Here is a 56,436-nt window from a genome sequence, read left to right as displayed (position 1 = left end):
TCTTCTCAAGATGCTGAGCTGAGACAGAAGCACATGATTAAATAAGGGCTACTGAATACAGCAATACAAGCAGTAATGGATCTTTAACATTTAATCACTGAATATATTTTATATTCAATATATATGAATATAAAATATATTCAGTGATTCAGTGAATATATTTCACTCACATCCAGTGATTGGTGGCATAAACTTTCCTTAGAACTCTACAACACAAATATAGACATTTACTATCCAGAACCACCAGTGAACCTACACGACTCTTCTGAGGTTCATATGGAATGTTGAAGATGGAAAATAGTGGAAAATCTGGAATAATAAGTTTTCTTTGCCTCACAACACCCTGCATGTACCACTCCACCACGAATGGATCATAAAACAGTGTCTCAGTCATCAGGCAGTGAATTCATAACCATTTCATGTAGTAACTTTCTGTGAGGGAGCTTTTTAGAGGTGGACGTCTGGTTCCTATCAGCACCACTGTGAACAGTTCTGACTCAGTAAGTTTCTCTAGAGCAGAGCGTTTCACACCAAACCACTCTGAACGACTCTGTTTACATCTTAACCTTTTAATTATGCAGAAATTTTGGAAAAAAATTGGTGGAGTTCCCCTTTAAGCAGGGTTAGTGTTTTTAGCATCCCCATCTATCCACAGACATTTGTATTTTCCTGTCCACACTGTCTAATCAAACATCTTTTCTACATAAAAGTACCAAGAGAGTAGGCCTGCCATAAATGACTAATTTGATAGTCAATTATCTATCTATCGATTATCGATTAGGATTATGAATCACTAAATTACCAAATAACTCTTATGTAGCTATCAGTTTTAAATTTAGCTTGAAGTTGGTTTATGCATTTGCTAACTAACAATGAAGACGATAAAGACAAATAACCTGAACTTGAACGCACCTCAACAATAAGACGACGATGCAGTGTTTAAAACTGTAAACACTCTGGAAAGTGAACAGGGTCGCTGTGAATAATAGTTACTTGCTTCTCCATTTCAACTTACGATTCCAGAGAACAGCATTTCGAAGTAGATGTTACATCTCAGCTCATAACATGAAGTAGGACGGCTTTCAACATTAACATTAGCTAACTTACCGAGATGAATCCAGAGAACTTGTAGAGAAGAGAATTACCACTCTGCAATTTCTTCCTGGCTTCTCAGACGCTAGAGGGCGCTCCCGAGCGAGTGCAAAATGTTAATATAAAGCAAAATCATCGTTTATAAATACTAAAACATTTGTTAGACACACTGCTGTCAGATTTCTAAGAGCTTTTAAACTCGAGTTATGAGAGTTTAAAACGGCGCCTCATGAACATTCAGTGAGTGAGTCAGTGAGTGCAAACAGCCAATGAGCTGCTCCGCTGGCCAACCAATCAGCACTTGGTAGCAGTAATGCTAACCAATCAGCACTCAGTAGCAGTAATGTTAGTGCTCTGCTGCCCAAAACCCTGTTTGCTGTAGAAAGAAGGAAACTTACAATATTGACTATTTGAGCTCCATTCACACCCATTCATTGAGGACTCGCTCGTGGGCGCCCTCTGCTGTTTTGCAGTCATGTCTTTGATATAATGGGGGAAATAGGAAGTGGCCAGACTCCTCATAAACCGGCTCTGATGAATCTTCTTTGTCCAGTGAGCCGACGAGTTTCCTTTTCAGATGCTCCAACGTGGACGATGTGCTCCCATAGCCAACTGAGGTCGGCTTTACGAATAGCAACACTGACAACCTTTTTTCTGAGTTTAGTGTGAAATTTTATCACACTTTTTGTTCTTGAGGTTGCCATCGCGCTTTTATTAACCCTCCAGTGAGCGGTAATGTCATAACATTCCTAATGAGCACGAGAAAGACGTGTAACGATGTCACCAACTAATCAACTATTAATTTAGTTACCAACTAATTTGGTCGTCTATTTTAGTCGACTAAGTCGAATAATCGTTGCACCCCTACAAGAGAGTGATGCGAAACTGTACAGATGTGAACACGGTCATTCTGAATGTCCAATGCAGCCCATATTTTTACATATTCACACCAGACGACATAAAAAAAATCAACACAATCTGTTAAATAAAAAAATTAACTGTTTAATGGACGAAAGCAGAATGACATTTTATGTCAGTTGTAAGGAATGAAAAAGATTGTAGCGCTATGAGCCAATAAAGAAGGAGCAGCCCTGCAATGGCTTTAAGACATGAGTGACAGCTGACCAAAATATTCCCTTTTCACCCCAATGTACAGCATAAAACAGCATAAAGCCTTTCACCCAGGCCCTAATTATCATTCATCTTTAATATGGTCATTTTTAAGACATACAGTAGAACTGTCTTGTTTTTAAATAAAAAAAAAGCTTAAACAGAATGTAAACAGTCCCTTTGATGCATGTTGAACAGCACAGATGGCATCATGTAGTTTCAGACTTTAAATAAACATGAACATAAACAAAAAGATTTATGTCCATATAAGTAAATACAGGTCTATGCCGTTTATCTCCATGGGAAAAATGAATGGTGCTTTTGTACTGGATTTCATTATTATTGTATTGTATTTCATTATTATTCAGTATTGTGGTAAACAAAAAAATGTTGTCGTTTTTAGATTTTGGCATAATTTGAAAACTCCTGTTGCTCTTTATATTGTATCTAAATTTCATGATGAATGGACCAAAAGAAATGTCCCAAAATTACTTGAAAAAAAGTCTGGTTCCATTGACTTACATTAAAAGTAAAGTATGTTTTTTCCTTCTCCTGTAAATTTACCATTTTGGAAATATAAGGTTTTGTTTTGACAGCAGCGATATATTTTTCTCCAAACGTCACTGAATCAACTGAATTATGAGGTCATTATCTACTGGTAGGGGGAAAAAAACAATACAGCATATTTGCGCAATATTTTGCACGGCAATATTGTATCAATACACAGAAGCCAAGTATCGATATTTAAATATATAAATTTCAAGTTTTTATGACAGAGTTGGTCATTTTTGCTGAAGTAAAAATGAAGTGAGATGAACAGACTGAAAACTTTATATCTCCGTAGATAAAACAGATGCTGACAAAAGTTTTCCATGGAGGACATAATGTGCAGTTAGTAGTAATAAACTGCAATATATTGTAATATATGCTATCGCAATACTGCAAAATGCTTAAAATTGCAATAATATTGTATCGTGACTTTCGTATTGTGATAACAGAGTATCGTAGGGCCTGTGGTGATTCCCACCCCTGGCATTAAGGAGAAATATTAATAAATATTATTGTTACATGTAAGCTAATGCTCCTGCACACTGAAATGAAATTGCATGAACGGAAATCTACTATTAAACTTCAACACTGTTATAAACCAACACCAGCTACTCAAACTGCAGCCAAACACCTCTAAACTACCACACTGGACAAAGCCAGCTGGTTTGTTTGAGGTAATTTGATGAGGTCAGTTTTATGTCAGCTCAGTGTGCAGCAGTGTTAGCTTGTATGTACCGATTTTCATATTTCGCCTCTTTAATGACCTCTTAATTCGGAAGATACTGTGAGATTAGGAGAAAAAATGTAAACAAGATGAAATGCATCAGATTCGGAACACTTTGGTTTACATGTCCCAGCAAGTTTTGAGAATGCTGTTCATTTTTCCTTATAGAGATTAACGGCTTCGACCAGGAGATCCTTCTATGGGCATCACACACCTTAGAGGTCTATTCTTCAGCTAGGCTATACATTTATATACTGTGCCTGTCAGTATGTGGAAGTTATTACTTTATAGCCAACCCCTGAGATACAGGCAGCACTTTCTATATTTCTTAAAACTGCACTATGTAAGATTTGGGGATTTAGAGACCTCTCTGGTGGAAATGTGTAACTGCACACAGAACATTGTGTAGTGTGGGTTGTGCTTCATCCCCAGTGGATGAATCTGATGACTGAAAGAGAATTCAGAGAGAACTCAGTGTAAACTTGGTGAAGGAGCGTCTTCTGAGGATGTGAGTGAATTATCTACTACTGTCACATCTTCATCAGTATGATGTTGACTTTGAGATCATCTGAGGCCGAAACATCGAGCTGGACCTTCTTTAGAGTCTGTGTGCGTGACGTTAATACGTAAATTGTGTGTAAAACTGCTGACACGACACCTCTGACTTATTTCAGGCTTTACAGAGCGACTTGCTCACCATATTTTTGCCTGTTTTTATTCTCCTCATTTCAGTAATGCTTCTTTTTTCAATTTTAACTAAAAAAAACTTACATAGTGCAGCTTTAAAGAAATGGTTCAACAAAAAAAATCAGATTTACAGTTTTCCCCTCATACATTAATCGGCCAAGAGGGGCTGCGGACAACTACTACAGTTAAAACTAATTTTATTTTCACACATATATATATATATGTGTGAAACAATTCAAAAGACTTTACACAACACGAAATGAAAGCCCCCAAATTCCAGCTCGTTTTCTGCTCCCAATGATGCTGCGTAGGAGTTTTAACTAACTAGCCTAAGTGGCTAATGTCAGCCCAGTAAAGGTAACCGTAGACTAAAGGTTCTAAAAGAGAAGTTGTCCGAGGTGCAGCCAGGTGACAGATTAGCCTTTTTTAGCCTCAGTGCAAAACTAAATAAGCAAACTTCAGACACCAAACATGTCTCGGCTGCCTGATGATGTTTGGTGTAAGAGGGAAAACTGTGTACATCTGACTTTTCATAAGCACAATCACCTCGAGTTTAGCTTCGCCCACCAGCTTCACTTAGTAAGCGTCCTCTGTCTGGGTCTTTAACCGTCTGTGGCGAGGATAAGCACGGTCCCGAAGATGGCCACGTTCTGCCCGATCAGTTTCATTTGGTTCCAGAACTCCACGCGGCGGGTGCGGTGCCAGTACCCGACGTTCCCGTCTATGAAGAGGATCACCAGTGGCAGGATGATGGCCAGAATCTGAGAGGCTAACTGCACGTAGTAGCCGGACAGGAAGGACAGAGCCAGGACCCCGAAGACCACCACCAGCAGCTGGACGGTGACCTCCCCCCCGGGGATGTGGTCCAGGTAGGCCAGCCGGTCCTCCTGGCTGTGCTGGAGGGAGTAGACCTGGCAGAGGACGGTAGAGTCAGTCTGGGATCTCTCTGTGCTTTTAACCTAATTAGAAACTGTAGCATATGACTCAGATTTTCTTCAAAATAAAAGTCCCTTTGGAGTGTTATTAATCTAGAATTAGATGAATTTGTGCCCATGTGAAAGGTCACACATATCAGGTGTAGTGTTTATTTCTGTTTTGTAACTGTGTAACTTTTTTAGGGATAATCTGATTGATCATCTTACCAGAAAGTAGGGCTGAATGATTTGGGGAAAATATCTAATTGCGATTTTTCTGACTTTTATTGCGACGGCAATTTAAATTGCGATACCCTTCTATAAATTGAGGTTCAGAGAAAACCAGAATATTTTTTCCAGCTTGAGGCTCGACCCCTTAATGTAGTGCGCCAGAAAGCCAGTTAGCTGTGTTTGTGAGGTCACAGCACATGGAGGTTTGGTTGCCTCTGATTGGTCTAACTCTACGGGCAGTACATAACTCTGTGCTATTGCATTAAACTTCCCCACGTTTTTGATAATGTTAGCTATAATTGAAAAAAATTTAAAACTGCACTTGAATTGTGATTTCAATATATAAACAATTAATCTTTCGACCCTACCAGAAAGTCCACATGACTCCAGCTCTTAACATTTTAGCATAACATCATTAACCTTGTGTCCTAATACAATGAAAGACGTTTAAATTTTTTGGGGGGGAGCATGGACATATGAGCTGAAATCATGGGTGAACATATTAAAATAACTAATTTTTTTTTCTTCTTCTATTATTATTATTATTATTATTACTATATTATTACTATCAATAATTCCACTGTATTAACAGTTTCAGTTACCATATGCTTAATGTCATTTTACTGAGCTTGTTATACACCGATCAGGCATAACATTCTGACCACCTCGTTTCTACGCTCATTGTCCATTTTATCAGCTCCACTTACTATATAGGTGCACTTTGTAGTTCTACAGTTACAGACTGTAGTCCATCTGTTTCTCTGATACTTTGTTAGCCCCCTTTTACCCTGTTCTTCAGTGGTCAGGACCCCCATGGACCCTCACAGAGCAGGTACTATTTGGGTGGTGGATCATTCTCAGCACTGCAGTAACACTGACATGGTGGTGGTGGTGTGTTAGTGTGTGTTGCGCTGGTCTGAGTGGATCAGACACAGCAGTGCTGCTGTAGTTTTTAAACACCTCAGTGTCACTGCTGGACTGAGAATAGTCCACCAACCAAAAATATCCAGCCAACAGCGTCCTGTGGGCAGCGTCCTGTGACCACTGATGAAGGACTAGAGGATGACCAACACAAACTGTGCAGCAGCAGATGAGCCATCGTCACATCAGCTCAAGTTCAGCCCTGGTGGGCAGCTTGATTTCCTCAGTTTGCACTGTTCACCTTTAATAAACAGCATCAGTTCAGCTTCATCTCTCTCATTATTCCCCATCTTAGGGGACTTAAGCAGCGCACGTGAGCAGCGCAGAACGGGAGCAGAGCGAAGTATCGCTCCAGTGTCGCTCCATTCCGCGAGCCGGACAGTCCTTTTTTTCTATACTGGCTGCTTGTGTGTGACACCAGTGATGCGGCACTGACTCTACAGCTCACACACACAGCTGTTCATACACAGCGTCTGTGCTGCAGAGCTATTCAGAAGAACTACACGCTGGAAATTCTCACCAAGATCGTCACAAAGAGTCTCGTATCGTCCACTTTACTGTGCAAACGATAAAGAAGAGTGAGTTAAAATCTTGTGCGTTTGTTTACCCTCAAATTTCTAGATTGGACCTTCCGAAAAAAGTCTGTGAAACACAGAATGTTTAACTAATTATTAATAATTCATTTAATAACAACAATTAATTATACAAATAATGAAATAAAGTGTGTAGCGTCTTGTCCATACATTCAAAACATAAAATAAATACTATCAGAATGGATCATATGGAGCGGAAACGGAGCGGAACTTCTCTGATATGTGAGTGAGGAGCGAAAAATAGAAAACCCGGAGCGGAGCTGGAGCGGAGTGATTACAGGACGCCTTCAGCGAGGAGCGGAAACGTCTGCCGCTCCACTCCACTCCACTCACAGGCTCTGGTTTCCACAGCAATAGGGATCAGCTTCAGTAACCAGGAAAACTTTACTGCTGCATCAAAATCAAAACTCCGACAGCAAACAGAGCGATTTTCAGCAATCTATGAATAGTTTCTGTAATGTACTAATAAAGTGTTTATAAAGTTGCAGAAAAATAAAGAGATAAAGTAAATAGTGTGATTGCTTTGAATGAAAAACGAGGAAATCCGCTGAAGTAACCAAACGTCCTTGACAAGTATGACCTGAATTCATTCAAATGATGGTTTCTTTATCAACTGAAAATAAAGTCTGTGTCTTTTGTTTTTTTTGGAAATCCAACCTGGTTGCCGTAGCAACAGTGATCGTTTAAAATCTGTACTGTTTTCCCAAATGTTAAATGCATTTTAAATTTCACAGCTATTTTCAGACTATTCTATGCGGTTTCACTAACATGGCTTAGCTTTGCACTACGATTGGAGGGGCAGCCCCAACGACCCAATGCCCACCCCCTGCCTTGAAGGCATCTCTGTCTATACCACTAGCTACTGAACTTACTCTAATAGATTTGCTCCACTGTGCTGCCATTAACTTGCATCACAGCAACAGAAAACATGACAATATGAAGCTTTTGAACTGTTAAAAAACGTATGATCTATAAATATCAACAGAATTCAAAACAATTTGCCTTAACGAGAACAGGGCCATCGTACATGCAGTTTGGAAGAAACTGGTGTTTCAGTGGAGACCTTACCAAACAGATTAAGTAGATTCCTAAGAAGACCTGTCCGGTGGACTGCAGTGAGCGCGTGCGAGGTTTCTGCCTGTACACCTCCCCCGCCCCGCTGGCCAGCACCAGGAATCCTCCGATGACGGCCATGGCTCTGGAGTACATTCTGACCTGAGGGACACAGAGAGATGCCAGGTGTGGCTGAGCTGATAAGAATCCACAGTTCAGCTCATGCAAATGACCTTCCAGGCTGGTTGTTCACTGCAACCGACCTGTGACGTGACCATTTAAAGCAATAACAGTTTTACCTTTAAATAACAGCTTCAAAGTCATTTATGGTGCACAGACTTATAGTTCAGTCTCAGAAATAAAGGTACTAGACTGTCACTGGGTCAGTTCCCCTCTAGTCACTGAGGTGGAACCCTCGAGGGTCCATCTCAGTACCTTCAGTCAGGGAACATAACTGAACCATAATCCACTGAAATGATATGTTCTAAGCTGTACTGACTCCACACACCCCGTCTCGTCTCCAGGCTTTTATTTTACTGTTCTGTTTAAAGCATTCGGTTATGAAAAGGTACAAATACGAACTTTTCACCTGGAAACACTTATTTAAGGTTCACAATCAGACCTTAAAACCACTGTTGGAGCTTTGAGGGAACATTTACACTGTTTGTACCTTGGTGAATAAAAAATATACCTGAACAGAACCTTTATTTCTAACAGTGTAGTGAGAATAGCGTCTCTGTCTCACTAGTGTGAACAGGGTCTCCGGGCCAGAATGCTTGCTTTAGTGCTATGTAACTTTGGAGGAGCGGCACGAGACGCTCCTAAAGTCATATAACCTCAGTCCTGCTTCACGGTAAATTAATCTTACGCAAAAAAGTCTCACCCAAATAAGCCTTGAAAGTTTGCAGCCTCCTGTATAAGATCCTGTAATGTTTCTCTATCTTGTAAGTCGACATGATTTTTTCTCTTCTGGTGTTCTTTGCCAGTGTTGTGCCAAATTCTGTCCTCCCGGGAGAATCCGACTCCACTTCGCGTGCCCGTGAGTCACGCAGGCATAAGAACGCGACAAATCACCTTTGTGATTTCGACTATTTACACACAGGAACACAGAAATCGCAAGTGTAACCTGCAGCATCCATAGGGCTGCATGACTCACGTGGACTTGAAGGGGAGTTGGATTCTGTATCCTTCGCTCATCAACAGATGCACGTGTACAGCTCTCCATGAGGGGGCGCTCACAGCAATTTGTATTTGCGACAGTATGTGAACGTCAAATACACTCTGCAACTCTAGGGGGCGCCCAGGTGCAACAAATACCACTTCTTGCATAATAATATTTAACATCTGTCAGTAAAGCAGTGTTTAACTAAAAGCACCAGAGTATTAAACTAAAATTCAGCTGATATTATCTGTGATCTGAATTTTTAACCCCGGTCTCAAAATTTGCATATCAGTCAAGTTCTACGCCGTATACACATCCCACCACACAGGCTGCTCTTCTTACCTTCAACCAGTCTCCATAATGGACGTGTCCACCAACGTAGGACACATAGGTGCTGAAAGCCAGCTGGATGGCTGCACAGAGAGCGAACCATCTCCTCTTCACTCCAAACGACATGAAGCTGGCACACAGCACCGCAGCTCCCATATCGATGTACAAATACGGCACCTGAATATCCGGCTTTCTAAAATAAACAGACAGGATCAGTGTACTTCATCACCGTGTGCAGTGGTCTTCATCATTCTCTCAGTTGCTTCACATAAGTCTGTTCTTTTTATGATGACTCTTATCTTGTGCTGTGAATCTGTTTTATTTGACCTTTTTAATAGCAGCACACTTTAATGCTTTAACATTTTCAATACGCAGCTGCACTTATAAGTTTTACATATATTTTTAGGCATTTCTTTGTACAATATCTATCTACATACCTTAAAAATAATAATAAAAAACACAAGTCTGAAATAAAAACTCATGTGCTGTTTATGGAATTTTGAAGACAAATGCAAACACTGGACTGTCTCTTTCAAAAAGATCTAACCAAACTGAGCAGCTGTTTCTAAAAGCACTAAACCACAATGAGAAATAATTAAAGGACCAGAAAATGAAAATGAGCCCCTGTGAATCACAGACAGCTGCAGTAGCGGGTTAACTGCGCTATTTATAAAACTCCTCAGGACAGACCTGCAGATCTGGGATCAGTTTTTGACTTACAGGTCCCATTTTATACACCACAACATTAAAACCACCCCCTTGTTTCTACACTCACCAGCTCCACTGACCATATAGGAGCACTTTGTAGTTCTACAGTCACAGACTGTAGTCCATCTGTTTCTCTGATACTTTGTAACCCTGTTCTTCAGTGGTCAGGACCCCCATGGACCCTCACAGAGCAGGTACTATTTGGGTGGTGGATCATTCTCAGCACTGCAGTAACACTGACGTGGTGGTGGTGTGTTAGTGTGTGTTGTGCTGGTCTGAGTGGATCAGACACAGCAGTGCTGCTGGAGTTTTTAAACACCTCAGTGTCGCTGCTGGACTGAGAAAAGTCCACCAACCAAAAATATCCAGCCAACAGCGTCCTGTGACCACTGATGAAGGACTAGAGGATGACCAACACAAACTGTGCAGCAGCAGATGAGCTATCGTCTCTGACTTTACATCTACAAGGTGGACTGACAAGGTAGGAGTGTCTAACAGAGTGGACAGTCAGTGGACACAGTGTTTATGTATCTGTGCTCAAGCCTGTCCAAAACCACCAGAGAACCTATACGTGTCGTCTAAGTTTTATATGGAATGTTGATGATGGTAAAATAGTCATAAATCTGAAGACACGTTTTCTTGGGGACTATTTTGCCTCACAACACCTTGCATGTATCCCTCCACCATGGATAAAGTTTGAAAAAAGAACAAAACCTTCTCAAAACCATCGTAAAACAGTGTCTCAGTCATCAGGCAGTGAATTCATAACCATTTCATGTAGGAACTTTCTGTGAGGGAGCTTTTAGAGGTGGACGTCTGGTTCCTATCACCACCACTGTGAACAGTTCTGACTCGGTACGTTTCTCTAGAACGGAGCGTTTCACACCAAACCACTCTGAACGGCTCTGTTTACATCACAACCATTTAATTATGTAGACTTTCGGAAAAATCAGTGGAGTTCCCCTTTAACTACATTGGGACGTAGAAACCCTGAACCCCTAGTAAGTTCACAGGGTCGATTTGAGACGCAGCCGCTGCCCCAGATCGGAATATTACGCTCTATTTAAAGTTTTGACTTGTTTGTCAGTTATGAGAAAGGATGAAAGCTGCAGATATGTTTCTGAGACAGCTTGGGGCTTCGATTCAAACCCGCAGACGGACAGAATCGAGAATAAACCCCGTCTGGCTCACTTCGGTCTCAGCCTAAAGTTACTGCCGGGGCGCGTTCCGTTCCGCCGGTACAGCTCACCTCTTCACGTCGGCCCGCTCGGCGAAGAGCATGAGCATGCTGAAGCAGTTCCAGAAGCCGAAGCGGGTGAGGATGAAGGCTCCGAGCTGGGACAGCAGCCGCAGAACCTCCCGCCTGCTGGGAGCAGCCATCTTTACTGAGGGCGGAAAATTCTGCCTTCTCCTCCGGGTGAGGAGCGCAGAGCTGGTTTAAGGAGCAGCGTGATTTAGCGGCATCTAGCGGTGAGGTTGCAGATTGCATCGTATATATACACCGATCAGGCATAACATTCTGACCACCTCCTTGTTTCTACGCTCATTGTCCATTTTATCAGCTCCACTTACTATATAGGTGCACCTTGTAGTTCTACAGTTACAGACTGTAGTCCATCTGTTTCTCTGATACTTTGTTAGCCCCCTCCTACCCTGTTCTTCAGTGGTTAGGACCCCCATGGACCCTCACAGAGCAGGTACTATTTGGGTGGTGGATCATTCTCAGCACTGCAGTAACACTGACTGGTGGTGGTGTGTTAGTGTGTGTTGTGCTGGTACGAGTGGAGTTTTTGAGAAATAATGATTTGATAGAACTTAAGCCTTTCTGATAATTAGATTTTAGATGAATGTACAGTTTTGTTTGCTTTCGTGTTCTTCAGTCCTGTCATCAGATTTAGATTCTGGAGCATTTCTAGCCACTCGGTAATCTCTGTTCTGTGTTGAACACTAGAGGGCGCTCCAGTGTAAACAGGTTCACAGAAAACAGACTGAGACTGCAGACTCTTTAGTTTACAAATCATCCCCCAAGACAAGCCCTGTTATCATCAGTGATTACTATTCTGTGAAAAAGAGACTCAGATCACAAAATCGAAATCAGTTTTCTTCATGGCTCATTTAGGGAGTTTTCTTCACACTGTGTCCTTCAGTGACGCTCTTTAGGCCTGCATTTCTGGAAAGCTGCTTTGGGATAATGTCTGTAACAAAAATACTGTACAAGCAAAATTGAAGTGATGTAAGGAAATGTAGGAAATGTTCTCTGAGCCTCCTTTAGGTCTGTAAGGTAATAATGTCTAAGACAGAAAGGAAAACAGTGACCATAATGAAGGGCACTTCATTCACTCTGAATACTCTGATCATTTTGAAGGTTAAGCAGTCAGTCCAGTTGTTGACGTTCTTGTATTGCGTGTATGACAAGATCAGCTTAATGGTGAAAGGACGGCGAGGCTGATTCTGGCAGACTGACCGTTACTGATGACGGGGCTCCAACCCATAATCCCCTCCGCTGTTCAGTGGTGCTTTTCATTAACTCAATTACGTGTGATTTAGAGTTTGTCGTGGGATCGGAGCCTCAATCGACCTCATTTGTGGAAGATCAAAGCAGTTTGTCCCATTTACGGCTACCTACTGTCATAATGAGCTGAAAAACAATGGATAAAACAACACACACACACACACACACACACACACACACACACACACACACACACACACACACACACACACACACAACTACACACACACACACACACACACACACACACACACACACATACACACACACCAGACACACACACACACACACACAGACACACACACACATATACACAGACACACACACACACACACACACACAATATACACACATACACACATATACACACACACCCACACACACATACACACACACACAGACACACACACACACACACACAGACACACACACACATATACACACACACACACACAGACACACACACATCACACACACACATACACACACACACACACACATACACACACACACACATACACACAAACACACACAGACACACACACACACACACACACACACACACACACACACACACACACATCCAAGATATGAGGTTTTGTTCCAACAGCAGCAATATATATGTGTGTGTTTGTGTTTACTATATATATAGTAATATATAATAATATATATATATATATATTATATATATATATCTTTAGAAAAGGCAATGGTTCTATATAGAGCCATGAATACTCAAAGAACCTTTTCATGGTCAAATGGTTCCTCAGATTGATGGAGGATGTGTTGTACATGGTTCTATATGTAACCTAAATGGGTTCTGCTATTTTTATGATGTCAGACTTGCTACAACAGAAGAACCCTTTTCAGAAAGGTCCTGTATGGTTCCTGATGGTTCTTTATAGAACCATTGTCTTTACTCAAGAACCCTTGAAGAACCATCTTCTTTGGTTCTTCAAGAAGAAGAGTGTATATACATACATACATATATACATGCATATACACACAAACACACATACAAATATCAAATGTCCATCAGAGTTTCAGTAAAATATTAAAGTATTCTTAGATAAGAGCATTCCTTACAGCATCAGGTGGAGAACTCCATAATCAATGTACTCGACCATAGATCTCAATTTTTAGAGTGAGAGAACTTACAGAATGAGCACGGACATTTATTTATGCATAAAAATGGCAATATAATACCTAGAATGATTCAAAAGTTCTACATAATTAACTGGTTGAGATGTAAACGGAGTCGTTCAGAGTGGTTTGGTGTGAAACGCTCAGTTCTAGAGAAACTTACTGAGTCAGATTTGTCCACAGAATTGTCCCTCACAGAAAGTTCCTACATGAAATGGCTATGAATTCACTGCCTGAAGACTGAGACACTGTTTTATGAAGCTTTGGCTTAAAGCCTAATTTTATGGTGGAGGGATACATACAGGGCACTGTAGGCAAAAAATAGCATATTATTTTCAGATTTTCCACTGTTTTCCATCATCAACATTCCATATAAACTCAGAAGACTCGTGTAGGTTCACTGGTGGTTCTGGATAGTCAATAAAATGTCTATATTTGTGTTGTAGTCATGGTGACCCCTGGTTCCTATCACCACCACTGTAAAGAAAAATATTGTCCTGGATTTGAATTCTAGATGTTTCTAGTTAGTTCCGCTGAGCGTGGTGGTCCTTCCTCTTACAGATCAGGGTTGCCAGGTCTCTGTCACTAATCCTGCACAAACGAGCCTAACCTAGATCCCAAGAAACCGGCTTATAGGTGAGCCCTGAGCCACGAGCAGCTTAGCCAGCTCAGCCCCTCAGATACAGCTCAGATTCACTCAGCAGTCCCACATAGAGTCTTATAATAGGGGACAGCGTCGTCCATATGGCTGCCGAATTTCTAGAAACATCTCTAGAAAGAAAGTGACAGAAAATAACGTACTAAGTTTAATGAAAGGTCAGAGATCATCTGGGTGGAGACACCTGGACAGCAATGTCAGGAATTATTTTCTCTTCTTTTACATGCTACATAAAAAAAAACCACCAGAATCATGAATTAAATGATTTTTTAACTCTTTTGAATTAACTCAGCTTAGTTTAGTCATCAGCAATGAACCAACTGAGGGGAGGAATAAAACCCAAGCGAAATGTAAAGCCCCCATTTCATGGAAAACTGAATTAATTGTCTATGAAAACACCTTTTGAACTCACTGTTTTTATGAAGTCACAGAAATCAGCTCCTTTATATACATCCATTTATTTAGCCTACAGCAGTTTAGCTCCGCCCACTCACAGTGAAGTTATAAAGACTGTTTCTACAGGCACAGCCAATCAAAACAGTGCAAATTTACATAACAGTCTGTTTAATTTTAAGGATTAAAGAGAGGTTTTATTTTAAAAAGCTGTGCACTCAGTTACTGTATAATTTTAAGATGACCTATTTCACGCTGAACTGTCCGAAAGTTTGGAATCACTTGCCATGTTAATATTTTTGCTGTTTATATACTGTTGAATGGTAAAGTCTGAACACCCTCACAGTCAAAATTTGCTAAGTATAAATAAGTTAAAACATCATATACAGAGAAGACATTTACATATGTGCAAGTTTTAGCACATAATTTTTATTTATTTGCTTTGTTTAATGTATTGGAATATAAATTGTGCCATAACTTTTGCACAGGCCACATTTTAAATTTTAATTTTTCTCCAATGTGTTGAATAAACACCAAGCCAAGAACCACTGGTGCTTCTTTTATTAAAGCTTCTGGATTTGCATTTTACATAAATGCATTTACATAAATTTACATTAATTAACTACAGACAACTAATTTGTCACAACATACATTTATATCATGTTTGACGTCCAATTTTGGAATTTCCCTTTAAGGCTAGATATATTAGCTGATCCTACATACACTCTTAAAGGGGAATTCCACCGATTTTTTAAATTCATTCATGCATTCAAATTCAACAGAGTCAATCAGAGTCATTCAGAGTGGTTCAGAGCGGTTTGGTGTGAAACGCTCTGGTCTAGATAAACTTACCGAGTCAGAACTGTTCACAGTGGTGGTGATAGGAACCAGACGTCCACCTCTAAAAGCTCCCTCACAGGAAGTTCCTACATGAAATGGTTATGAATTCACTGCCTGATGACTGAGACACTGTTTTATGATAGTTTTGAGAAGATTTTGGTCTTAAACTCCATTCAAGGTGTACATTAAAATGTGCAGAAGTTCATTCTCTGTAGAGGGTCTGTTAACTTAGAAAATCAGCACAACGTCCAATTTTGACTTGAAACACTTGCATATGACTGTAGAACAACAGCATACGGTGTATAATGCAGAGTGGGTTTAAATATTACACCATAACTATTCAGCAAAAGGTATTTTTTTAGATTTTTATTTACAATTTTGAGAATTCTCTGAAGAAGAACTGAACAGGGTGATAAAACTATATACTGTTACTAGAATAGTGCATTTCCTGAAGAAAATGCAGAGTGACTGCACGGCTGAAACTTGTTGCTAGGTGGTTGCTAAGGTGTTTCTAGGCTGGGGTGTGTAACTCTGGTCCTGGATGGCTGGTGTCTAGCACAGTTTAAGGATTTCCCTCCTCAAACACGCCCACTAAACATGGCAATTAACGGATAAGTTGACTCAGGTGTGTTTGAGCAGGTAAATAACCAAAATCTGCTGGACACCAGCCCTCCAGGACTGGAGTTGTGCACCCCTGTTCCAGAAAGTTGCTATGGCTTGAGGGGTGTGTACTGAGTGGTTGTTAGGGAGCTGCCAAGTGGTTGCTAGTTATTGTGAAAAAATGAACGGGAGTCTGTGGGATGATTGAGGGATGAAAAACCGAGACATAGAGGAGAGCGGGTCACTATGACTGTGCAGTAGAGTTTGGGGACCTGCACTGAGTGAGGACAAGCAGTTTGGTGGCTGTTGTGCAAAGAAATAATATAGTTTGTGTGGGCGCAAAAATGAATGGGAGTCTATGGGAGAAAAAATGGATGATTAAAAAAAGACAAACAGATGAGTGCAGGTCAGAACAACATTGAATTTGTGCTCGGGGGCCTGCCCTGAGATAGGTATATGCGAAACAGAGTTTTTTGGTTGACCAGAAGTAAAATAGATGGGCATGCCACTTTTTCTCCCCATTCGTTTTTATGGGAAAACAATTTATAATTTAATGGAGATTGTATGAAAACCGAATTTCGGATCAAAAAGCTGTATAGAGGCACATCATTCCCAATCAGACCGACCACTCCGGAGTTGGAACAGTGTTAGTTGGATAACGATAGTGTTGCAATGCGAAATCACTAACTATCTATTTGCATTAATTTTTTGTCAAGTTATCTGCGCTTATATTTGATCTCCTGCTACAGCTGTGGGTTCTGCACCAGATTTGCTCAGAATGTTTGCTGAAGGTGCATCACATTAACCCTCTGGGGTCCATGAACTCGTCTGTGTGTCAAATTCACTGTTTCTATATCTGTGTCTGTATCTTTGTGATGATCCAGCTCAGAAATCCAGTTCAGACACTTCCTGAATCTGTAGAGTCGCCCTTTCCATTCCATCTTATCACGAGATCATACGAGACTCACATCCGGAGTTATGAGCCTATGAAGAGGGGCTGAGATACACGTCATCTGCCTCTCACCGTGTGGAGCTGGTGGATTCGTGTGTCCGTCTACATTCTGTGTGAAACTGACCAATGGACACTCAGGAAATCACTAAGGACTGACCATCACGCCGGAAACTCTTCATTCTTCATTCAGTCCACATCGGAGACTCATGTGAAACGGCGTGCAGAGAGTTTACAGCTGCTGAAGCTGCTGCAGTGGGTTTGGAAAGTAGTGATGAAGATAACGGAGCATTTAGATATGAAACATATGAGGATCATGTTATATGAAGAGACTTTAAAGGAGAAATTAAGAAGAGATGAACAAACCGAGAGAATCTCTTCAGACCACAGAGGGATAAAGCTGTTCTTTTTCCTAAATTCATTAACATATTTAACATAATTCATTAACATATTTAACGTAATTTAACGAAGTTAAAGTGCCTTTAGAATGTTTGCCATCACAGAGGAAAAGCCCGGCTCTTTGGGCCGCTATTGCTGTTTTCGAATGACACTTCTGGTCACCACATTTGCAAACTTTGACCTTCACAGTTGCTCCTCTCTTCTGTCCTTCCTTTTCCATCATTCAAATGGGCTTTAGAGGTCGCCCCTCAGACCTATCCTGCTTCCTCTGAACGTCCTAATGAGATCAAGTGGGATTGATGACATCAGAAGCCAATCCCCACCGGGATCAACCCAAAAAGCCTGACGCGAGATGAAGAGGAGAAGAAGGAGGGAGAGGAGCTCAGTCTGCTGGAGAAAGGGAGGAGGAACTGCTGATGATCTCCTAGGAGACACCAGAACATCTCTCTGACTGCCGGGAGTCCCACCCAACAGGTAGGAGATACAGACCGTCATAGAAGAACTACTTTTGGTTCCCTAAAGAACATTTCAATGGATGGTTCTTTTGAGACACGTTTTTGTAGATGAGGTGTGCGAATGTGAAGAACCTTTTTAAAGTTAAATTGGTATACAGCCCTTACCTACACTCTTTAAAAAGATGGTTCTTCAAGGGTTCTTTAGAACCAGGACTTCTATTTAGAACCATTTTGGCTTAAATGGTTCTTTGCATGCTGAAATGGTTCTTCAGATTGATGGAGCATGTGATGTATATGGTTCTATATAGCACCAAAAAGGGATCTTCGGTTGTAACAAGCTTGACATTGTGACAATAGAAGAACCTTTTTTGGTGTTATGCAGAACCATTCTCAAAAAGGTTCTATATAGAACCATATACAACACATTCTTCATTAATCTGAAGAACATTTGAAGGACTATCTTTTTTAAAGAGCGTATGTGGTACTTTTAAATGTTAAATGGTTCTTCACACTCACAATTTTTTTTTTCAAACATGGTTCTTTAGGGAACCAAGAGTGGTTCTTCAGTGGTGTCACTCAGAGAACGCTTTGTGACAATTTAATACAGTGTATACACTAATGGGGATGAAATATTGGCTTTGCTGAGAACATGAGAACATGAGAAAGAACACTGAAATGTCAAATTGCTGGATTTTGTAAATATTTGAAACAGCAAATGTGGTACGTTTCATAAAAGAACCCAGAGATGATTAAAGATCTCCTGCGGATGGAAGTATCCTACCAATACAGCAACAGCAGCCCAAAGAACGCAGTCAAACTGAGAGGTTTCTGTTTAGATATTAACATGTGGTGCTTGATAATCTTCTGGATTATGTGGATTTTCTTCAGCTGTGAATTGTTCTCAAAGGAAAAACTAAGACTTGCTGCAACGTGCAGACGGTTCTGTAGTACAATATCAACAAAATCTGTAAAATAGTGTGAACATGTAATAACTTCTTGATATGTAAATTCATAATGCAAATCATGACATGACTTTAGCCCTGTTTGTATGGCTTGATGCAAAATGATTTACTGCAGAGAAACTCAGATGTCTTTACAGTGGTGGTGATAGGAACCAGGGGTCGCCATGACTACAACACAAATATAGACATTTTATTTACTATCCAGAACCACCAGTGAACCTACAAGAGTCTTCTGAGTTTATATGGAATGTTGATGATGGAAAATAGTGGAAAATCTGAAATAATAGGTTTTCTTTGGGGACTATTTTGCCTCACAACACCCTGTATGTATCCCTCCACCATGAATGGAGTTTAAGTTCTCTGAACTATCATAAAACAGTGTCTCAGTCATCAGGCAGTGAATTCATAACCATTTCATGTAGGAACTTTCTGTGAGGGAGCTTTTAGAGGTGGACGTCTGGTTCCTATCACCACCACTGTGAACAATTCTGACTTTTTTGTAGAGCAGAGTATTTCACACCAAACCACTCTGAACGACTCTGTTGCTGAAATTCTTTATTATATGGCCAACAAACCACAGCTGTGTTAATAATCGCTGTGTCTTTGCACTGGAATGAAAAGAATAAGTCAGAAGAAAAGCTATAGCTGGTAAAGCAGGACCTCTAAAACAGGTTCAAAGTAGTTTTAAATTTAGTGATGCACCATTTCTGCCTAAATCAGTGAGCATTCCTTATAACAACACGATTCCAAGGAATTCAAACGCAAACAAACTTCATGCATGAGGACATAATCGAGAGTTACTTCGAGGAGATGCAGGCTGCACATGTAAGTGCTGAACGAGTACATTGCTGGGATTCTTTGTTGAGTCTATACTGGTTTCTGTCGACAGCCGAGATGGCTCGGGACATGTCAGATAAAGATATCCTGAAGATGGAGCTGGATCAGTTGAAGAAAGAGGTCAACATGTCCAGAACTGCAGTGAGTATCTCACTCTCCATCCCTCTAAACACAGTGTAGAAGCTACTTCCCAATAAATCTCTCAGCCTCAAACTACCGATCAATGTTTTCAATATAATTTAATATAAAGCAAATCTGTTTGTATAAAATTATAATAAGAAATATTTACCTTTTTACATAAACATAATATGGAACTGTTAAAAATTTATAAAATTGATATTTAGAGTGAATTTGTAAGAAAATTAAAGTCCAGAATGAGATTTTTATAAAATTAATATCCAGAGTGAAGTTGTAATAAAATTTACTTCCAGAATGAGATTTTTTATAAAATTAATATCCAGAGTGAAGTTGTAATAAAATTAATTTTCAGAATGAAATTTTATAAAATTAATATCCAGAGTGAAGTTGTGATAAAATTAATATCCAGAATGAAATTTTTATAAAATTAATATCCAGAGTGAAGTTGTAATAAAATTAATTTTCAGAATGAAATTTTATAAAATTAATATCCAGAGTGAAGTTATAAGAAAATTAACTTCCAGAGTGCCCCCGTTATTTAGTTTGTAACTCTGGTTTGTCCTGTAAATCTACAATGTAAATGTTATTATTCAAGCTTTTGACCTGCTGAGTGAAAGGATATGAGTCAAACTTGACTTCAGTCATGACCTCTTTCTTCTTTAAATGCTTCTTTTCAGGTGTCTGCAACTGCTCCTGAGCTCATCGCCTACGCCGAGGCCCAGTCTGCAGAAGACCCCCTGATCAAGGGAGTTCCTGAAGACAAGAACCCCTTCAAGGAGAAGGGAGGTTGCATCATCACATAGCGAAGGCCCTCCACTGGCCACACTCTTAAAAAGAAGGGTTCCTGGAGGGATCTTGATGGGGTTCCAAGGTTCTTTAGCCCACCATGGCCTTCTTAGGCTTCCCTGCAAGAAGAGCAGCAGCTCTGTCTTTCACAGAACCACTAATCAAAACATGTCAACACGACAGGTTCCCATACAGAGACCCCCAGAATGGAGCTTTTTCTTTTTTAGATTGCAAGGTATCTTTTATAAAGCACAGTCAGGATAAGTAAATCGGTCACGGACAGCACGGACAATCAGCGTTTAGCGTGTACTTGTGACGTATGATAATGTACAGTCAGTGAGAGGTTATGATACTACAGCTAGTCACAGGAGAGGGACGTCCACGTCTTTGATTACTCTTTGTAATATATTTTTCTGGGTATCTTTGTAAAATAAATGCATCTAGTATAAAAACAGCCTCACGTCTTTATTAGGAACAGTAGTGATTGCTAGTAGTGGACTTTACTCTTGCTCACTGTTTACACAATGTTTCCCAACCTAAACCTCATCACCATTTGGCAGAAAACGGACTTATTATCATCGACTGATGTCTTTAACAGCCTTTTACTATATCAGTTTTATATAACTTCACAGTTAGAATGTTTGTAGTCTTCTGCCAAGTGGTTTCAGCATAACTGTTAGCCTGCAATGCTACTGTTTATAAGCTACTCTATTGACAATATTTATCAAAAAAAGTTACATTGCAAAATAAATAGATAAATAAATGACATTAGGCCACTTTGGCTGGTTTAACAGTTTGCTGCCTTTTATTTAGTGCTATCAGATCTCCATGAAGGCTACAATGTAGTTAGGCTAAAAGCTAGACTTGGCTTTTGCTAATTGCTGCTTGGTAGTAACAGTGGTGCACACAGTGTTTCCCAACCTAAACCTCGTCATCTGGGAAAAAAGCGGACTTATTATCATCGACTGATGTCTTTAATAGGTTTTAACTATATGAGTTTTATCTAACATCACAGTTAGAAGTTTGTAGTGTTCTGCCAGGTATTTTCAGCATAGCCGTTAGCCTACAATGCTAGTGTTTATAAGCTACACCATTGACCATTTTTATTGAAAAAAGTTACACTGCAAAAAAAATAAAATAAAATAAATAAATAACATTAGGCCACTTTGGCTGGTTTAATGGCATGCTGCTATTATTTAGCGCTATCAGATCTCCTTAGGGTTACTATTTAGCTAAGCTGAAAGCTAGACTCAGCTTTTGCTAATTGCTTTTTGGTAATAACAGTGGTGCACACAGTGTTTTCCAGCAGAAACAATAGCCTGCTACTGCTATCAGTTTTATCAGGCGTCACATTTTGAATGTTTGTAGCGTTCTCTGTATTTCCTGGCATTTTTAGCAGAGCAGTTAGCCTACATTGCTCATGTTCAAAAGCCTACAATTTGTATCCGAGAAAAATAATTACACTGAAAAATACAACCTCCTTATTGTGGCTGATCTGAAGGCATTCTGCTGTTATTTAGCGCTATCAGCTCTCGCTTAAGGCTCCTAGTTAAGGTTAACTCAGTGAAGGCTTGCTAGCTGATGCTAAAGCTTTTCCCTTAAAGCTCTCAAAGTCACCTTACAGAAAATGGCGTGCTAGCTTGTCTAGTATTCGGTTTATATTTCATTTAAAACTTTAACTGAATATATTATATTTTGAAAAAATGCAATAATACACAAATTAATTAGTGAATTAATTCATTTTTGTGATTCGTGCATCACCAGCATACGTCACACCAACAACCCTGAGGTAAAATCTAGTTCCTTTGTGTGTTGAGCTCCTCCGTGTTTCCATCGGCGAAGACTGCAATGAGGTTGGCATGTCAGTCTACATAAGCTCATTCCACAAACCTCATCTCAGGATTAGACTAAGCTTTTCATCCTGTTAGCTCCTTTTCCCTCTCACTCGCTCTGCTCCGTGTCCTTCAGTATTCATGTTCAGCCATTGGTCCAGCATTTGTTAGCTGTGCTGTAACTTCATTAGATCAGTGTTGAACTCTGAATGTTAGAGCGAGGCCTTCAATTTGGGCCATAAATGTTAAAACTTGATCAAAAACAACTCTACAACAAAGCTAATTTATGATAGCGCCTCTTTAGATGTCTAATGGTATGCCACTGCTAAGCTAACACTGCACACGAACGTATGTAGGCAGTTGTAGACTAAATATGGACATTCCATATGTTTTCTGTGAAGTTTCTAACAGACTTTAACATATGGTCACTGTCAGGACAAAATCTTTTATCTCCAATAATGTAATTTTACAGGATAAAGAAAAACCCTTTTAACTTTGAATGGGAGTTAATGGAACCAGAGTTTTTCCAAGTAATTTTGGAGCATTTCTATATATTATACAATGCTGGCATTTTCAGACTATGTCAAAAAATGAAAAATGCAAAAGGCAAAAATGGAGATCAACAACAACAATAGGTCTGTGCTTGTATGTGTCAGTTTTACAGTGACTCTTTCAGTAAAGAGTCCTGACATAGAGCTGCCACTGCTGTTTTACATTCCTAACAACTAACTGGAACACAGACTACAGCTCGTATTCACAGTCAATGACTTGTCTAGAACTTCCAGAAGGACAATACCTCTCACAAAATTGGTGCTATTGTAAATCAAAACTTGACTGGTTGACTCCACTGAGTTAGTTTGGTTGTTAGGTCCAGCTCCTGAAGGCCTAACCAATAGGGGAGTTTGCTTGGCTGTATCTACCCAGATACCACAGAGAAGACAATCCTGATTGGATCATTTTCTGTTGGGCTTTTCAAGAATTTAACTCTTTTGTTTTCAACCAAAATGAAAGAGAGGAGTATTAATACTTACAGAGTTTAAACACAACAAGCATAATGATTCTTTTCAATAAAAGATGAGCTAAACATTACAAGTATGTACACATGTATGTGATTATGTGATTCCCAGAAATCGATGGACCTTCTCCGAATGCCTAAAAGACCCTGATTGTTCTCCACTACATGTTAATTAGACGAAATCCTGTGGCAAATATCATTTCACTGCAAATTTCACATAAATGGGAGAAACAATTGAGCTTTACATAATAAAAGTCAGCATGACCAATTTAAGTAACACCTTAAAGGCATTAAAAAATGTTGGCAACATTTTAACACACATTAAATCTAAAACTGAATACAAAAATAAGTACACTTTTGTTTATTATATACTTTTATATTGTTTGAAAATGCCAGATGCTTTTTACTTTTTGTGGGCGTTTAATGAGGGATGGATGGATAAATAAATCCGAGATCACTCAGAATAAAATATTTTTACATTAACATAGCAAGCTTTTGTTTCAACAGTGAGATGTGTTAAATATTTAGTAAACAAGACATATATGTACTAAACATTCATACACAACATTCATTTGTTCATAAATAATCTGTAAAAGTGTTACTGATTAAGATTTTAATAATGATCACATTATAATCTGGTCAGGTTATTGAAGTCTATAATGTAATATAATTTACACTCCAGACCTTCAGCCAAGTTCTCATACCTCTATCTGTGCTGGAGTACTTTAACAGCACTTCAGCTCTTATATAACCATTCTGCGTGTGATAGTGTGTGTAGTGTGTGTATAAAGTCTAACAGGTTTGGCACATTTTCCAGCCTTATCTTAACTTCGTTACCGGATGACACTAAAACAAAGATCAAACCTCAGTCACTGCTTTTTTAATAAATGATGAATCTAAAACAACTGGGCAGTTTTCCATGTTTACAGTGCAATAAAGAGCACTATAACGAGGATTTTCTGTGCTTTGCCTGTCCAGCTTGTTAAATCTCTGGAGATTACTTAATTAGAGATAGATAAACAGTGTGGATTCCATCTGTGCTATCTGCGGGCGTCGTCTCCAGGCCTGCTTGTGGTGATCATAACTAACCACGTCTCAGGGATGTATGCAAACAAAATTCTAAAGAATGACCAACAAACTTTTGAATAGACTGCATTTATGTGAGTAACCAAGCATCATTAAAGGAATACTGTAGTGTTTTTCAAACATAGTTTCAATCTACCTCATATTTGGTGGGTATTTGATCACCACAGATGATTATTTTGATGCAGAAGAGAAATGAACAGGACAGAATGTGTCAGCTGTATCGCCAACAGCATTACAGCAATTACATTATCAATACAGACCTTCTAGACCTTCAAGTTCATTTTTATTCAACATGATCATGCTTGTATTTAACTCTAAATAAGGGTTGAATTCTTGATACACTGAGCAGAAAGTAAGCCAATCAGGATTTGTTTTCTCTGTGGTATCTAGGTAGGTAAAGCTAAGCGAGCTCTCCTATTAGTTAGGACTTCAGGAGCTTAAGAGAAGTCCTAACACTCGTACTGGACAGTAGTGACAGTGTGAACACCTAACGACAAACGTTGTAGAGGCAAGACACCAGAGGTTTGTGCAGTTTCTTGATGTCATTTTGGTTGTATTATTTAGTGTTTATAATTTGTGGGTGTTTTTGAGCATTTTGGTGGGAAACTATCAATCTGGCAACCCTGGAGGGCGGGCCAAAGAGAAGACAACACACACAGGGTTAAGTAAGTAAAGCAATATGCATAGATGGAGCCAGGAGCCAATGGGAAAGATTGTTGCCCTGACTAAACAAACACTGTACGTCGCACAACTGACTCAGTTACATGCATCTGTTAAGTAATGTCAACAAAAAAGCTGATTAAAACCAACAATAGAGGGTGATTTAATCTTTTAGTGCAGTACTGTACACACTGTATAAGACATACGACCAATATTAGGCATACCTGTTATCTCTACTGCCATAAAAGATGCTTCATCATTGCATAAATGAACGTACTCCTGACCTTCAGCACCTGCTAGCAGTAAAAGGCAGCCAAGAACCTCACAGGCTTTCAGATCACATTAACCTCATCAGTGCTGCAGGCGCTCCTGAGTTTTCTGCTTCAGTGTCTGTTAAAGGTGTCTGAAGAGCGAATCTTGAGGGAACATCTGGACAAGCGTCCTTAGCTACCTTGCACTTGCTACACAATAGCTGTGCTGTCCACTTCAGGATGTGGTTGCTGGTGTTTCTGGTGTGGTTCCTGGTTTCAGCAGGTGGTATGTACTGGTACCTGTTAGGCAGACGAAGCCCTTTCACGCTGGAATCAGTCAGGCCTCCAGAACCGCTGGAGCTCGACCAGAAGAAAAGAGACAAAGTTCTGAAGCAAGGTGAGTGGACGATGAGTCTGTAGGTCAGGTTTTAAAAACAGGCCCCTTTGAACATTAATGATGTTTGGGATGTTCACTGCATTTGCAATGTCATGTTAAGAAGCTGCTAAAAAAGTTGTGAAGTTGGCAAAGCATTTTCTGAGGATTGGAAGAAAGAAAAAATAAAATACAGCGAGAATAATCATCTTGAAATGTTTAATCCGAGCTTATTTTATAACCAAGTCTAGAATCAGGCTGTAACAGAGAATGAGAGTGGGCTCTCTCACTAGACCTGTCACCAGACCAAACACTGGACACCACGGAAACCAGAAAACAGCTCATGTTTATTTTACAAATTTAACATTGGAAGCAAAGCAGCGGGGAGTGGAGTGGTATTGGTATTGGAGAGGTATTGGATGGAGCTCCATCACTTCAGAGAACACAGTTCCACTGCTCCACAGCCCAATGCTGGGGGGCTTTATACCCCTCTCGCCAATGCTTGGCACATAGTAAACTCTACAATGGCTTTAAAATCTGTTTTATGAATATATATGAATGATATCTGGCATTGCTGAATCAGATGCCAGTATAGGGTTGGGTGATTTTATGTATAATAACATTATGACAACTATACCTACACATATCTTTATGTACAATTCATGTGAGACCGACAGGTTTCTGTGAATTTACAATACAATGACATTAACGTCAATGCTCTGTTTCTGCAGGCTTCACCAGGGAGAAGGTGCCACAGAATCTGGATGCAATCGTGATCGGCAGTGGGATCGGTGGGATGACGGCAGCAGCTACGATGGCCAAACTGGGCAAGAGAGTCCTCGTGCTGGAGCAACATGACCAGGCTGGAGGCTGCTGCCACACATTCACTGAGAAAGGCTTCGAGTTTGATGTCGGTAAGAAGTTAATCACACATAACCAACATCTTTTGGCCTTCAATGACCAATCAACAGTTTGGACTATCTTAAACCCTGGCCGGATGTGCTACAAGATCGTTTGATTGAGAACATTCAGCAGCCAGAGAAACTCAGCATAGCCAAGGGGCGTCCAGGGGTGGCCGGAAGTGGCCAGCACAATCGCCACCCTGGAATGAAGCATGGCTGCCCTTCTGGAAACCCCAGTTATGGAAAGTTAAACGGTCAGCCATCATTTATAAAGCATCGGTTATACGTTATGGTGACAATCTGCCATCAGGGTAGATACCAGACAGTTATAAGAGTCTGATGTTGCTGAATTGAATAATTAGCATATCTTGCTGTGATTGGCTAATTAGCCAGTTATAATGGTTTATAATGCTAACTAATTTTCTTTTGAGCCTTCTAATCATTAGACTCATGTATGACCTTTAGTGAGGTCAGCCGACCTTAATAACTTCTGTGGCCTGTCTATATGAAATAGTTTTTGTAAAGTTAGCACTGAAAAAAGTGATGCATTTACTTGTTTCAAACAACGTCATTTCTTCAATAAAAACTACAATACGTTTTATCAACTTATGTGAAAATGAAGGACGGATTTAGTTATGTGCAAAGAAAAAACAAAGCATTAGTTATTATATTTTAATACAGTAATGCTATATATTTATTTATTTTTCTTAGTGGTTTTCCACCCCAATAAAATCTCTGAGCATAGCGTAAGTTGTAGACACACCTGCAGTGAGAATGGTGGTGGAAGTAAATTAGTCAGACTTATTTAGATTAAGAACAGTGGAAAGGTGTTAGTGAGGAACGTTCGATGCCTGACTCACTCTATCCTGATCATCTGGAGCTGAAAAAGCTTTAGGTTAATCTCTGAGGAGCACACCTCAATCACTAAACTATTAATATACAAACTTATACTAGCTCTAATTAGCTGAAAATAATTTAAAATGATGTCTAACGATAAATAACGTTAAGATCAGTCACCTCTTCAGTTAGCTTTTCTTAGCAGAGCTGCTAACAGTTAGCTTGATAAATCAGTGATTATTACACTTATAACTACACTTATTTAACAAATACTTTATTGAATACAACGTCTGGAGTTACCTTTTGGCAGCCAGTTTATAATGTTTAAATCTATATTTCATAGCTTCATGATGCCACCATCTAAGTATTGGCCCTATCATCATCAGGAGATCATGGGTTCGATCCCTGGTTATGCTACAGCCATCTGTGGAGAGCACAGTTGTCCTCGCTCTCTCTGGATGGGTAGGATGACCCACCCATCTCCCCCCCATCACTCAGTGCAATGCTAGCCAGTGCAGGTGTCTGTTAGTTGATGTAACAGAGCTGGCGGTTAGCGTTCTCCAGCGTGTTCAGCTGTCCAGTGGTGTTGCGTTAGCAGCAGTTTGTAAAGATGTGGTGGAGCTTTTTTGCCTTCACCCTCCTAGCGCTGGTGGCGTCGTGTGATTGGGGGAGACCTAACTAGTGGGTAGAATTAGATACGACTAAATTGGGGAGAAAATTGGAAACACTCGAAAATATCTATATTACATAAGTTATCATTGCATAATATTAATGTGGCAAGTGATTCCAAACTTTTGAACAGTATTCGCTAATTGCACAAGATGGCGCTGTTTAACTTCTGCTACAAGCATGCAGTGTGCGAAAAACAGTCTCTGTTCTAGTGCGGTTCTGCGCTCCTCCTCACAGTAACTGAGATCTTCCTCGTCTCCTCTTCTGTAGAGTCTCTGTTCTAGTGCGGTTCTGCGCTCTTCCTCACAGTAACTGAGATCTTCCTCGTCTCCTCTTCTGTAAAGTCTCTGTTCTAGTGCGGTTCTGCGCTCTTCCTCACAGTAACTGAGGTCTTCCTCGTCTCCTCTTCAGTCTTCAGTGTGAGAAATGAGGAACAGTCACTCTTCACTCCAAACTCTTGGGAAACTGGGCGAGTTTTCAGATTTACAGATCTGCTGCAGCTCATTGTAAAGTGTTTCAGAGGAATCCAGGCAGAGTTACAGTTTCTGGGCTATGAAGGACCAACTGGGTGAACCAGTCTGCTACAGCGCCACCCTGAGGCAGAGCAGTGCTGCAGCTCTAGTTGGTTAAGAACACCAAACACTGTGGGTGTAACAGATAAACAATGATCTTTCCCCAAATTTGTATCCGGGTGTGTTTTCCCTAACGGACAGTATAACATCACAATAAGTTTATTTTCAGGGACCACACAGAATTTTGATTTTGACATGTTTAGGGGGTCCAAAAGGTTAATTAAGGTGTCCTTGATCCTCCCAGGACCACCTGTATTTCACACCTTGCTCCTGCCACGATTTTCCTTTGCCAAGCTGGAAAACAAAATCCAAAGAAACGCCACAGAGGAGTTCTGCCTTATCAGCAGTGCTGCGCCACGTTTATGCAATAGCAGCGCACACAGAAACGAGGGGCAGATTTTACTGCTTCTCTTGAGCAGTTTGTCATATAATTATGTACAGAATACACATATTTAGGGCGGCACAGTGGGTAGCGCTGTCGCCTCACAGCAAGAATGGCCTGGGTTTGATTCCCGGCCGGGTGACCAGAGTCGTTTCTGTGTGGAGTTTGCCTGTTCTCCCTGTGTCTGCGTGGGTTTCCTCCGGGTACTCTGGTTTCCTCCCACAGTCCAAAAACATGCAGTCAGGCCAACTGGACATGCTAAAATTGCCCCTAGGTGTGAGTGTGTGTGTGTGTGACTGTGTATGTCTGTCTGTCTGCCCTGCGATGGACTGGCGACCTGTCCAGGGTGTATCCTGCCTTCTGCCCAATGACAGCTGGGATAGGCTCCAGCACCCCACCGCGACCCAGAAGGATAAGCGGTTTAGGTGATGATGTATGTATGTATGTATACACATATTTAACTATAACGTTTTCACAAGTGTAACACATCTGTCACAAGAGCGATTTTTGTGCATAATTCTGGTAGCACTGTGCAAAAGTGACAGCATCAGCGGTGAACATGTATAGGATTGTAAAACAAAACATGTCTGAATGACACAATTCTTACTTTTACTTGTCTGTGTTGATGAGAAACTGAATGATGTGATATACATCACTGTTCGTGATCTTTGGCAGATCTGCTAAAATCCCATATAGAAAGTCAGTGTGTGGTACCAGCTGAGACACCACCAGATGTCGTTATCTGCACAGTGCTTATAGTGGAAGTTAAACGGCGCCATATGCAACTTTGTACCTTTTGCTAAGTTATGAGTAATAAAATGTTATTTCTGTCTCTAAAGGGCTTCATTACATCGGTCAGCTGCATGAGACCAGCCTCTTTAAGGTTGTTATGGACCAGATCACTGAAGGCCAGCTGCAGTTTGTGGAGCTGGACAAGCATTTTGACACCGTCATTATTGACACTGGAGAAGAACAAAGGAAATACACCATGTACTCAGGCAAAACTGAGATGGAGGAACATCTCAAGAAGCAGTTCCCCAAAGACGTCAAAGCTGTGGAAGAGATCTTCAAGATCATGAAGGTAGTGCTGATCATGAAACACGTTCCCAAGATAATTTTAATTCTTGTGATAAATTTTTAAAGTTGCTTCATTTTCTCTAAAGATGTCAGCCAGAAAGACCCCTTTCTTGGCTTCACTGAAGCTGGTTCCCCAGTGGTTGGCGCTGTTCCTGCTGAAGAGCGGCATCGCTGACCTCTACTCCTCCATCTTCCGCCTCATAGGCACCAATGCAACAGCGGTGGTTGGCAGCCTGACCTCCAACAAGGATCTCCAAATGATGTTCTCTTACCTCTTCTATGGTGAGGTGCTTTGCTTGGTTGTTGGGTAGTCCATTCATTCATCCATTTATCTGCTAGTTTTATCTGTTAGTCAGTAAGTCCGGGCTGAAATGCGGTCGTGGACTCAGGCTGTCTAAAGGGCACTTACTGCATGACATGGAGCACGTCTCACAGCACCACCACTAGCCCACTTGCCTTGAATGGAATTGATCCCAGCGCCACGCAAAAAAAGGTTATGGTTGATCAGTTTAAATGTTTAAGTCACATTTTCCATCCAAAATGAGCATTTATGACTATGTTACTGATACATATGCATCGGACTCTCTGTGATAATCCAGACTATGGCTCTGCGACACAAGCCAGTACATAACTAGCAGTGAGAGGACTTACAAGCACACCTTTAATCCTTATCTCCTCCCTCACCATTGAAGCTTTGGACCCAATCTTCAATGAAAAGCCGTATTACAGAAACTTCTTAAGTCTGAAATCTTATTTGCTCAGTCTCTATGACAACTTCAGTTCAACTGAATTTAGGACAGAAGTTCATAATCTCATCATGAACTCCAGATCAGAAAACAGCATCACACAAACATCCTAACTAGACTAAACCTCCTAAATCCTGTCCTAACTTTAGGATGAACCCCAACAGGGTCCTCACTTCTGTTTAAGGTCCGTTTCTATGGTTTTTAGGCAGCTGTGTCAGCAGCATAGTTCACTACCAGCATAATGAGCTCCATTTATTCCTACTGTAAAACGCTGCTTTCACTGTGAGATGATTTTCTTTTCTAACTCTGCGTTTTAAAGATCTCAGACGCTGCAGACTCGATCTCCACCGCCCCTCTGATCACCTTCGTGTGTTAATGTTGATGATGAAATATTACAGTGATGGTGGTGGATAATGAGGAGACGGAGCTGAACGTGTGTCTGTCCCATATCAGTTGGCTATACCAGCATTGGTGGCTGCTAGCTCACTCTCTATAGAATACTGATACCTCCATGTCAACAAAATCTTTGGTTTAGTGGTTCTTCTTTTGGAAATGCTCTGTTCTAGTGTGGTTCTGCGCTCTTCGTCACATTGACTGAGATCTTACTCACTTCTGTCTTCAGTCTTCTGTTATAGCTTTTCAAATGTTTACCCCCTTCCACCTTCAAGAAACCAGAAAATCAGTCAAGAGGCTTCTGCAGCACCGCAGTTATCATATATTTACAACAGATCTAGTAATAGTTATGCCTTTATTTTGGCTGGAGTTTCATTTTAAGAGTCCCAGGTTTGTTTTTTTTCTGATTGTCATTTTCCCCTGTGGACCAGGTGTTCAACCCAACGATGCCAGCAGTGTTATCAATGCTCTGCTGCTGCACCACTACAAGCGTGGAGCGTACTACCCAAAAGGGGGCGCCAGTGAGATCCCATTCCACATCACTAAGGTCATCCAGAAATACGGGGGAAATGTTCTGGTCCGCGCTCCTGTAACTCGCATCCTGGTCGACGGTAAAGGAGCTGCATACGGTGAGTGAAAGAACGAGGTTACAGCAGTCGGCTGACTCAGATTTAATAATGCATCAGATTTCTGGATGAGAATAATTGTCTAGGAGAGCTGTGGAAGCTTTGTTTACTCAGAGTAACACAATTACTGCAACTATATATATTTTTATTGGAGACACTTCACTATAGGGGGACTTTCTAATGGCCTTTTAAAGCCCTTATTAAGCCTCATTAAACCAGTAATTGGTAATTAACTGTCCTTTAATTGACTACTTTATCAAATAGAGCATTTTTGTTTGTGTATAATATGCCAAAACACAGCAATTTAAGTGTCTATTATAATGCAATAATATAATACACCTTATTAAGCCTTAACAAGCCAGTAGTTGATAACTAACGTATCAGGCTAATAACTGGATGCACATCACTGCTTTATACACAATGAATGACATGCAAAAGAATAACATGGATAAAAGACATGTTAAAGTACCCTGGAAGATGCTTTATTCAGCTTATTAATAATAAGCTTTATTCAGCTTATTATTTATTCAGATTCTGGTCTATGTTGACGTGACTGCAATTACTGCAGATTTTTCAGGAGCACTTTCATGCTGTGAATCTTCGGTTCTACCACATCCCAAAGCTGTTCTACTGGATTTAGATCTGGTGTCTGGGAAGACCACTGAAAAACACTGAACTCACTGTCATGTTCATGAAACCAGTTTGAGACTTTTGCTTTGTGCCATGGTGCATTATGATGCTGGAAGTGGCCATTGGAAGACGGTAAATTGTAAAAGGATGCAACAGTCTGCAACAATACTTAAATAGGCTGTGGCATTCAAGTGAAGATTACTCACCCCATTACACCACCTCCACCAGCCTGGACTGCTGACACAAGGCACATGAACATGGATTCATACCGTTGGTGCCAAATCTTGACCCCACCATCTGTGAGCCTCAGCAGAAAGCAGAAATCAAGATTCATCAGACCTATGCTATGTTTCTCCTGTCTTCAGCTGTCCAGTTTTATTTTCCTGTGCCCACTGCAGCCTCAGCTTTCTGTTCTTGGCTGACAGAACACAATGTGATCTGCTGTTGTAGCCCATCCACCTCAAGGTTCGACGTGTTGTGCATTCTGAGATGCTTTTCTGCTCAAAACAATTGTACAGAGTGGTTGTTTAAGTTATAGTCGCCTCAGCTCGAACTAGTCTGGCCATTCTCCGCTTACCTCTCTCATCAACATAGTATTTCCATTTGCAGAACTGCTGCTCACTGGATGTTTTTTCTTTATTGCTCAATTCTGAGAACTTTGGTGACTTTTATGTGTGCACACATTTACAGAAAAATGCCACATTTATGTGTGTTCTCTGTGTAGGATGTGTTAACTTATTTTCACTTAGGAAATCAACAAAACATATGCCTATGACTATATATTGATTTCTAATATTATTAAAGTTTTGCAAAAACAACTTAATAGACAAAATGCAGTGACATAACAAAAACGCCTCATTAAAAAGGCTATAAAACAATGTGCATTTTTAATGTAACATGAAGCAAACTATTTAAGAAGGAGACATAAAACAAAATTGGTAAATGTACATGAATAAATAAAGATGATGTTTTAATCCAATCAGCCACTTGTTACTATGCAGTTGCTGTTCACTGGTTGTTGTTTACAAGCTCTCCAGAAAGCTGCTCAGTGTAGATGCACTGACCACACCCACCAAATACTAAGAAAAACTTTTATTTTGACAAAATTTATCATTATAATGTTGACATATCGTCATCTCGCCCACCTATAAGTCCTTATAACATACAGTACCTTTCATTGTGGTTTCTTTGTAGGTGTCTCGGTCAAAAAAGGTCAGGAGGAGGTGGAGGTGCGGGCTCCTATCATCATCTCCAACTGTGGAGTCTTCAACACCTTCAAGAGGCTTCTGCCTCCAGAAATACAAGCCAAGCCAGGTCAGATATTCATCACGTTATCAGTTCTTCAGTATCTTCGCTGTGAGACCTGTGATCAGATTTACTCTAAACACCCTCTAAACAATCTCATCCTGCAGAGATTCAGAAGAGGCTGGACATGATGAAGCCTGGACGAGGATCTTTGTTGGTTTTCTCAGGTTTTGACGCCACTGCAGAAGAACTGGGCATCAATTCCACCAACCTCTGGCTCTTCAAGGATAATGACATGGATGCCATGTCAGTACTACTGCAAAACAGTGAACCTCACACGATACAGAAACACCCATTCATATGGTCTATTAAAGGGGAACTCCACCAAAATGTCCGCATAATGTAGTGTGTGAGATGTAAACAGAGTCATTCAGAGAGGTCTACAGAGACTCTATAAGTGTCTACAACACAAATATAGCCATTTTATTTACTATCTATACATAGACATTTTGGAGGGAAATGAATTAATCTTTATTAAAGTAAAGCGTGTGGAACCCGATTTGGTCTCACTTTGTTTTGGCTCTTATAGTCTTATCCAGGGTCTTATACTCCCCCCCCCCTTTGGGCCTATCTGTGCACATGCCTTAGTTTTATATGGAATGTTGATGAGGGAAAATAGTGGAAAATCTGAAATAATAAGTTTTCTTTGGGGGACTATTTTGCCTTACAGTGCCCTGCATGCATGTATGGGTTGTAAAAATGGCCAAAATCTTCTCAAAACTATCGTAAAACAGTGCAGTGAATTCATAACCATTTCTTGTAGTAACTTTCTGCGAGGGAGCTTTTAGAGGTGGACGTCTGGTTCCTATCACCACCACTGTGAACAGTTCTGACTTTTCTCTAGAATGAAGCATTTCACACCAAACCATGCTGCTTCATGATTTAATTTTGCTGAAATTAAAAAAGAATCAATGGAATTCCCCTTTAATATCTGCCAAAGGTGAAACGTCCAGATCGGAAGATCATCCAGATACCAGAATTCTTTACAAGAATGCAAATGTTGTGGTTGTATTCTTAGTAATTTGACATGATAAAATGATTTGGATCGTTTCAACAACATAACAGAAAAGTTTCTTAACAGCAGCACGTCCTGGTCTTCTCTTTAGAGTGTTACTTGTTGTTACATTAAGTCCACACAGGGTAGCGCTGTTGCCTCAACCTTCAGAGCTTGAACAAAGCCAGCCGCAGCACTGGGCAGAGTGTCCAAGCAGAAACAATTATATGACGGGAAGAACAGGCCAACCCCAGCATTTCTATGTACCCACATTCTTCAGCAAGGCTACATGCATAGATCTTCTACCTAAAGCTCATATAGACTCAGTTCCTGTGTTCACTGTACTGGTCTTATAATGGGATTCAGCAGAGTTGCACCTCTAAAAGATCTGTTTTTATGTAAAGAATGGACGAATTCTACAACTTGGAAAAGGACGAGGCTCCAGAAAAAGTCCCCTTGATGTTCATCACTTTCCCCTCAGCCAAAGACCCCACGTCGAAGATTCGTCACCCAGGTACGACATCTGGAGCAGGTTTAATCAGGTTGTTGATGTGTGGCAAGGTAACCAATTTGGTCACACCCATAGCCATACATTTGAATGGCTCTCCAAGCAGGAGATATAACTGTTTATAAAACAAGAATTTATTTAAAGCGTTAATAAAACAAGAATTTATTTAAAGTGTGGGACATCAATGGGTTTTTTTTTTTTGAAGTTTTAAAAACATTATTAGGCTGGTTTGGTGCTCAGAAATGGCTCTTCACACACTTTCCCTCTTAAAACCTCAAACTGTGGGTGTAAAACAAGCAGATATGTTTTTACTACATTAAACTTGGTTTCAGGTTCAAATCTTTTTTGCAGTTGCAGTTAACCAACCCTGAAATATAGAGGTGTTGCCACCCCCACTTCCCTTGTCCCTGCCACCTACTGTTACTAATAACAGCTGCATATTAACCTTACAGGTAAAACGTGCATGACTATTCTGACTATGGTCAATTACGAATGGTTTGAGGAGTGGAAGGACACTACGGTGAAAAAACGAGGGGATGACTACATGGATTACAAGATGAGATTCGCCAAGCATCTCTTCGACTGGGCCTGTATGTACTTCCCCAAACTCAGAGAGAAGGTAAAGAAATGAAGGTTATATTTTCATTTCATAAACTTTGCGACGTCTCGCCTGGATGTTTATTTCTCTCTTTCGTCTGTATCAGTTGGTCTATCAGGATGTAGCGACTCCGCTGACTAACATGCACTACCTCGGAGCTTACCGCGGAGCCACGTACGCAGCCGAGCACAACTTGGACCGCTTTCACATAGAGGTCATGGCCAAGAACCGCTGCGACACTCCTGTCAAAAATCTCTTCATTTCAGGTATGACAAGGTCTTTCTGCTGGATAGATTTAATATCAGTACACCAGTAGACCATGTATCTCCATTTTCTACAGTGTCTGCTCTGGACATTGTGTAAACATTTCCTGATAAGTGGAACAAGAGTCGTCCAAAATTACTCACATTATCTTACTTCAAAAGTTAAGAATATTTTTGCCTTTCCTTGGAAAGTTACCATTTTTGGAAATACACTGTTTTATTAGGACAGTGAAGACATGTAGAGCCTATATTGAGCACTGTAGATACAGTATCTACCTAATAAAAGTTCTTAAATGTGAACTCCACCAATTTTCTCTAGATTTCTCTATAATTCAGCTGTTGAGATGTAAACAAAGTCACTCAGAGTGGGCTGGTGTGAAATGCATCATTGTAGATAAACTTAACAACAATTCAGCTGAGAGCTGCAGCACACCCACTCTTAAAAAAGATGGTTCTTCAAGGGTTCTTTAGTAAAGACAGTGGTTCTATATGGACAAATGCACACTCGAAGAACCATTGCTTAAATGGTTCTTTGCATGGTGAAATCGTTCTTCTGATTGATGGAGAATCATTAAGATTAAGTGACCCTTATTAGTCCTGCGACAGGGAAATTTCACCTCCACATTCAACTCATACACTAGGGGGCAGTGAGCACACTTGCCTGGGGTGATGGGCAGCCCTATCCACAGCACCTGAGGTGCAGTTGGGGGTTAGGTGTCTTGCTCAAGGGCACTTCAGTCACGTACTGTCAGCTCAGGGGATTAAACTAGCGATCTTCCGGTCACAGGGCTGGTTCCCTAACCTCCAGCCCACGACTGCCCTACACATCATTGTCTTGACAGTCATTTATATCACTGTCTTTACTAAAGAACCCTTGAAGAACCATCTTTTTTCAGACTGTACAGCTTACAGTCAGAGCTATGTGAACTCATGTCTGTGTTTTTCAGGTCAGGATGTGTTCAGCTGCGGTATCGTCGGTGCAGTACACGGCGGTCTTCTCTGTGCCTCCACGGCGCTCGGACAGATCGTTTATGTCAACCTCTTGCTGCTCAAGAAGAAGCTGAAGAGGAGGAAAGCTAGAGAGATGGCTACACTCGGCAAGGAGAAGCTGCAGTGAGAGTAAACCACACGGGCTGAGCAGATTAGAAGAAGAATATAAATAAAATTATAACATTATATTATATATAACTTTATATACATTAGCTACTCATTACTTATATGTATTATATGTTATATTGCTAACATGTCACACCATCATTACAGAAGTAAGATAATGATTACATAGGTACTGGTTGTATAACTGTTTCTGAAACCGATGTATACATGTCAATAAACTAATATATGTAAAAAAAAAGGTTAAATATAACCAATTTTGTCTTGTTTGTTTAATACATTGGTCATCCTAATCTATGTAAATAGATTTGTAGCCACAGCCAATGCAATGTCCAAAATAAAGTAATGAGTGAGTTTTATTGAATTGTACGCAAAAAATGCCTTCAACCTTAACTATTCATATTTTTCCATAGGAGTGTGTGAATTGGCAACTAATAGTTGTTGCTGAAATAGCTGCAGTACATATAGATTATTGGAATAAATGCTGATAATTCATAATCATAAATAAAAGAATAATAAACGAAAAAATACAATGGAAATTTGACTGGCAATTGTTTATTTTAAAAAATAATAACTGAGATAAGTACACTCCTGACAGTAGCTGGTGCTGTCTCCAGAAACTTTATGTGGTGTTTTCTATAACTGTCTAATAGTTTCTGACATATTCTTGGGTAAATTGATGCCCAATCCACGCAGAATTATTTCAGCTGTGCAGTGTTTCACAGGTTTCTTGTATGTACAGCCTGTTTCAAATCCCCCCACAGCAATTCAGTGGGATTCAGTTCTGGACTTAACCCTCTATTTCTTCCTTTTGGTGGATTTACTTGTATGTTTGGGATCACTGTCCTGTTAAAAGGTCCACTTCTTCAGCTTCAGCTTTTTCACAGATGATCTCACATTCTCCTCCAGCCCTCTCTGATATGAAAGAGAATTCTTCTGATCAAATGTATGGCATGGCTTCTAGTACTGTGGCGAAACAACTCTTTCTTTTTGGCTTGTCTGTCCATCGCAAATTATTCCAGAAGTCTTGGTCCTTACCTAGATATTCACTTGCAAACTTTAGTCTTGCCCTGCTGTTTTTTAAGACAGCATTCCTCCAAGTGCACCTCCCAGGTAATTCAAATTTGTGCAGTCTTTTTTTAATGGTAGATGCACTTTATCAACAGTGGCAAGAGCTACCTGCAGATCCTATGATGAAATTTTGGGGTTCTTAGAGGTTCCTGCATAGACTGCATTTCTGTAAGTAAGCAAGCATCAATAAAGGAATACTCCAGTGTTTTTCAAACCTAATTTCAATCTGCCTTCTTTTATATTCTTATATCTTGTATATTTGATCACCACAGACATAAACTTTGAAGTAGAAGACAAATGAACACAACAAAATGTATCAGCTGTATCGCCATCTGCATTATAGCAATTGCATTATCAACATCAGAGGGTGCCCCAGGGCCTTTTAGGCCTTCAAAGAAGGCTTCCTGATTTCTTTGGACTAAAAATGCATGTCTGTAATTTTTAATAATTTTTTTTAGCTCATTTTTATTCAATATGATCATGCTTGCATTTAAACTCAAGTATTACAGTACCACTTGTTTCAATGTTAAGTATGAGCCGAAAACAAAAGGGTTAAATTCTTGAAACACTGAGTAGAAAACTGGCCAATCAGGGATTGTTTTCCTCATGGTATCTAGGTAGATGTAGGTAAGTAAGCTCTCCTGTTGGTTAGGACTTCAGGAGCTGAAGAGAAGTCCTAACACATTCGCCTAACTATCCGCATAGTGACAGAGGAATCAACCGATCATGGAAAATGATGAGGTGAATGTCTGACCTCATCAGTAAACTGAACATGATTGATAACTAGACAGTTTTTAAGTAAAATGATAAGAGTTCGCGACTAAACACAGGCAGCACAACTTACACCACAGAATGAACACAGTTCTGTCTCATTTATAAGCGGAGATTTGGCTAAACAGCTAAAAGTAGGTCATTTTTGCCCATTTAAACTGTAACAAATTTTACAGTAAAATTGTACATTTTACTGAAACAAATCAGATCTAAGTTTGGGTAAAGATGCTCAAGGTGGAGTTTCTGGAAAATTGAAAATGTCTGCATTCCAAAAAAAAATATGTTTTTGTGTAACAAAATAGCTCAAATGACGCTGAAAGTGAATTAAAACATTTTTGTGTTTAACATTTCTATGTCATGGCATTAATAAACGGTAACAAAATGTGCATCTAGAACCTACAATAGTGAGCGTGAAGAGTAGCACTATTGTGAAAATGAGCAACTAAGAGATAAAATAAATACATAAAATAAAATAAAATAAATAAATACAGCCCTGAGTACCTAACTTTGACTTCTTGAGATGTTCAGGTATGAAGCACACGTGCTATAGGCTAGCATATAACATCTCTGTGGTAAAAATCGAAGAGTTTATCAGCATAATTTACATTTTTTTTTATTTGGAGAACTCATATCATTGTTGGCTAAATCAGCAGGCTGTAGTCCAGCTCCAGTAGCTGCTCAGTTTAGGGTACAGGCTCCATAGTTGCTATATTACTGATTAGATGAGACATTAAAGCTGTACTGTGTTACCTACAGATAACAAACTATGACCAGCATGACAAAGTTCACGGTTAACCAGCATAGTAATGGTACGGCATCATGTAGCTAACATTATTAAGAAATTAGAAGTTTTATTAGACTCTATTTTGTCTCATTAACTGTATGAGTAGCTGCCCTACCTGTTAGCTCGGGTTTGGTACAGACAGCCTTTTACAATGTATGTTTAATGTGTGCTTTTATAGTAATCAGTGAGGACAGAGGTGCAAAAGAGACAAGCAGAGAGAGAGAGAGAGAGAGAGAGAGAGGTAAATGAAATATAATCAGTTTGAAACTATCACTTGATTTAGTGGAGGTTTCAATACGCATTTTCAGCTAAAACTAATCATAAATAAATAGTGGAAGCATTAAATAAACTTAAACAGCGTAGGAGTCAAATCAGTTTATGGAACAGTGATAGCAGTTTATGAAAGAATGGAGGGATGGGGAAGAAACAAATGAAAGAATAGGGTGCACATCAGTTATGGAGGAATAAAAAGGAGCAATGATTTTGTTAAAAATAAAAAAAAACTAAAGGAGAATCTTACGGTTGGGGTAATTCTTATATTTGGCACTTATTCTATTCACTATGAGATGTAGGTCACATTTCTGCAAAAGGGACCTCACTAAAAGTCTGATCCTAGTTACAGGGTTCTCATTCCTTTATCTGTTGTGGAGTACTTTAACAGCGCTCCAGCTCTTATATAACCGTCCTGCGTGTGATAGTGTGTATAAAGTCTAACAGGTTTGGCACATTTTCCAGCCTTATCTTAATTGCATTAACTGATAACACTAAAATGAAGATCAAACGTCAGTCACTGCTTTTGTAATCGTTGATGTATACAAAACAACTGGGCAGTTTTCCACTTTTACAGCACCATAAAGAGCCCTGTAAGGAGGATTATCTGTGCTTTGTTAAAGCTCTGGAGATTACTTAATTAGAGATAGATAAACAGTGTGGATTCCATCTGTGCTATCTGCGGCCGTCGTCTCCAGGCCTGCTTGTGGTGACCAAAACTAACCACGTCTCAGGGAAGTATGCAAACAAAATACTAAACAATGACCAACAAACTCCTGCATAGACTGCATTTCTGTAAGTATCCAAGCATCATTAAAGGAATACTGTAGTGTTTTTTAAACCTAATCTCAATCTACCTCATTGCTCATGTATATTTGATCACCACAGATGATTATTTTGATGCAGAAGAGAAACAAACAGGACAAAATGCATGGGCTGTGTTTCCATTTGCATTATAGCAACTGCATTTTCAGTTTATAGGGGACCCTCAGTGCCTCCCAGGCCTTAAGAGAAGGCCTAATGCATACGAAAACATGCATGTCCGTAATTTTTAATAGAATCACGCTTGTATTTAAACTCTGCAGGTATTGCAAAACTACTCATTCCATTGTTAAGTATAAGTAAAACTGGCCAATCAGGAATTGTTCTTCTCTGTGGTAACTAGGTAGATAAAGCTAAGTAAGCTCTCCTATTGGTTAGGACTTCAGGAGCTGAAGAGAAGTCCTAACACATTAGATTAACTATTAGTGAACCAACCAATAACGCTTTCGTTTCCAGTAAACAGTAACAATGTTATGAGAAAAAATGTCACTTTAGGCCTTCTAGAAGTTCTAGATACAGCACTGACTGTGAACATGAGCAGCAGCTTAGTCAATGGCCTGTTAGAAATGGAAAACAGTGGCGGCAGCTTTGTAGCAGGCCTCCACTGAAAGAGTCACTGTGAAACTGTTACAAGCTAAAATATACGCCAATATGTCCATCACAAGCTTCAAGCAGAGCATTCAAACGGAAAGAATACTCAGCATCGTGTTCAGTGTGACATCACTGCATAAACTCAGAGCCTCCTAAACTTAAAAAATCTCCAAAATGCACCTATAATGGGGGTTAATGTGCAGGTGATGGAGCGAGATTGTTCATTCACTGAAGTGTCTTTGAGTTTATTCTGCAAATATTAGTTTGTTACATATCAGATAAAGACATCTGCACCTTTTGATTAAACTGTTCCATAATGGTCTATATTGGCATTAAGGACTTACTCTGACTCCTGAAGAATGAGAGTGCTGCATCGTCCACACTCAAACAAAATAAAATGTTGAATTAACTCAAATATGTTCAGTCAAGAAGTTTGCATAAAAGCGATTTGAGTAGATATTGTGATGATTGCGCTATGAAGAAAGGGAGAAGAACACTACTGTTTACAGGTTTAATGCTTTATTGGAGCTGTGTTGGCCACAGCCACACTGTACATACAAGCCAGGCTTCAGACTAACGGCTAGCTCCAGCATAGCTTGGGCCTAAGCCTTTCCCCAAAAGGGGAAGAGCGTTGCACTACTTTGCTCCTAGCTCTCCACTGTCCAGTTCTTCCACTGTCCAGTTATTTGAAGCATAGACCCCCAAAAATGGAGGCTCCCAATACCGCTCTTCAAAAGAAGAGTCCCCAGTAGAACAAACCCAAAGCAACCCAAACACGTTCACCAAACACGCTACAATATGAACGAACTGGACTGATTGATTTTATGTGTTACTCCTGCATTCGACTTAATGCAGTTATGTTCAGCTAACGAAAGTAGATGATTGTCATACTGGACAATAGTGACAACATAAATTATTAACTGCAAACATTTTAGAGGCAACAGCAGACACCAGAGTTTCATGCAGTGTATTATTGATGTCATTTTGGCTGTATTATTCAGTTTTTTTAATATGTGGGTGTTTTTTTTGCATTTTGGTGAGTTTTTAACTTTATTGGCAGGAAACTATGTAAGACAATATGCAAATAAATGGAGCCAGGAGCCAATGGAAAAGTTGGAATGTAATTAGCTAATAAGCTAATCAAAACCAACAACGGAGAGTGATTTAATTTTTTAGTGCAGTTCTCACATATTACATAAGATATGCAACCAATATTAGGCACTCATACCTGTTATCTTTACAGCTGGCCATAAAAGATGCTTCACCATTGCATAAATGAACGTACTCGTGACCTTCAGCACCTGCTAGCAGTAAAAGGCAGCCAAGAACCTCCCAGGCTTTCAGATCACATTAACCTCATCAGTGCTGCAGGCGCTCCTGAGTTTTCTGCTTCAGTGTCTGTTAAAGGTGTCTGAAGAGTGAATCTTGAGGGAACAGCTGGACAAGCGTCCTTAGCTACCTTGCACTTTTGCTGTTTTAGCAACCTCGCTACATAATAGCCGTGCTGTCCACTTCAGAATGTGGTTGCTGGTGTTTTTGGTGTCGTTCCTGGTTTGGGCAGGTGGTACGTTTTGGTACCTGTTTGGCAGACGAAGCCCTTTCACAGTGGAATCAGTCAGGCCTCCAGAACCGATGGAGCTTGACCAGAAGAAAAGAGACAAAGTTCTGAAGCAAGGTGAGTGGACGATGAGTCTGTAGGTCAGGATTTCTTCTGAAATTAAGGTGTTAATAGTGAGTTTGTGCTGCAGTAGCAGCCTCATCTCTTCTGGGAATGGCTCTAAATATTGAAACATTGTTGTGAGGATTTGATTAAGCATTAGTAAGGTCAGGTACTGATGTTGGATGGTCAGTTCTGGATCACTCCAACTCATCCCAAAGGTATTGGATGGAGCTCCATCACTCCAGGGAACACAGTTCCACTGCTCCACAGCCCAATGCTACCCCTCTCGCCAATGACTGGCATTGGCTCATGTGCAGCTGCTCCAAGGTCAGCAATGGGTCCACTAAGCTCAATTACTTCATTCAAAAGGCTGTGTGGATACTTTTGTACAACTACTTTTGTAGTGAACTCTACAATGGCTTTACAATCAGTTTTATGAATATATATGAATGATATCTGGCATTGCTGAAACAGATGGCAATATTGGGTTAAGTGATTGTCTGTACAGTTACACTATGACTATCCTTGCCTATCTTTATGTATCATTGATGTGAGACAGACAGGTTTCTGTGAATTCACAATACAATGACATCAATGTCAGTGCTCTGTTTCTGCAGGCTTCACCAGGGAGAAGGTGCCACAGAATCTGGATGCAATCGTGATCGGCAGTGGGATCGGTGGGATGACGGCAGCAGCTACGATAGCCAAAATGGGCAAGAGAGTCCTTGTGCTGGAGCAACATGACCAGGCTGGAGGCTGCTGCCACACCTTCATCGAGAAAGGCTTCGAGTTTGATGTCGGTAAGAAGTTAATCACGTATAACCAACACATTTTGGCCTTAATTGACCAGTCAACACTTTGGACTACTTCAAATCTTGGCCAGATGTGCTCTTATAAGAAATTTTGATTGAGAACATTCAGCAGCCAGAGAAACTTAGCACAGCCAGAGGTGCCACCAAGGGGTGGCCGGGGTGGCCAACGCCATTGCCACCCTGGAATGAAGCATGGTCGCCCTTCTGGAAAACCCAGTCATTGAAAGTGAGACAGTCAGCCATCATCACTCAGCCATTATAAATAATGCATTAATTATGCTTTATGGTGACAATCTGCCACCAGAGTAGTTACCAGTCAGTTATAAGAGTCTGATGATGCTAAATTTAATAAAAATTAACATATTTTGCTGTGGCTAATTTACTCAGCAAACATGTGAGTGAATGTGGGGCCCTTCAGCAGTGCTGCACATTATGAAGTAGACTATTCAATGGTAAGTTAACTATCAAAAATGAGCTATAATCGTTTACACTGGAGCTCTGCCACTCAGACTCCACCCATCACACCTCACTGCCGAGCCCCCTTACGCTGGCCCCACCATCAGGCCTTCCTGTGCTGGCTTCGGCCTCCAGCCTTGCCACGCTGGTCACACCGTCCTCGCTGACAGGCTCTCACAGCCGGCTGATGCACCCCAGCCACGCTCGAGCCTCATCGCAACCCCATGTCAACCACTGTCTTCCGCTGCATGTCTTCGCCATACCGCTCCTCTCTTGCAGTTCTCAGCTTGGTTTGGTCTACTCCGCCATTTCACTGCTCAGTTTGCCATTTCCTTCCAGTGTGCTAGGGGGCGATCCCACTTCTGACACCATTGCAGTCAGTGTAGTACAACAAGAGGACCTGGGAAACAGCACTTCAAATGAATTTTATTTACACAGGAGCAGGACAGACCTGCCACTCAGCGCTACTGAACAGCTGGGACAGTCTGGCAGGTCAACTCTCACCATACAATGTCCTAATATGGTGACTACAAAGAACACACCAACTGCCCCACAGCCTGACAAAGAATAGCACAAGCAACATGTCTGTGCTAACAACACTCACAGAACTGCAACTGTGAACACTGAATGTCTCTCCTACCACAATGCAGCGTTTCCTGAGGCCCCACACGACGCCGCTCTGCATAGCCATGCCTGCTGCGCGTCCACAGCCAGTAGCAGGCCGCTATAAAAGTTTAATATGATGTCTAAAGATAAATAATGTTAATATCAGTTAGCTAGCTAGTTCGCTTTTCCTACAACTCTGACTCGCTTCAGTGTCAGCTTCTTGAGCCATCTCAAGCGTGAAAACCTGACAAAAATGACTGCAAACATAGAATTACACTTATTTAATAAATATTGAATGCAACATCTGAAAATACCTTTTGGCAGCCAGTTTATAATGTTTAAATCTACATTACATGTGTTATTACTGTTTATCATTAATATGACAAATAACTCCAAACGTTTGAATGGCCAAGTTATGAGTAATAAAATGATTTATTTCTGTCTCTAAAGGGCTTCATTACATCGGTCAGCTGCATGAGAACAGCTTCTTTAGGATTGTTATGGACCAGATCACTGAAGGCCAGCTGCAGTTTGTGGAGCTGGACAAGCATTTTGACACCATCATCATTGGCACTGGAGAAGAACGGAGAAAATACACCATCTACACGGGCAAAACTGAGATGGAGGAACATCTCAAGAAGCAGTTCCCCAAAGACGTCAAAGCTGTGGAAGAGTTCTTCAAGATCATGAAGGTAGTGCTGATCATGAAATACGTTCCTTATCGAACGGAATAGAACATCTTGAGAGCTCAAGAGTGAGACCACTTTAAGTCTTGTGATAAATTTTTAAAGTTGCTTCATTTTCTCTAAAGATCTCAGCCAGAAAGACCTCTTTCTTGGCTGCACTGAAGCTGGTTCCCCAGTGGTTGGCGCTGTTCCTGCTGAGGAGCGGCATCGCTGACCTCTTGTCCTCCGTCTTCCGTCTCATAGGCTCCAGTGCAACAGTGGTGGCTGACAGCTTGACCTCCAACAAGGATCTCCAAATTATCTTTGCTTACTTCTTCTATGGTGAGGTGATTTGCTTGGTTCTTGGGTAGTTCATCTATGTGTTTATCCATGCATCCATTTATCTGCTAGTTTTATGTTAGTCAGTAAGTCCGGGCTGAAATAGGTCTTTCATAACTTCTTTCTGCAGTGCCCCCTAGTGGCCATTCACATGTGGAATGGAAATGGACTTTTGATCATTTAAATTTTTAATCAAGTACAATATTTTTTCCCTGTAACTCTGTTATCAGATGAACTAGGAATCTGTCGTCTTTCTGTGTTTGAAATATTGTGACTCTAGGTTGAGCTGCTAGCGAGCAATGAGGGGCGAAGGGGAAGGAATGAGAGCCCCCCACTGTGAAAAAGCACTCAAACACAAAGACGGCTATGCCGAAATAATACAGAGAAACCTCAATTTCTTCATTTCAAACAACTCACACAAAACAAAGAGCATTTAAGCATTTAAACACAAAACACTTTTATAAATGTTGACTTGCACTATCACCTACGAAGATAAAAATCCAGTTTGGATATTTGGTAAGTCATACACATTTCCATCAAAATATATCACATTATTGATTAAATAAACTGCATAGTTCAGCTGAGGGAGCTCCAAACGGATCAGATTTTTCATTGGCTCCTGTGAAAATCTTTTATATTGGGTTTTTTTAGTACAAAACGAATGTGGCCAACACAAAAGAGCCAACACTTCGCATCAATATAGGTCACACATAGACTTCAACCAACTTCAGAAGCACAGGCTTTTGATACATAGGATCATTTTGTGGACTTAAAAAGAGGGTTTTATTTTTTTAAAAGGTAAAGGGGTGTCCAGAAGATTTACAGGGTCATTCCAGCCTACAAATAGATGTAAATATGGTATTTGCTGTGTTATCCAGTCGTCTCTAGTGCAGCATCGTATCCCTCAGAATCAACATTGTGACAGAATTCACAGTTCTATATCTTTTTCATGTTTTACTTCACCTCAATACCCAACAAACATTGCGGAAATACATCCTACACTCATTGGGAATTCCTGTGGTGCCAAACAGTCCTGACTGCTAGCATAGCCACTGAGATATATGTTAATAAATACAACCAAGCTAGCATTAGTGTAGCTCTTACCTCAGCCAAAACAAAACAGTGATTTTATTTTTATTCAGCACTAAATGAACACCAGCTCAGTTTTAACCCTTTCAGTCAGGGAAAAGGAGCCAAACTGAGCTAAGGTATCTCAATTAGGGAAGTAGACATAGCTTCTTTGCTAACTGTGGCTTTTAGCTTGTTGTTGTCCTCATCTAACAAGTCATTTCCATGGTTTGAGTTTTCTGTTCTCTTCATAGTAATGATGAATAGTTGAAGACAGTAACTACAGTTATATGGCTGTAAGATATTTGGCTAGCAGAAACATTAGCCATCTGGCTTCCTTCTGCATTCGCCAGCTAAAGAACAATATTACCATTTCAAACAGCCCCCAGAATCCACCCAAAGCAGTTATAGCTGTGTGGGTTGTAGGTTATAGGTTTACCCCACCTTCAAAAAGCCAGAAAATCACTCTATACCCTGCTAAAATCAGTGTACACCAGCATGGCTAGTCACCAGCAAAACCAGCATATGTTATGTTTTGGATGCTGGTATGGTGGTCAACCAGCATGACCATGCTGGGGTGACCAGCTAAAGCAGCACTAGACTTGCTTGCTGGTCTGTGCTGTTTCTTTCAGCAGGGTACCTCAGCACTACAGTGTAGGATGGAAGCATGTTCACAACAGATGTAGTGATGGTTAATTTTTATTTTGGCTGAGTGTCATTTTTAAAAGGAGTCCCAGGTTTTGTTTTTTGTCTGATTGTGATTTCTCCCTGTGGACCAGGTGTTCCTCCAAAAGATTCCAGCAGCCTCATCAACGCCCTGCTTCTGCACCACTACAAGCGTGGAGCGTACTACCCAAAAGGGGGCGCCAGTGAGATCCCATTCCACATCACTAAGGTCATCCAGAAATACGGGGGAAATGTTCTGGTCCGCGCTCCTGTAACTCGCATCCTGGTCGATAGTAAAGGAGCTGCATACGGTGAGTGAAAGAACGAGGTTACAGCAGTCGGCTGACTCAGATTTGATAAAGCATCAGATTTATGGATGAGAATAATTGTCTAGGAGAGCTGTGGAAGCTTTGTTTACTCAGAGTAACACAATTACTGCAACTATATATATTTTTATTGGAGACACTTCACTATAGGGGGACTTTCTAATGGCCTTTTAAAGCCCTTATTAAGCCTCATTAAACCAGTAATTGGTAATTAACTGTCCTTTAATTGACTACTTTATCAGCATTTTTATTTGTGTATAATATGCTAAAACATTTGCATAGCAATTTAAGTGTCTATTATAATGCAATAATATAATACACCTTGTTAAGCCTTAACAAGCCAGTAGCTGATAACTAATGTATCAGGCTAATAACTGGATGCACATCACTGTTTTATACACAATGAATGACATGCCAAACATTGTCATGTATATAAAAGTGCCTAGTTACTGTAAAAGCATAGTTATTGGTCTATAAAGAATTGATGTGTAGACAGTTGATTATCAGCTACTAGCTTGATAAAGATTAATAAGAGCTTTACAAGGGCATTTTAATGTCCCCCATAGTAAATTTATACCATTTATTTCTTTGAGAGTGGACCATATAGCTAAACATTATATGGTCAAATTCCATGTTATTGTTGATTTTCTAAGTGACAATAACAACACATCCTCTACAGAGACACACCTCTGCACATTTTATTGCTGTTTAATTACATTTTAAATTTATTACTGTTTATTGATTAATTTAACACACTGGGAAAAAATAAAACAAACTTTACCCTGTGCAAAAGTTATGGCACCTTATATATTTTGTTTTTTCCCAATGTGTTATATTTAACATATAAACAGGGATTGTGCACTAAAATGTACAGAAAAATGCCATATTAGAGGGTGATCTTTGTAGAAGATGTGTTAACATACTTTCAATTAGAAAATCAACAACACATGAAATTTGACCAGGGTGTGATCACACTTTGGCATGTGACTGTATATTGATATTTATTGTATTTAATGTTTTGCAAACAAGTTACCTTCTTAACAGGTCACGTTTTATTACACACTTCTATAAACTAATAATAGCTCAACCAGTTTGCCCTGAAGTCCCTGTAAATACCGAATAAGAAACCTTAATGTGAAATTTGACTGGGATTTTAAAGGGTTAACAGACAAAATGAGGTAGCAAAACAGAAATGCCAAATCTAAAAAAATATATAAATATAAATATAAAAGCTATAAAAACCAACTTGCAACATTTTTTATGTAACATGAAACAAACTATTTAAGAAGAAAACATAAAAAAGAAAATAACAGTAAATGAATTAATAAAGATGATGTTTTCATCTGATCAGCTACTTGTTACTATGCAGTTGCTGTTCACTGGTTGTTGTTGTTTACAGGCTCTCTAGAAAGTTGCTCAGTGTAGACGTACTGGCCACACCCACCAAATACTCAGGAAAACATATTGTTACATAATTTATCATTATAATGTTGACATATCGTCGTATCGCCCACCTTTAAATGTCTATAACATGCAGTATCTCATGCTGTGGTTCTGTTGTAGGCGTCTTGGTCAAGAAAGGTCAGGAGGAGGTGGAGGTGCGGGCTCCTATCATCATCTCCAACTGCGGAGTCTTCAACACCTTCAAGAGGCTTCTGCCTCCAGAGATACAAGCCAAACCAGGTCAGATATTCATCACGTTATCAGTTCTTCAGTATCTTCGCTGTGAGGACCTCAGGGGTCAGATTTATTCTAAACACCCTCTAAACAATCTCATCCTGCAGAGATTCAGAAGAGGCTGGACATGATGAAGCCTGGACGAGGATCATTTTTAGTTTTCTCAGGTTTTGACGCCACTGCAGAAGAACTGGGCATCAATTCCACCAACCTCTGGCTCTTTGAGAATAATGACATGGATGCCATGTTAGTACTACTGCAAAACAGTGAACCTCACACAATACATAAACATCAGTTCATGTGGTTTATTAAAGGGGAATTCCACCAAAAGTTCTGCATAATTCAGTGGCTGGATGGTGTGAAATACAGTGGTGTTGATAGGAACCAGGGGTCGCCATGACTATAACACAAACATAGACATTATATTTACTATCCAACACTATGCCAGTGCCAATGCATAGACATTTTGGAGGATTTTGGAGTGATTTAAACATTTGTTTAATGTGACACTGATGTTATCAGTGCTTTGCTGATGGGATTTCCAGTGCTGTGGCCTGTACTGCACCACAGGGGGCACCCAAGAGTGAGAAAGCATGTGGAACCTGAGCTGACCCACAAGACCCACAGACTTGATGTCACCTCATTAAAACAGCTTGGGAAGAATGACCATATAAACCTTTTTTGTAATGCCAAGAGCACTTATACAGTCTTATAAAGGGTCTTATATCAACCCCCCCCGCCCGGGTCTATCTGTACACAAGCCTGTACAAAACCACCAGTGAACCTACACGTCTCTTCTGAGGTTTATATGGAATGTTGATGATGGGAAAATAGTGGAAAATCTGAAATAATAAGTTTTCTTTGGGGACTATTTTGCCTCACAGCACCCTGCATGTATCCCTCCACCACGAACTGAGTTTTTAAAAAGACCAAAATCTTCATAAAACAGCGTCTCAGTCATCAGGCAGTGAATTCATAACCATTTCATATAGTAACTTTCTTTGAGGAGCTTTTAGAGGTGGACGTCTGGTTCCTATCACCACCACTGTGAACAATTAATTTCATACCAAACCATACTACTTTCTGCCATAGGTGGAGCGGCCAGATCCGAAGATCATCCAAATACCAGCATTTTTTGCAAAAATGCTTAGTAATTTGGCACTTAAATAGTTTGGGTAGTTTCAACAACATAACAGAAAAGTTTAACAGCAGCCCAGCCTGGTCTTCTCTTCAGAGTGATACTTGTTGTTACATGAAGTCCACACAGGGTAGCGCTGTTGCCTCAACCTTCAGAGTTTGAACAAAGCCAGCCGCAGCGCTGGGCTCCTTGCCATTCTTCCATTTGGACATGGTTTTATTCTCCGCTGTGTCCAAGCAGAAACAATTATATGACGGGCTGTGGGAAGAACAGGCCAACCCCAGCATTTCTATGTACCCACATTCTTCAGCAAGGCTACATGCATAGATCTTCTACCTAAAGCTCATATAGACTCAGTTCCCTTGCTTTCTGTACTGGTGTTATAATGGGTTTCAGCAGTGCTGCACCTTTAAAAGATCTGTTTTTATGTAAAGGATGGACGATTTCTTCAGTTTGGAAAAGGACGAGGCTCCAGATAACATCCCCATGATGTTCATCACTTTCCCCTCCGCCAAAGACCCCACGTCGAAGATTCGTCACCCAGGTACAACCTCTGGAGCAGCTGTGTCTCCGCCTACACTGCAGTGCTTCCAAAACTTTTATGGAGTAACTCTTCCAACTCCTAGACCTTCAATTAGAGCTCTGCAGTTCAGTGATGTGGCAGAAAGAGCTGAGCGTTTGGAAGCTGTAAGCTGGTTTAGAGCAGGAGGTCAAATGAGGTCACAGTAAAGATTTACAGTACTGTGAAAAAGTTAGAGACCCCCCTTCATTGATTACATTTCCAGTCAAAACAGCCATTAAGTACAAGTTATTCATTTTTCAGACTTTATTGATGTAATAATAATTATGCTTAAGTTATGTACCACAGTGTGTCTATCTATCAATCTATCTACATGGACAAAACTATTGGGACACCTACACATCACACCTACAGGAGCTTTTATGACTCCCATTCGAAATCCATAGGTATTAATATGGAGTTAGTCCCCCTTTGCAGCTCTAACAGCTTCCACTCTTCTGGGAAGCTTCTACAAGATGTTGGAGAGAGTCTGTGGGAATTTTTGCCCATTTATCCAGAAGAGCATTTGTGAGGTCAGACACTGATGCTGGACGAGAGGGTCTGGCTCACAATCTCCGTTCTAGTTCATCCCAAAGGTGTTTGATGGGGTTGAGGTCAGGGCTCTGTGAGGGCCAGTCAAGTTCTTCCACACCAAATTCACCCAGTGAAGCCTTTATGGAGCTGCTTTGTGCACTGGGGCTCAGTCATGGTGGAACAGGAAAGGTTCTTCCCCAAACTGTTCACACAAAGTTGGAAGTGTACAACTGTCCAAAATGTCTTGTTCAGCTGAAGCATTAAGATTTCCCTTCAGTGGAACTGAGGGTTCTAGATCAACCCCTGAAAAACAGCCCCATATCATCATCCCTCCTCCACCAAACTTTATAGCTGGCACAGTGCAGTCAGGCAGGTAACGTTCTCCTGGCATTCACCAAACCCAGACTCGTCCATCAGACTGACAGATAGAGAAGCTGATTCGTCACTCCACAGAATACGTTTCCACTGATCCAGAGTCCAGTGGAGGTGCTTTACTCCACTCCATCAGACGCTTTGCATTGTGCCTTGTGATGTAAGGCTTGAATGCAGCTGCTCAGCCATGGAAACTTATGCTATAAAGCTCCCGGTGCAGTTTTTGTGCTGATGTTGATGCCAGAGGAGGAACTCTGCAGTTATTGATCAGCAGAGCGTTGGAGACTTTTGTGCACTTTATTTAATTGATTAAATGTGGTGTGTCCCAATACTTTTGTCCATATAATGTGTCTATCTATCTGACAAAAAAGGAAATACAATAAAAAGAAGAAAAAGCAGAGGCTCCAGATAACATCCCCATCACTTGGGGAACGCTGAAATCCAATGATGCTGGAGACCTCAACATCACTGAATGAGTTTGATTACTTCAGAAAATGATCAACCAGCTTCTAAGACTGAACTTTGGAGGTGTTTCTGCAGATTCTTTGAGGAGCTGAAAGTGAGTCTCCTGAAGAGAATGGAAGGTAAAGAGTGACTCACTGACTCACACAGCTGAGAGTAGATTTAGTTGTGTGATTTTGTACTTAATGGCTGTTTTGACTGAAAGTTACATAAATTGGGGGTCTCTGACTTTTGCATGGTACCATATCTATATTAGAGTGGACAGGTCAGCACCATATATTCATATAAGAGGTGATTTGTATTTATTCTTTAATGTGAGTGTACTCTACCATGTATTGTTACTAATAGCAGTATTAATGTTAACCTTACAGGTAAAACGTGCATGACTATTCTGACTATGGTCAATTACGAATGGTTTGAGGAGTGGAAGGACACTACGGTGAAAAAACGAGGGGATGACTACATGGATTACAAGATGAGATTCGCCAACAATCTCTTCGACTGGGCCTGTATGTACTTCCCCAAACTCAGAGAGAAGGTAAAGAAATGAAGGAGATATATATGAAGGAGAAACATTTTCAAGAGCAATGTCTCACCTTGAACGATGTTGACGTTTAGATGTGCCTCATTTCTCTTTTTCATCTGTATCAGTTGGTTTTTCAAGAGGTAGCGACTCCACTGACTAACATGCACTACCTCGGAGCTTACCGCGGAGCCATGTATTCAGCCGAGCACAACTTGGACCGCTTTCACGTAGAGGTCATGGCCAAGAACCGCTGCGACACTCCTGTCAAAAATCTCTTCATTTCAGGTATGGCCAGTCTTTCTGCTGGATAGATTTAATATCAGTACAAAACCCACTTATCTCCATATATATATTTTCTACAGGATCTACTCTTGACATTGTGTGAACATTTCATGATAGGTGGACCAACAGGAGTGTAATGACATTATTTTACCTTAATAATTAAAAACATTTATGCCATCCCCTGTAAACTTACCATTTTTGGAGTTGCAAGATTTTATTAGGACAGTCAAAACATGTAGAGCTTTATATTAAGCACTATAGATATAGTATCTACCTAATAATACCTTCTTAAATGGGAACTCAATTTTACTGCATTTCTGCATAATTCAGTGCTTGAGATGTAAACAAAGCCCTTCAGAGTGGCTTGATGGAAATGGTTCATTGTAGATAAACTTACTGACTATGACGGCGCTGTATGTTACATGTAACTACTTGACTACAGCACATAGACCTTACAGTCAGAGCTATTTCTCATGTCTGTGTTTTTCAGGTCAGGATGTGTTCAGCTGCGGTATCGCCGGCGCATTACACGGCGGTCTTCTCTGTGCCTCCATAGCGCTTGGACACATCGTTTACATTGACCTCTTGCTGCTCAAGAAGAAGCTGAAGAGGAAGAAAGCTAGAGAGATGGCTGCACTCGCTAAGAAGAAGCTGCAGTGAGATTAAAAATCACAGGCCCAGCAGATTAGAAGTGCACATATAATTATAATATTATATTATATATAGCATTATATCTATTGATATTTATTATATATATATTACACATTAAATATATATATATATATATATATATATATATATATATATATTAGTAATATCAATATATAAAAAAAACTTACACTTTAAAGAGCAAATTGAAATGAAACAATGACAGATGTTGTTTGACTCTTAGGAACTGTCCTGGATTAACAATTGTGCTCTTAAAAAAGTAAATATAACCAATTTTGTGTCATTTTTTTAACATATTAATAGCTATCCTACAAAATAATAATGAGTGAGTGAGTTTTATTGAATTGTATGCAAGAACTGCCATCGACCTTAACTACTCATAATTTTTCATAGAAATTTGTGAATTTGCAACTGATGGTTTCTACTGAAATAGCTGAAATAGTACTTTTAGATTATTGAAATAAATGCCAATAATCCATTATCGGAAATAAAATAATAAAAAAACAATGTGACTTTGCAGTTTTTTATTTAAGAAAAAAAAACTGTCTACCAATTTCACACATATTCTGAGAGAAATTTTTGCCCACTCCTCCGTGCAGAGTCATTTCAACTGTGCAACGTTTGAGGGGTTTCTTATATGTACAGCCTGTTTTAAATCTCCCCCACAGCATTTCAATGGGATTCAGATCTGGGCTTTGGCCATAACCCTCCATTACTTCCTTTTGGTGGATTTACTTGTATGTTTGGGATCATTTTCCTGTTGGACGTTCCTCTTCTTCAGCTTTTTCACAGATCACCTCACAATGTCCTCCGGCCCTCTCTGATATGAAAGAGAATTCATAACAAGTTCTATGACTAATTTGGCCAACATAGCAGCTCCAAACCATAACACTTCCACCACCATGCTTCACAGCTGGTATGAGATTCTTCTGATCAAATGTTGTCTTTGGTTTTGCCAAACATGGCTTCTGGTTCTGTGGTCAAACAACTCTTTTGCTTCAACATCTTTTTGATTCATCTGTCCACTGCACAGTGTTCTAGAAGTCCTGGTCCTTGCCTAGATATTTACTTGCAAACTTTGGTCTTGACCCGATGTTCTTTTTAGACAGCAAAGGTTTCCTGCAGGGGCACCTCCCAGGTAATTCAGATTTGTCCAATCATTTTCTAATGGTAGATGCCTGTCTTCCCAGACTCACAGTCATCTACAACTTTCTTTCTGAAGGCCTCAGATGATCTAGGCATGATGATATCACACACTCCAATAACATAAAGCAAACCAGACCAGATATCAGAGGTTTAACCCTTAAAATGGCCAGGGCTCACCAGCAGGCCACATGTTTTATTACACACTTCTATAACCTAAGATTAGCTCCACCAGTTTGCACCAAAGTCTCTGTAATTACTGAATAATAAGCCTTAGTATGTAATAACCCAGAGATTTTAAGGGGTTAAATAAGACAAGTTCCTCCAAGATATTCTTTAATGGGGTTCTAGTCATTAACACTTGATCAGGTGCACCTGATATGAATTGGACACATTTGATGTATTGATGTATGTATATAGCATCTGTCATTTCACTCATAAGACAAATGCATTTCAGTTTATGTTAATTATATAAAGGATTATAAAAATGTTCATTTTAACCATCACCTTTGTCCACCAACATTGTTTAATGAAGGCCAGATATCTGTATGTCCAAATGTGTTGACCTTACCTGTTCAGATGTCTGTAG

At 40.2% G+C, this 56,436-nt stretch overlaps 4 protein-coding genes across 4 annotated transcripts; 3 read left to right on the top strand and 1 right to left on the bottom strand.

Annotated features, from left to right (window-relative positions):
- Positions 1-4,010: 4,010 nt before the first annotated feature.
- Positions 4,011-11,454, bottom strand: tmem101 (transmembrane protein 101). The gene is made up of 4 exons (XM_036573379.1): positions 11,324-11,454; positions 9,379-9,559; positions 7,890-8,036; positions 4,011-5,073 (listed from the first exon to the last, which is right to left on the bottom strand). The coding sequence occupies exons 1-4, from the start codon at positions 11,452-11,454 to the stop codon at positions 4,765-4,767; spliced, it is 768 nt and encodes a 255-aa protein (XP_036429272.1). The 3' UTR covers positions 4,011-4,764.
- An 8,425-nt stretch (positions 11,455-19,879) lies between these two features.
- On the top strand, positions 19,880-20,763 carry gngt2b (guanine nucleotide binding protein (G protein), gamma transducing activity polypeptide 2b). The gene is made up of 2 exons (XM_036571803.1): positions 19,880-19,963; positions 20,638-20,763. Exons 1-2 carry the CDS (start codon positions 19,880-19,882, stop codon positions 20,761-20,763), a joined length of 210 nt encoding a protein of 69 aa, XP_036427696.1.
- Positions 20,764-25,628: 4,865 nt separating this feature from the next.
- LOC118809802 (inactive all-trans-retinol 13,14-reductase-like) lies at positions 25,629-37,582 on the top strand. Its single transcript, XM_036573378.1, has 11 exons — positions 25,629-25,987; positions 26,695-26,877; positions 30,165-30,406; positions 30,489-30,684; positions 31,973-32,170; positions 33,992-34,111; positions 34,210-34,348; positions 35,501-35,610; positions 36,057-36,223; positions 36,309-36,468; positions 37,413-37,582. Exons 1-11 carry the CDS (start codon positions 25,831-25,833, stop codon positions 37,580-37,582), a joined length of 1,842 nt encoding a protein of 613 aa, XP_036429271.1. The 5' UTR covers positions 25,629-25,830.
- A 5,605-nt stretch (positions 37,583-43,187) lies between these two features.
- si:ch1073-13h15.3 (inactive all-trans-retinol 13,14-reductase) lies at positions 43,188-55,206 on the top strand. The gene is made up of 12 exons (XM_036573376.1): positions 43,188-43,562; positions 44,165-44,347; positions 45,872-46,113; positions 46,233-46,428; positions 48,273-48,470; positions 50,049-50,168; positions 50,270-50,408; positions 51,735-51,844; positions 53,599-53,765; positions 53,879-54,038; positions 54,526-54,784; positions 54,835-55,206. The coding sequence occupies exons 1-11, from the start codon at positions 43,406-43,408 to the stop codon at positions 54,693-54,695; spliced, it is 1,842 nt and encodes a 613-aa protein (XP_036429269.1). The 5' UTR covers positions 43,188-43,405; the 3' UTR covers positions 54,696-54,784; positions 54,835-55,206.
- The last annotated feature ends 1,230 nt before the right edge of the window (positions 55,207-56,436 follow it).

Source organism: Colossoma macropomum, unplaced genomic scaffold (genome assembly GCF_904425465.1).
Source record: "Colossoma macropomum unplaced genomic scaffold, Colossoma_macropomum, whole genome shotgun sequence".
Taxonomy (NCBI): Eukaryota; Metazoa; Chordata; class Actinopteri; order Characiformes; family Serrasalmidae; genus Colossoma; species Colossoma macropomum.
This window is presented reverse-complemented; position numbering and strand designations above follow the sequence as displayed.

What these genes read in the sequence shown, in the direction of transcription:
- tmem101 (XM_036573379.1), bottom strand. Translation starts at nt 11,454, where the DNA reads ATGGCTGCTCCCAGCAGGCGGGAGGTTCTGCGGCTGCTGTCCCAGCTC. An exon ending in GAGCGGGCCGACGTGAAGAG is followed by an intron (nt 9,560 to 11,323) that starts GTGAGCTGTACC and finishes TGTTTATTTTAG; the next exon opens with AAAGCCGGATATTCAGGTGC. An exon ending in GAATCTACTTAATCTGTTTG is followed by an intron (nt 5,074 to 7,889) that starts GTAAGGTCTCCA and finishes GTCCTCTGCCAG; the next exon opens with GTCTACTCCCTCCAGCACAG.
- gngt2b (XM_036571803.1), top strand. Translation starts at nt 19,880, where the DNA reads ATGGCTCGGGACATGTCAGATAAAGATATCCTGAAGATGGAGCTGGAT. An exon ending in TCAACATGTCCAGAACTGCA is followed by an intron (nt 19,964 to 20,637) that starts GTGAGTATCTCA and finishes GCTTCTTTTCAG; the next exon opens with GTGTCTGCAACTGCTCCTGA.
- LOC118809802 (XM_036573378.1), top strand. Translation starts at nt 25,831, where the DNA reads ATGTGGTTGCTGGTGTTTCTGGTGTGGTTCCTGGTTTCAGCAGGTGGT. An exon ending in GTTCTCTTACCTCTTCTATG is followed by an intron (nt 30,685 to 31,972) that starts GTGAGGTGCTTT and finishes CCTGTGGACCAG; the next exon opens with GTGTTCAACCCAACGATGCC. An exon ending in CGGTAAAGGAGCTGCATACG is followed by an intron (nt 32,171 to 33,991) that starts GTGAGTGAAAGA and finishes GTTTCTTTGTAG; the next exon opens with GTGTCTCGGTCAAAAAAGGT.
- si:ch1073-13h15.3 (XM_036573376.1), top strand. Translation starts at nt 43,406, where the DNA reads ATGTGGTTGCTGGTGTTTTTGGTGTCGTTCCTGGTTTGGGCAGGTGGT. An exon ending in AGTTCTTCAAGATCATGAAG is followed by an intron (nt 46,114 to 46,232) that starts GTAGTGCTGATC and finishes TTTTCTCTAAAG; the next exon opens with ATCTCAGCCAGAAAGACCTC. An exon ending in TCCCCAAACTCAGAGAGAAG is followed by an intron (nt 53,766 to 53,878) that starts GTAAAGAAATGA and finishes CATCTGTATCAG; the next exon opens with TTGGTTTTTCAAGAGGTAGC.